Consider the following 69673-nt stretch of genomic DNA (forward strand, 5'->3'; position numbering starts at 1 on the left):
CATGGGGTCAAAGGGCAAGAGGGTTGTTTGTGTCTGCCATTATGATTTTGTCTCTGAAGTATTTGATGGTCGGGGAGATAGTTTGTGCTCCCCGATATTAAAAAAAATAGGGTTGCAGGCCACCCTGTCAAAAGAAAAATGATTCCCTTAACCTTCTGCGATAGGAGTTGAATCTTTTGCTCTGTCTGGTGCAGACCTAATATACTTCTCTGCACGGTGTTACAACATGAGTCACTTTTCATTTCATTGAGAAGAAATTATCTCCAAAAAGGGGAACAATGGCTAGCACATTTAAGAAAAAGTTGGTATTAATTTAATGGCCTTGTTCGTGAGGGTTTCCTCGCTTTTAAAACCCTCTGAGAGTGAAAATGATCCACCTGTGAGATTGTAGAATCAGTGAGTCATGCTAATGAGCAATTACATCCACAATCACCCATGTTAATTCACTTAGGAGGAGGTCAGTGTAATTTATTCTCATTTTCAGAAACTAGGACTGACTTTAAATTAATGCACCTAAAGCAGAGTTTTTCACTCACATGGGCAGCCACAGTCTCTGTACTGTTTTATGCTTTCATTCAGTCCCTACACGCACACACACACTCACACACACACACACACACACACACACACACACACACACACACACACTTTCTGTGTTTGAGACTTTAGGCTCTATTGTCATTGAAGTCTAATTTCTAATAATGATAATAATAAATTGACTTGTATAGTGCTTTTCAAAGACTCAAAGTCGCTTTACAGGGGAGGTAGAAGGTAGGTAATTTCTCTTCAGAACAAAGATCCAATCACTGTCTAACACACATGTCAACATGTGGACGGTGTTTTGTGGGATAGCTTACTTGATTTTGTACTTGTTTCTATTCCTGACTGCAAAGTTACAACCTTTGGCATTTAGATCAAATGTAATCTGCAGCAAAGGATAGGATGTCAGATAACATCATGCAAACTATAGTTTGACTGATACTGGATATTTGAGGCCAATTCAGATATTGATATTTGACAGTTAATTGCAATCCATTTAAGTTTTATACACAAAATTTTTTTAAACAATTTTAACCAAGGTTGCATTTAAACTTCTTCTCAAGTATCTTGAATCCTGTTAAAATCCAGATTAGATGCTTGGTTGCGCACCTGAAGCTGAAATGCCAAAAAAGCCAGAATAAGAATAACTTTAGCAGTTTAGTAGTAGTGGTTTAGTAACAAAAATAATAGTTTTGCTAGACAGCTAACAACACAAATACATGGATGAATCATGTTTATTTTTTATTTATTTATTTTTTACCTTTATTTATTCAGGGAAGGTTCACTGAGAGGAAGTCTTTCTTTTGCAGAAAAAAAGAAGCTCCCCAGTACTGATCTGGTGGCCACTGAGCAGCTCCACTGGACCGGTTTGGGTTAAGGGCCTTGCTCAAGGGCACCTCAGTGGTGGAAATGAGGGAGGGACAAGTACTGCTCTTTCAGTTTCACCACCCAGATTTCATCCTGTCAGTCTGGGGATTGAACTGACGACCTCCCGGTCACATCACTTCTCTTACCTTTAGGCCACCACTGCTACAATATTATGTAAAGCGATTGAGACAAAAGTATTATTGTCTTCACTGGCTCTCATTTATGCCACTGCCACTGATCATTCAGCAGCCAAACTGGGATCAGATAAATGCTACATGTCGGTGTGTCTTTTTCCTGTCGCTTTAATGAGAAGGAGAATGACCGTTCATTTCAGTGTAACTTAAACTACTGTTATCACAGTAGACGGACCCTGAAGAGACAACTTCCATGTCTTCCAGAGGCATCTGGCTTAAAGCTTCAGTGCGTAACTTTTTGATATTAATAAACGTCCATTTTCCCGCGCAGAAATTTGTGTGAAGATAATTACCTCTTCCGAAGAGTCCATGTTTTTTTAATCCTCCATGTCTTCCTTGTCTGCTTGCAACTGTTTGGACGTAAGGCTTGTATCATGTGGATGCGCCGACAGTTTTGTTGTCATTACTTAGAATTCCTCATGGGGGCGACAGAAACTACGCACTATAGCGCGTCGTTTATATATATACTGTATATATATATATATATATATATATATATATATATATATATATAGTTTATATATATATATATAGTTTTAGTTTATAGTGCGTAGTGTACTAAAAGAAATAAGCTTGCTTAAATTTGAATTAATTTACACATAGCTTCTTTGCTTTTCGATAGGTATCCAGTCCGCCAAAGATGCCTGAAGTGTAAATTGGGGTCCAAGATCATTTGAAAAAGAAACATGTCCATTCTGTCTGGTGGACAACCAATGTGCTGACACTGTTTCAAAACTACTGTACATTCTACATATCTTTGACACTTCTGTACAGATATATTGTCCCGACCAATTTATCAGTCTAGCTCAGGGTCCAAAATTAACTTTTTTGTCCAGCAACCAAATGGCTAGTGAATGTTCAAATTTCACCAGCCACTCAGTAGATCACCATTGTTTTTTGGCTGGTGAGTGAAGCAAATCTACCAGCCACTTGCATATTTGGATCCTGGTCTAGCTCTAATGCAAACACGATGCAAATTTAGAAGGGAATATGTATACCATAGAAACCCATTTACAGTAATATTAAGCATTAAGCAATTTAAGAGAAAAACATGCTTTCAGGGTCTATGTGGTTTTCTATGAGATGTAAAGATAAATGCCACATCTGATATGCATAAAGAGTGGCACACGTTTGGGTACCTTAAAACAAATTCAAATAAAAACATCTGTAGGGGAAACAGAACACCTACTGATTTGTCTTTTCTGTGGCCATACATAATTGTAATGAGCAATTAAGAATACATTTCAGAGAAAACAAGACAGCACACAATCCATCACACTGTTCAGATGCAAGAGATTACTTGATTAGTTGCCCTGCCTAGATTAGTTAACATGGTCATTTTTCAGATTTTAACGATTCATTTCCTCAACAAAGTCCTGTCTTTGGACACTCCTTGTTCTAAATGGGAGAGCCAGCCACATTGATTGTACCAAAATAGTTCCTCTTGTTCTTGTGAGTGCATTGTATCTGGAAAACAAGCGCATTAACACTAATTCTAATTTCAAATTTTTATACCCAGTCATTATATGATTATTAGTACATTTTGTTACATGCAAATACTGTATGTGTCTGGTCAGTGTTTTCCAACCAGTGAGCATAATTAAAGTACCCTGAAGCTTGCTCAGTTGTCATTTACACGCCACACAAATCCTATGAATTTTTCTATCTGCATTTGCAGATAAACAAGACATCCAGTCCAGAGGCTTTGCTGCTTAAGCTCAGAGTTCAATTCCAGCTGACAGATTTGGAGGAGATTTTCTTTTGCAACCTGAACTTTCACCATTAACCAAGGAATGTGAACCAGCAACTCTGGACATGGAGTAAATTGCATCAGATGCTATCATCAATCTCTATCTGTTGGCAACATGTCTTATAAACTTACCAGAGCCAAGGAGCTGTAGTCGGCTGGATTGTGCTGTATCTCAGTTACACAGGTCTCTTCAGAAATTCTTGTGTGACAGGCCATTAAGAACCGTGTATAAGCTTGTGTAACACACATCTTTTATATCAAGTGGTTTTTCTTTCTTCTCTCTTTTCTGCTGCAGTTCTAATTGTAGGCTTTCTTTTTTCTTTCTTCTTTTTTTTACTATTTAATACATTTCTGTATCAGATGGAACTATTTGTAAGAAAGCCTGTATGATCTCCTGGGCATCATTTCAGCCTACTTTGTGTCCACTTATACTCAACAATGTTAGACCTGGTTCTTTCATCTAAGGTTTTAGAAAAAGTAGCCCCCTTTAAGTAATTGCTTTGAAGAATAACAACAGCATTTATATATAAATTAATCTGACTTTAAAGCCCTTTAAAAAGCTACCCATACACTCACTAATGATCTACTACTGGCTGCTAGTGTTGAGGATTGCTCTATTTTAATCACTCTTGATCTCATCAGTGCCTTTGATACAGTTGATTGCGTCGTTTTACTTGACAAAAAACAAGTTCATACAGACGGCTCCGGCAGGTCTTTCTCCATATTTTTATCTTTTGTTTCTCTTGTGTCACCAAGGTTCGATTCTATGTCCTTTACTGCTTTTGAATTAAAGTTATTATATGTAAATTTTAAATGTTTTTGAAACTGTCATTTTTCATCTGATGATCATAAATGACCTGCAAAGGAGACTAACAGTAAAAAGAAAGCTATTTTTATATAGTTGTTATTAATGCCTCTGCCCTCTGACCGACTTTTTCCACAAAGTCACAAAATGACTTACGGCAGGTAGACGGCGCTACAGAGGACACATTCTGACGGGTCACAGATTTTGGTGACACACTGGAAAAGTGTTAGTGAGTATCCAGTCTGTAAGAGGTAGCAGGCGATTTCTTTATATAGGCCTAATTGTATTTAAATTTTATTTTAGAAGTTCTGATCTGTTGTAGTTATGGCTGATACTGGTGCAGGACCATCACAGAAAAAAAAGAAATTAAACGAAGAACAACTAAAAGCTAAAAGGGAAAGTGAAAGACGATGATCAGGTTTTCAACAGATTCAAGACCAACCCTCAGGTATGTAATATGTCTATTTCATTCATAAAATAACTTTACAATGTGCGATGTGGTTGTACGCCAGTAGCCTACATTAAGTTATGTCTCCCTTCCATTAACCGCCGGTTTTTATTTCTTTTCAGTCCGTGTTTGTGTTGGTGTACTATTTTCTTTTTGTCCGCCTGTACTTGTGTAAAGCGCCCTTGGGTTTTTATGAAATGCACTATATAAATCTAAGTTATATTATTATTATTACGTTAACAAACTCTTAATGCTTTGGCTCGTGACACAGTGACAGATACCCAATTTAACTTGTTCTCTTATTGTAAATGAATGATTTTCTGTCCGAGCAAAACATTTATCGCAACTATATGACCTCCCGGTAACGCTAACTTGGTAATACAGCACTGTAAAGAAAAGACCTTTACAACAGCAGGTGCCGCTTTTGTCCAAAGCAGCCGCCAGAATCAACACAAACTGAAAGTTACAAATAGACACTTTAATCATGTCCACTCACATTAGCTCCCCTTTACCTCTTGTGCTGAGTTTGATAAGTCCAAACCAGCTTCTCCCACACAAAAACAGTTTTCTTGTTAGCAGAAAAGAGAGCCAAGGGCAGAAGATATGTTTTTTAAGGTTAAAATCTGATTTCTGGACACATTTCAAGAACTGTGTCCAGAATTCAGATGCTATTTATTCATAATGATGTACTTTGTTTGGAGTCTCAGGGACTCGCACAGTAATCACATTAGTGTTCGCAGCCTGTTCTGCAGTCTTCCCTTTGTTTTACATAAGAAAGTATTAAGGTTGCATGTAATTTAGTTGATTTTATCTACCCTCAACAGTAATAGGACTTCTGCCGTACTGGAAACAAAAACGATTATCAGCAGTTTGTTTCAGTTAAACATTCTGTTGCTAGTAGCAACCACTACTCACACAGCTCTCCACAGTAGTTTAAGTGACATTGTTACATCCAGCGTTTTGTCAGATAACTTAATCTTTCATCTACTCCCTGCCTGTGTGAGTGTTATCTGTAGCTACTCTTTTTATTACAGCGGTTTTCTGATTGTTGATTCGTGATGTAGGCCTAGTAGAACTTTTTCTATGACCGGCTTGCTGCTAACCAAGCTAACCACTATACTAGCTGTCTGAGGTGGATGTGTTGCCAGTGCAACATTCTGAATAACTGTTGAATTACTGTGTTGGGATAACTGTTATAGCTGATATAGTGGAGTAATGGCATCCTGAGCAGAGAATGAAGTCACACTCTGTCTGAGTGTGTTGTTATCGGAGTTTCTCTGTTCTTTGTTTTGATGTCCAGTCTGGCCACGCGTGCATGTTAGAGCATGTTAGTGCATGTCAGTGCATGTTAGTGCACGTGAGTGCATGTGAGTGCATGTTAGTGCCGTGACAAAGCGCCTGTATTTGACGAGTTGGGGAACAGTCTGTGAGAGCAATGTGTTGGCCGCAAAACTGTAGGAGCACTCAAGACAGTCTGAGGCCAATTCGTTAATTTTACTTTAAACATGTTTACACTCCTGCCGTTTTTTTTTTTTTTTTTTATACAAAGTCGATATAGTCAAGTACACTATGTACTGAAATGAATGTAAATGTGAAGCAAAAGGGCCATTTTTATTATTGTGGATTTTTTTATCTAGCAGTCCCCTTGGCAGGTGAGGCAAAGATTTAATTTCGGACACTGAATACAGACCATTAATACCAAATCCTTTAAAGCCCACAACATTCCTCGCAGCCTACATATTAATAACAGTTAGAACCCACATACCCATATCCAGTGCACTCACATGTAACATTGCACACCCTCTTGTTTATAGAATGTCATTGTTTTATGATTTGTAATCACTATCATTAAATTTATTGTCCAATATTGTTTTCACAGTTTCACAAATACTTCTGGTAAAAACTTCTGTTGTCTTCAACCTTTAGAGTAAATGTGTAGCTTGCTGTGTGGCTATGCACCTACAGGCAGAGTGAGGACCTCCCAAATCATCAATGTATTGTAAATAATATCCCCTTTTAAAGGTTAGTCCTAAATTACTCATTTTGAAAAATGGAGCAAGTGAGGAAGAAAAGAAACACAGACTTGACAAACACTGAGGTGTAAGTACTGATAAATTCCGTTCAACTAAACCAAAACATTTAATTTGGTAATTTGGTAAAGTGGATTGGCCGATAACAACAACACAGCATGGGGACAGGTGACAAATTCTGGTGTCACCTGTAATAAGAACTGTGGCAGATGTGAAGACAAAATTATTTGAACAGAAAGTTCATTGCTGCACAAAAAGAGAGACATCAGTGCCACAAGAGGGGGACAAAGTGTTATCTAAGTGTTTAACGTCCATGATACACTTATTTATTCTTCTGGTTTAACAGAATTAGGATAAACCTATGTTGTCACAGTTGGAAGGGATTTGTCGCAGGCCATCCTTGTAAAGCTGTTGCAGCTTTAAATTAAATATTGACTTTATTGAGTTGATAGTTTCTCTGCATTAAAATCCCATATGCATGTGTGTATACTGGTGTATACTCTCATGATCTACTAGCCTCTATAATGGACAACACATTAACTTTCAGTATGCTGCGTAGTGGACAAATTTATTTTCGCAATCCATAAAAATGCATAATATATGCTCCTGACAGCCATCCTTATTAAACAAAGCCATAATTGTTCTACGCTTGTCAACATTTGTGATTTGTAGAGAGAGAACCAAGTTCCACTTGTATTGTTTGCACTGGACTCTTGGGAACTGCAATTGCAAGATAATATGCAAGTTTTGCATCAGCACTGACATCTCTGGCCAGCAGTGCATGACCCTTTTATTTATGAGTCTTTGCTCCTGAAACAAAAAAAGAAATGAACAGAAGATCGCCTATACATGATGTCAAACTCATCACAAGGGTCTCAAGTGCAATCCTGGTTTTCCACTGCAATGCCCAATTTCTTTGCTAAAATAACAACAGTTTCATAGTTTATACATCTTTAGTATGGGTAAAAAGACTGGAGTCTATTTAATTTTCCTCCCAAAACTTAAAAAAAACACAATTTAAAAGCAATAGTAGGTCAAAAGAGAATTTTTAATAACAACATTCCAAATGTGGTGAGGTTATGCAGTCGAGGCAGAAGTACTTTTATTATAAAAATCCCTGTAGATTAATCTCTCTTTTCAGATAAACTTGCGAGTTTTTGACAAATTTTTACATTTTAAGAGCACCAGCAACTATCAGATCATCTTAAATGTTCTTGGTGGCCCACCTGGTTAAGCGTGCACCCTGTGTAAGGCTCAGTCCTTACCGCAGCGGCCTGGGTTCGAATCCAACCCGCGGCTATTTTCTGCACGTCGTTCCCAGTCTCTCTACCCCCTTTCCTGTCTTAATCTGTCCTATCAATAAAGGCCAAGAAGCACCAAAAACAATCTCAGCCTTTAAAAAAAACAAAAAAAGTTCTTGATTGAAAAGCTTATAAGCAGGGTTGTAGTGTACTGAAGCGCACTCATGACAGCCGTGCATGCAAGATGATCGAATCTTTAAGCACTTAAAAAAATGTATATGAATTTTGGGATTCAGAATCTAGTCGCCAATAGACACATATCAAGTATAAAGTGTATCTCTTTATCTCAATTAGTTTATTTCTGAGTGTGAACTATTTATATTAATGTGACCTTTAAAAATGCATATGCAAGACATCAGGCATTAAGGCGCCATACAATATCTTTAATATTAGATAGTCTAATAGAACTAAATAAAAATCCTTTAATGTAATAAATGTGAAAAATCACCTTTTTTTTCTTCTTTTTTTTTTACAATGACCTTTTGTATTCCGAGTTCAGTCAAATCTGAGTCTCGGTCCGTCTTGTCCTCCTGATCTTAGCAAGCTGTGAAAAGCAGGAGTCATCGTCTAACACCAGCACCAGAAAGCCAGATCCTGACATTTAAATAAAAGATGATGCAAGTCAAAAGAAACGCTGTGCTTCATAGAAAATCTGATAACACAGAATAGCTTTTACCCTGATTTCATGAGGTGCGCACTTGAAAGAAGCATTATTTTTATCTTCTGTGCTACATTGCCAGAAAATTAAATATTCATGGGCTGCTTTCCCCGTATTTACACACAATGTGTTTTTTCTCTGTAGGTGAGCCTTTTTCAAGGGCACTGTTTTTATCGTGCTGATTCACTAACTTCTCATTTAATTGTGCCGTTGAATTTTGATTTGTCTACTTTGGTTTAGCACTTGAAATGACGCCAAATGAAACAAGCAGAAATTGTGTAAGGTAAGTTCCCTTTTGGATTTGTGCACCTCAGACATTTGAAAGTGAGACCATTGTCCTGTAGCTTCATTGTCAAAAGACAGCAGCGGATGAATATTTAATCCCTCCTGCCTTCCGAACTCTTCCTGCCTGCATACAGATGTTCACTGCATTAAAACACTGTTCCGGCCCGTGTGGCTCCCTGTAAAGAGGGTTTGGATTGTTCACCAGTGAAAGTCAGTCGTAAAACTGCATTTGGTCCTGTGTCTCACAAAATACAATTCTACATTTACATTAATGAACAAAATAAGAGATCAGCTTTTGGTTAAATGAATCACTGCAGATCTGATATTAAAAAAAACTTGGGAGACCTCTGTTTATATACGATAAACTTTATCGATCCCAGGCCGGAACATTAAAGCTGGATTTGGTAGAGGAATCAGCAAATTGGGTTATGTTATCAATGCTGTATTATGCAAGTATTATTAGTGCATTTGTTATTGTTAATAGTAATGTTATTGTTGCTAAGTGTTGGCAGGTATGAAAGTGGTTAAAATAAGCTTCACCCCAACCAACTATAACATTAAAGTACTGCTTATAATTATCCAATAAAAAGATAATATAACACTGAACATTCTGGGACACAGGCCATTCTGCAAAATAAATATATTTTCTTAAAATTCTTTAAGTACATGTCGTTGCTAATAATAATGATAAAATAACAATTCATTACATTTACATACTACTCTCTACCACCACAAATACTTCTGTACTTTTACTTAAAGAACATTTTAAATGCAGGACTTTTATTTGTAGCATTTTTATAGTGCAGTATTGCTATTGAATAAATGATGTAAATACTTTTCCAGCACTCAGGAGCTTGCTTGTAGTATTAGCAGTAGTAGCATCCTGAATGTGTAACAATGTATTGGTAACTTTTTGGCTAATACAGTATGTACTGCACATACAGGAGAACATGGTGGTGTGTTCACTGCTCCCCTGTCCTGCACCACCACTCTATAGCCTTTTTTCCCTGAAGGTCAGCGCAGCTTTATGAGGTATAAGAACAGCTCCTCTCAAGCCATTTGGCTTCCTGCAGAAAAGTTGCCACAAATCCGCCACGCACACAGGCTGGAGGAGCTGTGAAGCATGCTAGGCTACAAGAGAGGGGGGATTTGTTGATGTTGTTGTTTTTTATAAATAAATCCTCAGGCTATGAGCTGTTGTCCCATGCATCTTTTCTCTGATGAATATTGCATGGATTCCAACTTGACTGGCCAGCCAGCCGCAGTCCTTAATAAAATCACTGTGAAATGGTTGAGGTAAATTATGCCCTAACTGCCGTGGTACCAATTAATTATTCATTAGGAGCTTTTCAGACAGTTGAGGCCTACATACCTTTCTTGACAAAGCTTCTGATAGCAACGCAAAATTAGCATTCAGACAGAGTAAATAAAGGATTGCATGTACCTGTCATAGAAACAGATGTATGAAATGCAAATGGCATTGTATTACAGGCACTTCGCTTCCTCAGAACTTTGTTTTCTCCATGTTTGTTTCCAAATTACCATTTTTATTCTCTAAAAAAAATGTGATATTATTATGATGTATGTGGTTGCTTTGCATGCTACCGCTCTTTAGCTAAAGAGGACACAAATACACATTGCATTCAGGTTTTTAGTCACATTACTGTGTTGACCGCTGCTGTGTAGATTGTAAAGAGGTTGGCGTTCAAATGAAGTGCAACATGGGCATTTGTTGTATCCATCAAGATTGTGTTTTATTTCAAAATAAGTACACCTATATGTACAAGAAAAAGGACAACATGTGTCATCTATTCTAAATGGTCAACAAATTGTGTTTCCGAAGCCGACCGAGGTAGCGCCTTGGCTGCATGATCCATTATTTTACTCAAGCATACACAGCATTTTTATGCGTCTCCACGGAAAAGAAGCTACATCCTAAATTCCTCTACACACCTCAGTAATGAGAGCGGGGAGTGCTAATGGTTTTTATTTGCAGCACAGGGTCTCTCTCTGGGTCTCCTGCGTAACGATGTTGAAAACCATGCATACCTGCGCCACACTCTGATGCCCTGTGTCTAACCATGTGAGTGGAAAGTGCAGCTACTTTGCAATAAGCAATTCTAAGTCAATTTTCCTAACTTCCTCAAGCAGGAAATGAGCAGAGCCCAGATATGATGCGAAAGTGCATTGTCAACTGATAGTAGTATATCTGCTTTATGATGGCATACAGTGAAAATCCTGTATATGCAATGAACCGACTGTAACTCAAATCACATTGCATAAATATTCTCCCGTGATCTCCACGGTAATGTGCCCGTCTCATCCGACCATTTCTGGCTCTGATTGGGTTTTGTTGTGCTTTCTTTAGGTATTAGCCAGTATATATATATATACTTCAGTCTTCAAGCTGACAAAGATATATAGTCATGAATTCATGGATAAGTGGATTTACTAAACTCGGAAGAAATGCTTGTGATGTAGCCATGGCATTGCAATGACACTAATGGATGCAGTTAAAACCAACACCTAACTGGAATGAATGAGTCATTGACCCAAGCAGTCACACAATGATGAGATTTGAAGTATAATAAGATAGAAATGGGTTTAAAACTGTACAGCGCTTGGATCGGCACTTCACCCCTAAATTAGCTGCTGAATAATGTAAAACATGTTCTCAACTCTTTTTTTGCCACACTAGTGGCAGGGCTCTAAGGATGATAAGGATTGCCATGAAATTTAACTTAGGCATTCAAGGTTCCCAGAGGATGAATCAATGAGTTTGATTCCTTTAGCTTTCATCTACTGTAACGCCACCAGCAGGTTGACACTTCTGATTTTTTAGTGACAAGTGAGTAACAACTAGTGGATGGACTGCCGTGATATTTGATTCACACATTTGGGTTCCCCTCGGCATGATTTCATGTACACTATATAATGTCCACAACTTGTGCAGGGGAATGGCAAGAACACAAATTAACACATGCAAACACAGTACAGAAGAAGAATGCTATTTGCCAGTTGATGAATGGCTTGTTAAAACTAGAAACATCTCCTTTAGCCACTTGCGTTGGGATTTAATTAAGGGAATGAAGGGCCAAGCTACACCCTCATACCCAGTGCTTAATTTGTAAAGTGGGAGGTCCCGGAGCGCAGAGGGTGGGTGGATCCAGCGACTGAAAACGGGGGTTGGAGGTAACGGAACAAAAAAAAATTACACTGCCTACGTAGTTTCTCTGACAAAAAAACCTAAACAACGCTGTGTATATATCAGGGCAATGTTTATTTTAATTTCAGAACCTGCACTGCATGGGTACGAAATGTAATGTCTCCACATTCTTGATCGGCGGAAACGATTTTTGCTTGTTTGGGATCAGACTGGCCAGCGTATTTGAACAAGTTAAGCAAACTTCTTTTTCAAAAGTCTTTTTGACATTTTTCCCCTGAGTGAAACGAGGCTAACAGCAATCTCAACCAGCACAAGCACTGCATGTGTCACTTGAAGTGCCTCCCCTCCTTCCGTCCCTCTCCCTCCTCCGTCTTAACCTGAAAATTCACCTCAAAAAACGCATCGAAAATGCAAACACAAGATTTTTGTGGAAATTCAATGGGGAATAAAGACTAACAAGACAGATAACAACATTGAACACTACACAAACAGTAATTTTTTTTTTTTCATTTAGGCGATTCATTTTTCATAGTGACACAGAAGGTGCCGGATCCAATAAAAAAGGTTCCAGATCCAACATCGGAGGTGCCGGAACATGTTCCAGCGTGTTCTGGCTCAAATTAAGCCCTGCTCATACCCATACATAAGTGGGAGGTGCTGAGTAAGAAGAAAGTTAAAATTACATTTAATGTAGAATTTTGTCATTGTATAGCCTTTTGAGGCCTCCAGTTTCATATTTGCAACATCAATATGGTGCAAAAATAAACTTTGTCCACAAGATGTCTCTACTTACATATAATTAAGTGTAAGTCTTATAATTTGGCTTTACAATGAGAATTTGAGTTTAGAAACTCTCAGTTCCTGCAAAGTAGTCCATTCAGTTTGAAACAATTTGCATGTGGATGTCCTATATAAGTCACCATCTTCATTATATTGACTTGAACTGCAGAGCGTATGAACCGGGCTCAGTCTGTTGGCCACACAGGAGGAAAAGATAATGAAGGGGGATTCAAATGTTATGCTGAAGTTATGTGCTCATTCCAGCCTCCACTGGAGTTCGAGCCAAAGAGTCCCGTGGTGTAACGGTGCTCTTGTCTCTCAAATTTTATCACTCAATAGACCTGCCATCTGGCCAGTCTCAAAGGTGCAGAGAGGCAGGGATCCAAAATAGAAGCAGCAATAGAAAAGGTCAGACACAGTGTAAAGGCATCTGTAAAATTACTCTCTCTTGGCATTGCAGCGTAACACTGACAGATTTAGTACAGATCTTTGATGTCTTTTCATACAGAGGAGGAATATGCTTTTGTCACAAATGATGGTGTTCATTTTTATCGCTGATAATAATATGCCTGTATCCTCTCGATAAATAACCTGTTCCATGTCCTTGATATGTAAAATAATTGAAAGGAATATAGTGAAATTGCCTCTTAAAAAAGATTTGATTTGGACCAGAGCCAGGACGGCAAGGCCACAGATAGTAGGAGATAAATCTGCTGATGCACGTTTTCCTGCATCACAAATCCTCATGATTACCCTAGTCTTCTGTGTTTTGTGTGAATGATTTGCTGGGGCTTGATCAGCAGCTCAGTCATTCAAAAATGGATCCATCCTAACCTCTCCCCATGAAGGCACGCTCACACTTGAAAACTCTGATCTATGGTACTGCAGCAGGAATTGACCCTCATCGGATAAACCACTCCAAATTGCCTCCCTGATATATGGCTGGCCCTTGTTACGGCTCTCCCCCCTGTCAATTTTCCCCATTCCCCTCAAGGTCAGCTCTCCGTGCTGTTGGACAAAGTAGCAGAATAGCTCTCCTCTTACTGCCTGCCTACCTCACATCCAGCTCTCCAGCTCGTGTGCCTTTACTCCTCTGCCCCTGTGCTCCAAACAGCTGAACATTTCAGATACCTTAATGACTACAGCCACCTTCCTGCAGCACCACTGGGGTTAGAGGAACATGTTGACAACGCATGATGGCTTCAAATCAAGGAGACATGGGGTTTGGAAATACTATTAAAGCCAAAAGGCATTCCACTATCTCTAGAATGCATATAATGCCTCATATGTTTTGATTGTAACAGCAAGTCACACAAAAAAATCACATCAACTTTTAGTATTTCATGTGTCAGTGTAGTCTACAGGGCTGCAGCTAGTGATTGCAGAACCAATATGACACCTTTGTGCATACCTGCATGTATTGAATTAAACAAGGGTGTGTTTTATTGCTTATGAGTTAGTTTGTAAGGATGGAGAATGTGTTATTTCTTATTCTGTTGTGTCAAAATGATTTTTGATAGAATGTGTTGTTGTTATTGTTCACAGACAAAAGCCCATCATTTTCACAAAAAAGGAGCAGGAAACAAAGCTCAAAATAGGCTTTGTTGTCCTCTCCCACTTATTCAGTCTACACCATGGGCCATCTATTGCAGGGATCCGTGCCTCATTTCCTAAAATGTTCCATCAGACAATAGGACCCCTGTTATGACGGAACATGCCCCGCCATAGGCATTTTATCTGTTTAAACAGGAACCGCAGGAGTGTTTGATACGTGACACATCTCCACTAGGCTGTATGTTACCCACAATGATAAACTTATTCTAACTTATCTTAACCTTTTTATAAAAATATATCCAAACAAATCGTTGTGCTTTGTGTGGGGTGTGTGTTTTAGATAAGATTCATCTGTAATGATCCCCATAGAAAAATTGGGTTGTTAGAGCTACATGAAATCAGTTATTGATAAGACTGGAGCAAGAACAGAGAAGATAAAACAACAGATTAAACCAGCTTGTAAAAAGATAAATGGTCTTTGTTGCAGATTTAGATAGAAAGAGGAAATTCTTATTTATGTAAGAATTGCTTTTAATCTAAGGTACACTTTTTTGTGTTTTTCACCAATAGTAGCACTAAGGAGCAAAGTTTTTATGAGTGGGTTGAATTGTGCATGTGTATGAGGACTATAAGAGGACGACGTAATAAACATTCCTGCCACTGGTTTAACATTAGTCCACTGATTGACAGATGGTGCCGGTAACGTGCGAAGAAATTTAGCAATGCAAAGAAGGTGATAAACATTGGACAATTAAACATAGGACTAAAATAGTCTTTTGCCAATGTTTTCTGGGGAAGAAACTGTAAAACATTTCTTAGACTTTAAGGATGCATACAGTGTGTTTTGGTGAGAAACACTGAATGTAACCATAACTTGTGCATACTCCACAGGACACCTTAAATTTGGAGTGAAAACGACATCTGCAAAATTTAGATTTTGTGTTTATAGCGTGCATCGTCAGGTTGCGTATTAGTTGTTTTCGATTGCTAAACGACAGTGGGCACAACTGAAGCCACATGTGCAAAACTCTAACTACAGTCTGCACAGCAGCAGTTCATGTGGACCAAACTCTAGTTAGTTTTTCATTGCTTGAACAGTTTTCAAAACTCTACACACCTACCCCATGACTTTTACCACAACGTGCACAACACTGTGGATTCTGAGCCTAAGCAAGTGTCTTGTTTTAGACTAGTTAGTAAACATATGCGGTATTTATACAGAGAACGCTCAGAAAGCCTTTTTTGTATACAAACACCAAATAAGAATGAAACAATTATACACTGTACTGTTTGAGAGAAACAAGTAAAAGAGCAAAGATACCAATATGTCCAGGTAAGATGTCTGAGGTTATATACACAGCTATATAAAAAAGTGAAAAACACTACCTTTACTATAGTAAAACTGTGGACTTCCTGTTTTTCATAAAGTAATGGAGGTGAAAGCAATGGAAACACCACATTCATTTGTATTTAGAGATGATGCAGACATCCAATGTGATGAAGAAAACTTGCTGCATGATGCTGGAGAGAGGCAGGATTAGTCACACTATTCTTTGTTACTGTTATATACCTTTAGGTTTTTTTTTTTCCAGTAATTCCATAAATTACTAGAGACAAAATACTATATTGAAGCAAACTGCTGATTTCCATTCCTTCTTGTTTACCTTACATAACAATTGGTATATTGTAAAATCTATATCTTTTCTTTAAATAAACTATTGAGTAGTGTGAAGTCACTCAAATTGTTCAAACTGTAAAGATGAGAAAGTTTGTAATTTCTGTATTGGTGTTTGACACTAGTGTTTGTGATCTGAGTGACAGTGTGTGTTATCTCGGTGAGGATTGTTCATTGTAGAGGGCTGCATTGGGATTGGGTCCCGCCGGGTCCCGCCGGGTCCCGCGGGACAAATCTCGCGGGAGCGGGCGGTTTTAACTTTGCTGCGGGCGGGAGCGGGCGGCTAAAAAAAACACTGCGGGATCGGGATGTAGCCTGGAACCCCCCCACGCCAGGAGAAACCATAGATATACATATATACTGACTGAGTATATACTGTATAGGCCATCTATGAGTAGACACCAGCGTGTCTGAGCCTCCCAGGACGGGGGAGCTCCGAGCCAAGGCTCCGTCCACCCTCATCCTCGGCTCCTTCCTCCCCCTCTCTCCCTCTCCTTCTGCTCCTTCCTCCCCGTCTAACAGCAGCAAGCACCTGCCTTCTTTGCCTTCATCTTCTCCCTATTAACCTATAAAATGACGTGTTTTCTCATGCGGGACGGGAGAAGAAATAACATCAATGCATCTCTATTATTGTGCGGGCATAAATTCTCAGAGTTTTGCGGGTGCGGGCGGGAGTGGACGTACACATTGCGGGAGCGGGCGGGAGCGGGCGGGAGTGTAACACACACGTTGCGGGTGCGGGCGGTAATGGTCAGAAATTCGCCGGGAGCAGGATGAAGAAAACAGTCCCGCGCAGGGCTCTAGTTCATAGTGTTTGGCTGCACTGAGTCTGTTTTGAGACGTGTGTAAAGAGTTGTGTTGCTTAGAGCTTATGAGTTTTGCAGGTGATGTGAACTGTTTAGCTCAGATTGGTAGTGCAGACTGTAGGTAGAGTTTTTCACATGTGGCTTCAGTTGTGACCACTGTCGTTTAGCAATTGAAAAAAACTGTAAGATGGAAATATCCTAATGTACTTTACATTCATAATAACATAGCAGCACCTACTGTAAATTAGTGCATGTGCTTGGTTCTGCACAACTTCTAGTGGGCTGAGGTTGAAGCCTTTATGGCACAAGTATTGTGTAACATCTGACAACACAAAGGAGTGTTTGTAGTGCTCCATAAGAGTAAGCTTTGTGACCGAGGTATTTATCAAACTCTGCTCTAGAGTTGTAGTTTCCTATCCTTTCACCTGCCACCTTTTGTGGCGCCCATTGCTGTGTGATAACATTGAAATGTGCTCTGACAAGCAAGCATTCAAATACTTCCCCCAGAATGCTTTGAAATATAATAAAATACATCCTTGCCTGATGCCGAAGCCCTGGCACAGACCTGTATGCTGGTCATGTCACCCTGGTGTTTAGACGCACAACACGGTGCAAATTATAAAGATTAAATTATGTAATGGCATTAATGCACTCAGGTGTATCTAGAAAATAACTGTGATGTAGCTTTTGTCATTATCCAGGATGCCCTGTCTCCTAAATGTTGACAAAGGTGGCTGCTAACATGAAATTTGAAGTTTGAAGATGAGAATACATATTTAGGAATCAGGTTTTTCAGAGTTGGTGTCAGTACTATTTTTCCTACTATTACATTGAGGAATGTTGACACCTAACCACGAGTCTCCTGAAGCTCACTCTGAATGAATTGGAGTCAGGTAGTCAAAAACAGGACTCCAAATGAATTATCATGTCACACCGTAACCACTTGATTTAGGCAACTGTTTGCTAACAACTTTACCATATCAACTTAAAATGGGTCAATGATATGTTCACAGGTCGTTTTCACTGCATGGAAGGAAAATTCAATTAATGCAGGTTTAAATTTTACATAATGTTCGTCTCTGAGTTTGACCAAACGTACACAGAAATTCGCCACCTGGATTATCTATTTTTGTACCTGTATAGGTATCTACTTAAGGGGCAACCAGCCAGTATATTCAGATATTTCCGTAAATCAGGAAATATCTAAATATTTAAACAATACCTGACAAAGCAGGTAGTTGCTACTTTTTGGTACTTGACAGCTTTCGATCAATCAGTACTTAAAAAGTAGGCTTAGTTTGATACCCAGCCATAATTCTGTATATGGCTCAAGTTCTGGTCCCCAGAGATTAAATAGACTTCATTTTTAAAGTCCAAAAGGTGCATTGTAGCTCAGTGTAATGAGTGTATTGCCTTGATTCTCAAGGATCTAATAAGTGCATTACATCCTTTTAGTAAGCCATTCAAAATACTAATGTACCCTGAACTGCTATCCTGAGCAAATGATGCATTGCTGTCGAAGCCGGAGCTGGATAGACCTTCAGTCACTTTCAGGCTCAGTGTCTCGGTGACTCTGTTGCCTGGCATTGTTCCACAATAGAATATGTTCGCCAAAAACGGCTTTTCTGTCCTGAGAGGGACAGAGAGAAACACACACACACAGTTTATGTGAATGTGTATTTGAGCTGGAAGTGCAGTAAAGTCTTTTTATATACTGTGCAGGTGAAAGCTTGCTTGTCACTGCAGCTTCTAACTGGAATGGATATATTCTTACTTGTATGTGTGAGCTAATTGGCTTTTGCGAAACTGTGCACTCACCCTGACCCTTAATGAAGACCCCGCTCTCTCTCGGTTCAGCAAGCCAGGATTTACACTACTTTCGTCTGCACCACCATGCCTGGGCATTGGGCAAAAGGTAATTGCTGACATTTGACCTGGGAGTGTCAGTTCTGTGCGCCCCGGTGCAATTACATTCAGTCCAGTCAAAGCTGGAGGTAGTGCAATGTTGATTTGGTTCCTGGTTACACTGCTGGTGTTGTCATAAATTATCAACTTTATGGCCTCATGTTCTTATTATATGGAAGGTCAGATTTATTTTGTAATATCTGGATTAAAGAGGAGGTACCTGCTATACACTTGATAAGTTGGGTTATACAGTACAGCAAAGCATTGTGTTTGAGATCAAGGCAGCTCCCAGTAGTAAACAAAGAACACTGGTGTATGTTGACTGTGAATGTCCTAGTTTGTTTGAGAATGTATAGCAGTTACTGCAGCTTATTATACTGCATAGGAGCTGTGTTCTACATAGCTGCGCTAAGCAATTTCAATCCTTCTGACAATGCGGTAAGGTCATTTACAGCAGTGACCAGACCACATTTGCTCCCAGGCAGAGAGAAAATATTAAGATCTTTTAAAAAAGCTGATAATACTTCAACCTCGTAGGCTTCTGTCTTCACTCATCATTGCCTGTCATGCCCGCAACTGCAAGATACTCATTTTGAAATAAAGTACGTCATCAGTACATTCAGTGGTGGAAGAAGTATTCAGATTCTTTACTTAAGTAAAAGTACTAATACCACACTGTAGAAATACTCACAAGTTAAGGTCCTGCATTTTAAATGTTGCTTAAGTGAAAGTATGTAAGTATCATAAGGAAAATGTACTTAAAGTATTAAAAGTGAAAGTACTTAATGCCAGAAAAATCCTCACATTTTAGAAACTGGAAACAAAGTGTTTAATCGGCTAATCATTTCAGCTGTAGTTTAGTTGTAGGTCTATATATAGTTGAGTAGTTTACTTTATAATGAAACATTGTGTTTTATACACTACATGTGTTTTGTGTGCAAAAATCTCAATTTATAAAGTAACTATTAACTCAAATTTGTAATTAAGTACAGTACTTGAGTAAATGTACATAGTTATATTCCACCACTGAGTACATTAGGTCAGTGGTTCCCAACCTGGGGTCCGGGGACCCCTCAGGGGGGCGGTAAAGATCACAGGGGGTGCACAAGTCTTTATCTGGTTTGAGGTTGAGGTAAAAAAAAAATATTTGCACATGTTAACCAAATTATGATAATACACTACAATATATAATGTATACAAAAGTCTGTATGAAAACTATATATTTTTGTTCTCGCTTTAAACTTGTAGGCAGGCTACTTAGTAGGTCAAACCTCCAGGACCTCTTAACCTGGGACCCTGCTGTCATCAGGTCAGCTGCTAGCTGCTAGCTGCTATCATCCTCATTTTTCCTGCCGCCACGGCATCACTATTTTATGAATGAAACATGGTGGAGAAACGTAAAAGTGCTGATAACTCCTCTGTATCAAAAAAGAAAGTAAGGCTCTATCTCGAGAGTTACCTCAACTTCGGTTTCGGAGGGGGGGCTCAGCTTTTCTTAGACATAAGTAGGGGGGGCGCCAAGGAAAAAAGGTTGGAAACCACTGCATTAGGTCATCACCCACTTCCTTACTCAATCTGCGTCCGCTGCATTCCTCAACCAGGTAGCTAACATTAGCAAATTGCACTTAGTTGTTTGCTAATGTTAGCTACCTGGTTGAGGAATGCACTCTTAGTCTAAGAGTCTACAGCATCCTAGTGGCTATGTGAAGCTCAGTGGTGCTTTGAACTCAATGCTTATAAAAAAAAATAGCAATGTGAAAGCATGGCCTAAAAATAAGGATGCAGTTTGAGATTTTACAAAAAGGGCCTGTGTTTAGAATGTATATACAATAAAATCAAAGTTTGTGGAAAATTGCAGATTGCGTGAATAAATGCCAGAAGCGCGCGCGCGTGTGTGTGTGCAAATATGAATGTTTTTGTCCCAAATCCATTTCCATTCTTCACACTCTTGCACTTGTGAATAAATGCCGACCCATGAGAAAATACTGAATAGTAGGTGGTGCTCTACTGTTTCCTCGGTTTGAAAAGCAATAAAAGTCCTTATTTGAGTGGAATAAAAAATTAGGGGAAAAACATAAAACAACGTAACAAAGAGAAATAATGTTTCAAGGGTGTCAAGAATTTGAAGGTACTTCGCAAGTACACACTGTTTCAATAACCTCCTGTACTTGAGCCTTTCCTTTCCCAAGCCCTGATACAAACTCAATAGCTCCTCAGGGAGTTTAGGGAGAAAGGCTCAACCAGGTCCGACCCCTGAAGTGTTTAGAAGTCTTTCTTCCAGGTGAATGAACAATGTCAACAACAATATCTATTGTGTACGTGAAACCGGATTTCTTATGGCGGCAATATTCAATTGAATAGCAATGTTAAATCAGCTAATGCAGGAAATCAGTGTCTCAGAAAGCATCTTATCTCTTGGAGTGCAGACATTATTCGATATCCTCTCAGGTCACACATACTATGAGGCCGTGCAGTGAATAACTAACCTTGTGTGTGAGTTCAGCACGTGACAGAGGGGTGGAGAATGCATTGTTGGGGCACGGCACTAAGCCTCCCACAGCCAATAAGAACTTGACTGACTTCAACATTTAGCACCATAGTATCCAGATTGCCCAGCTGTTTTGATCTGGGTACTGAATGACCTGAACTTTTCAGCTTCACTTTACTCACTTTAGATGAAGTCTGAGGCTGAGGTGCCACTGGCAACTTTTGGACTGTCACAGTGGATATAGACCCACAGATAACGTCTGGAGTATCTGTGAAACATATGTAGTGATTTTTTATTTTTATTTTGTTTCATACATATTCAGAGATGCTCAGTCCCATTCAATGATGTCTGCAACGTGTTAAGGTGCCTCCGAGACTGCTGTTTATCTGCAGAGCTCATCTGTCCCTGTTCGAGAGCGCCTGCCAAGGTAAGACACATGACACACAGACACAACGCACATTTAACAGACTTCACTGTAAAACAAATATATATATATTTTACTTGCATAAGTAGGCTCTTGTCAGCTTGTTATTCATGAAATATATATTGCTTTGTCAGTGTTATAACAATACTTATTATGTGAGTTTGTGATTTCCCTGAGCAAATATTTAACAAGAAATTCTCATCTATAATTAATCCGACAAATTCACTATAGTAGATGTAATAAGTGGTATTAGAAAGAGGCCCAGAGCATGGATGCAGGGAGAATGACTGAAAACTTGCTAGAAGCGCAACAATTTAGCCAAAGATCTAAAAATTAATTAATTCAACATCATTCCGTAATGTATTATTAATGTCCAACAACAGGGTTTCATCGCTGCGCATACCAAGTTCAGGGTCTTGACCGAGCTCTGACTAAGTGACCCATGTTAGTCAAAATCATTCCAGTGAAGATTGTTTTTTTTTTTTTTTCAAGAAATGACACCAAATCTTGTTGTCTCTACTCAATGCCCTCTGATGAATCCACCCTACTTTAGCTGGTATTTGTGTGTTGTCAAATGGCACTTTGACTGCTTTATTTAGACCTCTACAGTGTGACTGGGGTTAGCGTTGATGCCTCTGCCCATTTGTCTACTTATTTCATTCTCCTATTCCTGGCTTAAATGAATCGACTCTGCAGTTTTCACTGAATTGTTTGATTCTTTTCTCTCCATTTTAGAGCCAAGTGATCAATCCTTAGCTTGAAACTATCTGTTTTATTAATTATTTTATCTGGAGTCCTATCTGTCTTAACTCCTTCCCCCATTCATCATCTAAAGTCAACCACTGAGTTTTTCATTCTTTAAAAACACAACGCTGTCTCTGTTGCCAGTTAAAAACATTTCCCCAGCATACTGTCCTATTTGAGAGGCCGCCTGGATGTGTGGCGACTTTTTTCTAATGTGAAAATCTTTCAACTGACCTTTCTTGTAATTGTGCAGACCCTCCGTTTACAGAGTGGGAAACGTGACAGGATTGAAAGAACATCTACCTCTTCTATTTATCAAATGTGACAACAATTTCATAACTGTTATAATAAACCACCATACGACAAAAATCACATTCATACTTTAATCTAGCCTATGTTACACAACAAAGATATAAAGTATCACCACAAACAAAATATTTCCACAAACAAAAATAGAAGTTCCTCTGATATTCAAGATGTATAATCTGACAGGGGAATGTTTTGGCTTTACGCTAGGAGGAGGTTGAGGCACGACAGCTAATCGGTGTATTAGCTGCTTGCTAAATATCACCAATTAGCTAATGCTGTCACCAGAATAGATAGTGGTGATATGTTACAACCTAATCATTTAAAATGAAAGCATTTCACATCATTAGGGATGTCAAATGTACAGATTGCTCAAACAAAATACATGTTAATGACTGTTGTCGTATTTCTTACTTTTTAACTAAAAGGAGTCAGGCTAGTTGTTTCCCCCTGTCTCCAGTCTTTATGCTATGGATCATTTTTAAATCCATAAAATAATTTTTAAATCAATATTTTGTGTCCAATTATTTAGTAAGTAGCCTGCTTATGTAATAAGCAGGATAATGTAGAGTGAGCGAATCATTATTACGAATTTAATCCCCACAACCCTGAATAATGACCCGCTCACTCTACTTTATCCTTTACATGTTATCTATGTGCAAAATTTTTTACTCCCAAGTCGTTCCTATCTAATTATTCTAAGTGATCCGTAATGTCTGTATGGATAAATAAAACACACAAGTTCTTATTTCACCTGCATTACCTATTGCATCTGTAGAATAATGCAGGAGGCACATTTACAGCTGCATAGCAGCAGCCAAAATCCCAGCTCAATAACAAAAGTTCTTTAACACATTAAATATTCACTACTCGCTGCACACAACTGGCTTATCCAATAAGTTTTCAGAGCACTGAACCAATTCATCAACCAAATCAAGTCCTCCTTGGCTGAAAAACACTATATCATCACCCACTCCTGAGCATAGCCCTGAGCTATTGAACAGTGTGAATGCAACCAGTGTTCATGGTCTGATCGATGTTTTCTCTGGATAGTCTCCCCTGTGTGAACAATACAGTAAGTTGTTTGACTCTGCAGATGGAGACTCTTATTTATCGCCTCTAAAGTGAGACTCTGGGAGATCAGCAGGTGGGAGATCAGTGAATACACGCAGAGAAGCAAAGCAAGGCCAAAAACGCCATCCTTAATCTTAAACTCTTTTATCGAGTTGGGGAAATATTTTTAGACAAATCTGATCTCTTTCCAAATATGTGTGCGGTATCAGCAAAGCTGAGGGACTCAGAGGTACTTATAAGTCAGTATACAGAGCATGTAGCCAACTGTCTTCTGTACATGTTGAGGGGGGGATTTTTACAGTGAAACAAGTAAGATTGGTCAGTTAGTACTGAATATGATACACTGGTCAGACGGGATGAGACAGATGAAAAAGACAAAGATCAAAACAATCAGCATAAATATCTTCTGTGTAGAAGGCCAAATATTTTAAAGGCGATGTGACAAGCACTTACTTGGGGTTGAAAAAATAAGAATGTGTCGATAGTTTAAGGAAAATTAAAGGGTGAAAAGTTACACTTCTGCAGAAGCAATTTTCTTATTCTTTGTATTCATTCTTGTCTGTTGGACGAACTTACTCCTTCCTCCTCAGCTTTGAAACATTTGACATCAGCCGCTCTGAACAGCTTTGTATCAAATTTGCAAATGAAAACCTTCAGCAACAGTTGAACTGGTGTGCGTGCGTTATCTGTCCACATTCATGGTCATTAAAACTCAACATGTATACCCTTGTAGGAATACAAGAGTTGGAAGGCAATTCTTTGGAAAAAAAGATACATCATTTGTATACAATTATCTGATACCTAAATAAATACATAAATTAGTCAGTCACCTTGACAGCCCAGGTTTCAAAAGGGAAACTAAAGTGTGGATTCATTGAACTTTGAAATGAGCAAAAATGAATTGCATTCGAACCACCGATTACAGCTGGGATTGATTTCTACCATCACAGAACAATCATAGCCAATTAGAGCTCCTGTTAAATCCCCAATAAACTGTAGCAACAATATTAACAATCAACCAAAGTGCAATGTTAATGACACAGAGTAGGAAAATGGAAAAGTAAATGGTAAACCAACTGGATTTTGAAACCTGTATAAATGTCTTTGTGAATTTAGCTATAACATTAAAGATAATTAAAATTGTCGAAATTTGATTCAAATGTAGTATGTGTTTAGTCTCTATAATTCCTCATTTTATTGACATTTATTGTTATTTGCAGGGCTCCTTATGTGTGACGCGATCATTTCCTTCATCAGTGTTATGAAACAATCCGATCATGATTGTTTTGTGGTTCGTATCCTATCATCTACAGCAAGTCTCTTCAACGTTTTTTAAGCCAAGGACCCCTTAAATGAACGAGAGATGGACAGGGACCCCGTACTACTGTACATATTGTATAAAATTAAGTTGAATATTAAACTAGGCCTACAATAATGTGTAGTGCGGCCTAAAGCCTTTATACATACCTTTTAGTGCATAGAATACTAAACTATTAAAATAGAAATTGTTGGCATCATTTTAATAAATCATATCTTATGAGGCACAGTGAATCTTTAGGATGAATTGTATCTGTGGATGGCTATCTTAGTGACTACCTTACCTAAAGGCCAGTAAGCCTATCATCAATATGTATATGTATAATAATATATGTGGGAATTATGTTTAGACATTTTCATTTTTGAAAAAAAAACTTTCAAAAATTGACAATAATTTGGAGGCCCCCCTGCAGTGACTCTGAGGACCCCCTAGGGGTCTTGGACCCTCTGTTCAAGATCTCTGATCTACAGTACAAGCTTGACCTCTGTGAGTTGACTCTGAAAGCAGTTACGAGCTCTCCGAGAACAAAGTGACATGAAGCAGGGTTCCGTTCAACAATGTTCTAAAGGTTTAATAAGACACACATGAATATACATTTTTTGTAACAGTTGCTCCAGTCATTTTAGTGACATAATAGTAGATGGATTAGAAAGGGGCACCAGAGGAAAGGAGGATTGGTTCAAGGTAGGTTCATGCAGATACATCTTTAGGGTGCAAAACAGTGTAACAATTTATGATACCAATTTATGATATCAGTTAAAACAGATGAGAGAGGCTTTGTTCAGAGTTTTCACGGAATGGAATGTAACAGATTCATTCAGTTAAACTGTTGCTGACGTTTTCCATTCGCACAGTGGATATGAAAATGTTCAGAGCTGTTGATGTCAAATGTTTCAAAGCTGAGGACAAAACATCAAGTTTAAGTAACTAAAGTTATACTCTTTGCTTGTTTTTGTTTTCTTCTGAACAGGTCCTTGTATCTGTAAAACGTGTTGAAATTGAAGAGGAGTTTGGTGAGTGAAAATGGCGCCTGCTGTCGGTGGTCCTCAAGGCTACACACCACCTGAGGGTGGCTGGGGATGGATGGTGGTAGTTGGGGCCTTCATCTCGATTGGCTTCTCCTATGCGTTTCCCAAGTCCATCACTGTCTTCTTTAAAGAGATTGAGGTGATCTTCGATGTGACCAGCAGCCAGGTGTCCTGGATCTCTTCCATCATGTTAGCATGCATGTACGGCGGAGGTGAGCTACAACCCAAAATACAACCTGCCAAACATGGGTTTGTTAACATTTGACATTTATCACATCAAGAAGATGTATAGATGGAATCAGTTGCTGGCTTTTTCCACAAACGTAAAAGATTTATTCCTGGTGTGAAAGCCAATCCATTGCTCTCAAATACAGATTTGATTTGTAGCCTTTCAGCCTCCGTCTGTCCACAACGAGGCCCCAGATTCTCAGAATTATAGTGCGGCTTGAATCAAAGATTTCATACTGAGATAAAACAATACTGTAACTCCTCTATTTCACTGTTTATAAAAGTGCGCAACATTGTCTGTCTCTGGAGCACATGAATGTGTTTCTGTGTATACCTACTTATCGTTTTCCCCTTGTGCTTCGAGAGTGGGAGACCCCATGGGGTTTGGTTGTGTTCCTGCACTGATGAGATGAATGAGGCGCTGGGTGATGTCACACAGGTCTGGCCAGTCAGGTGATGATAAGGCTCCATTCATGTGCGCGATATTCAACACGGAGAGAACAGAGTTCAAGGAGCGCTCCTCCTCCCTCAAGACCGTCTGCTCTGAAATCGAAACACTGCAGTTCTCTTTACTCAAACGTGTGATAAACTGGAGAAATGATGACTTAGGCATCTTTTTTTAATCTCAGGGAAGTTTTGGGAAAGTTGCTTTACTGTGTCAGACTAATTTGATGTGGAAAGTATTACACTGCATGAAACTACTTTACATCAAATTTTCTATTCTGGGTCTGAGTGTAAAATATATTTACAAGATCTGCAGGCAATACAATAAAAGTGGACATAGCATGTTATAGCTAGGCTAGCATTGTATCCATTACATTCCGTGCATAGTGTTGAAGATATCACTAAACTTATCTTTGTGTATTATATTGTTGCTACATGATCTATTTACAAGCAAGTTGCCAGATGTCTGCTATTAACTTCCAACAGTATTACATGTCAAAGGCGACCGAGTTACAAAAGAGGTACGCCATAGAAATCAATACAACACATCCCTGCATTGGTTAAAGGTCACAAAGTTATACTGTGAGAACAGTTGATTGTTCTTCATTTATCTTTCACTTTACAGCGCGTTGTTTCATATTTTTATCAGTATTTACACCTTTTTTTGGATGTAAAAGTAAGATATGCACCTGTTCTAACAAGTTATGAGTCACAGTGGACTCAATATGCATATTTAGGTTCAACATTATTAATTAATGCAAAAGTTGGGATGTAAATATACACAGAAGAAAGCAAGCTATGCATCGTAATTGAAAGTAAGCGAGGAAATGTTTGTCACTGCTGTGAGTAGATGACAGCTGAGTCTGTTACCGTGTGTTAAACATTCTGGGCACATCAGCAGGAGAAGTTCATTAACAACCTACTGTTGCGTACCTCTGTATTCCTTCCATTTTTGATTCATTACATTCATAATATTCTACATTGGTTTGTCGCCAACCTTTTTATCCTAAGAAACTCTCCCTGCAAGGTGGAAGGAAAGAACTCATTGTCAGTGTGGAGACTGCCTGCATTACAATTTAAAAACCCTTTGTCTTGCACCGTGCCAGCAAATGAGTCTGGACAACCTCTAAACAAAAACTGTCAGTTTCTATTTAGGTTCATTGGGTAGTGCAGGGATTTGGCAGGAAGGCAGAAGTGTCTTCCATGTGGGTCCTCATACTCATTTAGGCTGGTTGTTATAAGCCATAGATGGAGATGGTGTTTTGGGACCTGAACCATTGGCACATTTTAGTCATTTGTTTACAAGTCATACTGATTTTCTTGAATTGATGTTGAATCCAAGGTGCATGTATATTAATAAGTTGATTTACTGTTACCTCATTCTGTCACTCTTTCTTTGGAACTAATGTACCAGGTGCGAAAATTGCAAAATTTGTACTTAAGAAAATACCAGTTGTCATTTTAACCCCATACACACACCAGTCCCTTCATCCCACCCCCCAACATCCACCCACAGGTACTTCCAATAATCATTTCAAATATTTTTTAAGTTAAGTTTTAAGAATAATCCACCAACAAATTATTCCTCTGTCAATTTTTATGAATCTCTGAACCAAATAAATGCTTATTTCATTACAGCTTTCATTGTTTTTCTGACACATCTCCTTATTAATGACATGAGAACACATCTACTGCAGTGCAGCACTGACAAAAAAAGATTGCAGAAGTTGTCGAGTTTGCTGAGCCACAACTGTGGTACTGGAGCCCTCTGGTGGTTACATTTAGACCTGTACATTGATGATTTGATAGAAATCACTATCTTTCAGCTTGTGACATCTGTGTTTGTGCATTGTTTTTTTCTGCTCTTCAGGTCCCATCAGCAGCATCCTGGTTAATAAATATGGGAGTCGTCCTGTTATGATGGCGGGGGGATGCCTGTCTGGATTTGGCCTCATTGCTTCCTCTTTCTGCAATTCTGTTCAGGCACTGTACTTTTGTATTGGTGTGGTGGGAGGTACCTCATTTTTACTTTCTATATTTTAAACTTTGTTCATGAGTAACTTTTTTTTTTTTTTTTTTTTTTTTACTGCGCACTGTTGCCATCTAGTGTTCTTCAAAAATAAAACACCAAGAAATACTCCAAACACTGCTTAAAGGTACTTTAAGCGATGTCAGGCGTTTTTTAGGCTACAACATGTTTTGTCACATACAGCAAACATCTCCTCACTATCCGCAAGCTGCCGGTCCCCTAAACACACTGTAAAAAAACGCGGTCTCTGTAGACAGCCCAGGCTCCACACACAGCAACAAAAACAAAGTGGTCCAACCTGGACCATGCAAACATACACAAACCGTGTTCCAGTGTTCAGCCAATAACGGACAAGAAAGATTTGGGGGGGGTTAGTGTGCTGAAGGGAGAAGGGAGAGAACGGGATGAGGAGGAGGGAGGAGCGAGCTAGTCTTCGTTTTGTTTGAAAATACTTTGAACGTCAACAAGAAGTAACGTCACCCAACATCGCTTAGCACCTTTAATGCTCAGGTCCTTCTTTTTCAACTCCTATATTTAGATGTCAGATACACTTCATTTTTTTTTTTTTTAATTGATTCTTTCAGGTTTGGGATTGGCCTTCAACCTCAACCCTGCCCTCACTATGATTGGAAAGTACTTCTACAAAAGGCGGCCTATTGCTAATGGAATTGCCATGGCTGGCAGCCCTGTCGTTCTCTGCACCATGGCTCCTATAAACACCTGGCTTTTTGAGAAGTTTGGCTGGAGAGGAAGTTTCTTGATCCTAGGTGGCCTGCTCTTTAATTGCTGTGTTGCCGGTTCCCTCATGCGACCTATTGGACCAAAACCAAAACCTGCAGAGAAGGCTACAGGGAGAAGGACTGTAACACAGACCATCAACAGCTTCATTGACCTCTCTTTGTTCAAACACCGTGGCTTTGTACTATATATCGTGGGCAATATTATCATGTTTTTTGGTCTCTTTGCACCACTTGTGTTCCTCAGTAATTTTGCGAAGAGTAAAGACATCCCTAAAGAGAAGGCAGCTTTCTTACTGTCTGTGCTGGCTATTGTGGACATGGTTGCCCGGCCCTCAATGGGCATTGTGGCTAACACTAAGTGGGTCCGGCCCAGAATACAGTACTTCTTTGCTGCGTCTGTGCTGTACAACGGTGTTTGCCATGTTCTAGCACCAATATCAGTAGACTACAAAGGCTTTGTGATTTATGCCATCTTCTTTGGGTTTGCTTTTGGCTGGCTGAGCTCAGTGCTGTTTGAGACCTTGATGGACCTGGTGGGAATACAGCGCTTCTCTAGTGCTGTTGGGCTGGTCACTATCGTGGAGTGTGGTCCTGTATTGTTAGGACCCCCTTTGCTTGGTGAGTACACTGCCTTCTATACTGTATGTTACCCATCACCAATATTACAGTATTTTATTTCTGTCGTTTAACACAGCTTATGTAAACAGTGAGTAAAAACTAAGCAATGTAATTCTTTTTCTCTTCACAGGGAAGTTCAAAGACATCTATCACGATTACAAATACACGTACCAGGGCTGCGGGATCCTCCTCATTATCTCCAGTTTCATCCTGTTTGTAGGGATGGGACTCAACTATCGACTGCTGGCAAAAGAGAAAAAAGAGGAGGAGAGGATGTCCAGGGTGGGAGGTAGAGAACAAAAGTCCAACAGGGACAATGCTGCTAAGGAGGTGGCAGAGGCTGGAAACACAGAAGACACTGTCTGATATTCTGTACCATGTCATGTTACATTTTTGTCAATTGTCAATTTAAGCTTGTTTGTGAGTGAAACAGGACAGCAGATAAACATTATTTTGAGTCATTTTCTGTTTCATAATAAATAGTTTTTTAAGACCACTACATATTTACACACCTAAAGGCCTTTAAACTCTAATGAACAAGCCACATAAAATACCTCTAATAGTCTTTTACGGACTGTTATATGTGTTTGGTAGACTATTCAAGTTTGCTTAGCCTTATGTCACTTATATTGTTGGGAGATGATGGTATACCATTTTTTGTATGTTACCTTCTAAAATGGACCATCAGATAATTATGTATAATGTGATAATAGTTGTTTTTCAATTGGGAAGTGTTCTATATTTTAAAAGGGATGGCAAACATTCTCTGTTAAAATGCATAATTATAGTATTCACCATATCCATCATTCAAATACATTTATAAAGACTTTTTTCTGTTTACAAGGCCTGCTGTCTGTGCAGTTTTGGAAGGTTTGAAAACATCCTTAGTGCCACCCTCACTTTATATATTCCACAAATATATTCTTACTAATTTTCTATTTCTCTTTTAAACGTGTTTTGCTTGGTCAAACTCTGAGGCCATTTAACACTGTTGCATAACTTTATGTATTCACATTATAGAAAAATGTGCTACTGACTGCAAGTTACGGACACATAATAAATCAAATCAAATCAAAATCAAAATCAAATAAACTGTCATTTGACAAGAATACAAAAGTCGTCTGTGTTCTGTGTTTCTCATGAATCTGAGATCAGAAAAATGTTAGTTCTTTAGAGATGCACTTGTCATTTACCTTTAAGCATACACTATGTGAATATGTGCATTATTAGATTTACTGTACAGTCATTTGTGACACTTGTATTATAAGACACATGCCTCCACAGCATTATGCAATGTTATCAAATCATGCTCTTGCTATTGTATAACAGCAAAAACAAAGTGGGCTTAATAGAATATTGGCTAGACAATATTAATCTCTGACATTATTTTTCACTGGTTGAACTGCAAAACTGATAATGTATTAATAGTTTCAAAGATACAAATCAGTACAACAATACTGCACTTCTTATTAAACAGAATGACATTCACCCATTATAAGTGAGTCAAAGCTTCACTTGGTGGCAAAGGTGTACTTATGAATAAGGAAGCAGCTTTCAGCACAAATCAAGTTTTTCTAATGCCGCATTAAGAAAATGTAGAATATAAATGAGTGTATCCCTGTCCTAAAAATAATTAAGTTCCAATAATAACAAAGTCGGAAAAAACACCTTCCTATTCCATTTTTAAACACAATGTGACAATTTTGGATGTTACTGTAGTAGCCCCTTTTTACCCGGGATCTGAGTGATCGGATGACAATGGACAGCTCTAAGTACAGGTAAAAACATTCTCAAGACGCATTGAGGACGCATTGAGATCCAATCACTCAGACCACATTCGGAGGTGGTCTAGGCCACATATGTCCACATTCTTAATGTGGTGACAACAGGCATATGCGTCCTGGGCCAAATGTGCCAAATTGTGTCGCTGTTTTTGTTCCAGTGCTGCCTGCTCTTATATCCCAGCTTTTGTTTCATAAAATTTCCCGAATTTACTATGTTACTACAGACTGCTCTTACTTCTCATTTTCTTATTTATTAGTTTCGCATTGCCAGACCTATCTCCATGGAGTAAGCAGGTGAGCCGGAGTGGTCAAAGGTGTGGCTGTGAAACTGTTTTATTTCCTATAACTTCACAAGAAAAGTCCCCTGCTATTTTCTTATTTAAAAGCTTTTATTATGCAACAAAATCAGGAAATGTTGGGACCAACCACGAAAGTCCAATGGGTTTAATGACGCCATCTAATGACCTCTTCTCCTTCTTTTTTACATTTTACTCAAGGTTTCATTGATTAATTTCCAGTTGCATATATTCTTAGATAGATTTATTTTGGGCTTGGTCTGGCAGAGGCATACATGTTTTAAGACATGTAAGATTAAAAACACATGCTGTTTAACAAGTGTTAAACAACATATTTGGGGTTAATAAACATGGGTCCATTATGGACAGTCATTGATAATGTTACGACCTGTTACGTCTAACAAACAGAATATGCCTTCTTTAGTCCCACAACCATCTGTGAATGACCATGTAGCTAGCCAACTAATACATGTCAGAAATTCAACGTATATAGGCCACGTAAATAATATCTTGGTTTGTTACGATAAACATGTAGGCTATATAGGTCTTTCAATTTAAAAACTATGAATATATAATTTGAAGTTCCTAGAGTTCGCTGTGACCGCCGGGCGGCAGGAACCGCTTTTAAAAACGCTTGCTTTTTCGGGAAACGCTCTAGCGTTTGTCGGACAGATGTCTCGCGCCGCGGTGCTGTGAAACCATAGCGTCACATAAACATAACAATGATTCTTGCACGCGCCCCATACGGTCTTCAAAATAAAACCGTTGACCGTTAACTAAAGTTAGCGTTTAGATGTTCTAACGTTAACTTAGCATTCCCAACGATAGGTAGGTAACTACCCGGCCGTTGTTTGCCAAAATAATATCCTGACAACGTTAAATGGTTTGCCTGGCATCTAATTTGTTATTGGTTCGTATGAATTAGCTAGCTAGCTACTAAAGATGAGTAAAATTGTTAGGTTAGTTTAGCTACGTTAGTAACGTGAGCTAGGTTATAGCGAACTAACGTTAGCTAGCTAGCTACATAAGCTAACGTCAAGTGACGCCGGTTAACTTGATAGCTGGCTAGCTAAACTGAAGTTCTAGTAACAAGCTAATTAACATTAGCTTAGTTAACGTAACGGGTTAAGGTAACAGGTAGCTAACGTATTAGCTAGCTAGCTATGTCAAATAGAATAATGTGACGGTTTCTGACATTAACGTTATCTCCTACGCTTGCTAGCTAGCTAGCTACGTTAGTCTGACAAAAATCTAAATTGCCCGTTAACTTATCCGTTAAAGCGTAATAAACTGTACTTTACGTTATCGTTAGATAATGTTAATATAGGTAACGTTACGTTAAACAGTATTTATGTGATAATTTCAGGATGGAGAGAGACCGGGGTTTTAACTTCAAACTGCTGGTACCTCCCAGGGTCAATAACGGACAGGTATCGGCTGTTCGACCTCAGGAAATCGTTGAGAACTGTGGAGATTTCATGAATACAATGCTGCAGGTAATGTATTTAACGTTAGCCAATAGTTAACCACCAGTACATTTTAATGAATAAAATCAAGGCAAAACACTCTGATGCTAGCTCAGCGCTGACACTGTCTGTCAGCACAATAATACGCCAACCATTAATGAAAGGAAGCAGCAGAGGTAGTAATCATTAATTCACATGACGACTAAGCATAACTGCTGTTTTCCCCCTAGGGTTACAGTAAAGGCTTTGAAAAAGAGCAGAGCATGCCTTTCCCCAATACAAGTATGGTTGCACCAACTAAACCAACCAGACAAGGTATTTATTTTATTTAGTATAACAACACAGGCTAAAATTTCAGCACAAAAAGTTGGCATATATCATAAACCTTGTAATACATTTATAAATAAATACATTTTCTCTCCTCTAAAGACTTACCAAGATACCAAGATACCAAGATGAAAGTCGTGCCACCAATGGAAAAAGGCGAGGTATTATTTTCATTGTACAAAAATTTGAAGCATGCATAGGATAAATTTGGCCTTTGTGATGTGTTTATTCAAAAGTATGTCAACTTACTTCCCATCATTGTGAATATTCCCCAGAATAATTGCAAACCTGGACAGCTTTATTCCAAGCTGTTTGAAGAAGTTGAGAAAATTAAGTGCTGGAAGGTCAAAGTTGACTGTGACACTGTGCAAAAGGATAGGAGACTCCAAGAAAACAAAAGAACAATTGAAACTCAGCGCAAAGCCATTCAAGAATTGCAGGTGTGTTCCTCAGTGACACGTTTTTATTTATGTCTTTCTCTCTCACTATAAACAAACATATTCTTGATAATAGACGAACAGCGTACTCCAACACCCTTTAATGTCTATAGTGGTATGTATTGTCTGTGTGTCTTTACAGTTTGGAAATGAAAGTCTCAGTGTGAAGCTGGAAGAACAGATCAGTGAAAATGAGGATTTGAGGAACAAGTATGGGTTTTGTTTGAAAATATGACACACTAGACATGCTCTGTAAACGCCAAATAAACATGACAATCTAATTTTAAATGTATAAAATGTTTTACAGAAACAACGCAACAAGGAACTTGTGTAATATACTCAAAGATACTTTTCAGCGGTCAGCTGAGAAAATGCATTTATGTAAGTAAAAAGTGCTTCACGTTTTTCTACCTCAGCATGTGTCTTAAATTGTTGAAGATAAGGACACATTGCTGCATATTTTATTTATTTTAAGTCTTTACATTTTCTAGTTGAATCTGAAAGAGAAGAAACACATCACCTCTTTATGGAAAATAGTGGGAGTATTCAGGTAAAACACCTCCAAATCAGTATCATAATGAAATGCCTTTTTTCTTTTAATTAATTATACTTTGTTGGAAAGAAGTCAGTAAAACAGTACGACATAAAGTGTTTACATGTATGTTTTACGTGTAACGTTTTTCCTGTAGAAACTGATTGCAGCATTTGAAAGCCTTCGTGTTCGCGCAGAAGCTGATCAACAAGAGATGCAGAAAGGTTTTTTGTTGTTTTGTATTTTTACTATTACTGTAGCCTTTTCACTACATTAACTCCAAATCATAAGATATTTAATTATTATTATAAACTTCAAATGACAAAGGATTAATTATTGGTATGTTAACAAGCAAGAGAACACGTCCACCAACAAGAAAAATTAAACATTTTATCTTTTTACAGTCAAAGAGGACGTGCTGCAATTTGAAGTTCTAAAAGGAAAATATGATCAAGAATATAACATGAAAGAGAAAGAGGTTAGTAAAAATGTAATTCTCTTTAGATCAGTTCATTTGGGAACTTTTAAAACAAACATCTTAAGGATTGATGCTCACATTCACAGGTTGCAGAGCTTCAAACTAAAATTAAGGATAAGGAAAATGAATTACAAAAACTCCTGCTTGACCTCAATGAAACCCAGAAGCACTGCAAACAACTTCAAGAGGCAACAAGTAAGATCATATATATGTATATTTTTAGATTCAGAATTTTGCTAAAGATAAGTTTTGATAAACTTTTTTTTTTTTTTTTTTATTATTCATAACAGTTTTAATAAAGAGAATGCAAATGTTAGTTGTTTATTAGGTTAAGTCAAAAAAAAAAAGTTATCCGAGCGGCAAATCCGAGTGGTGCTCGACGCCAGGGGTAGCGCAGCGCATAGTTGGGCGGCACTGCTCTCCCCATAGGAAATCAATGGAATGGCTGGCGCTAAGCGGTTTTGCCGCCTATCATGTAGACTAGGTTCTGTAGGTTTTGGCTTATATGTTACAGCAGCTTTGATTGCAACTTTAACAAACAATTGAATACCTGAACTTGTATTACTAATGTTATAATTGCTCTCATTTCTTGTGTGTGAAGTTTCTCAGTGTTTTGGTCTAACTGCTTATGAAAATGAGACTAAAAGTGGAAAATTAGGCCTTACATATGTGTTACTGTAGTATTAGTAGTACACTTTGTTATTTGAAGGTACACTTAAGAAGGATACCAAAGATGATTTGGTGATGATTAAATATTTACTTACTTTACAGAGGAACAATATGAACTTCTCAAAAGCTCAAAAAGTGAACAAGAATCCCTTCTCCAAAAACTGCACACTGCAGAGCAGCGCTGTAAAGAAACTGAGGTGTGTTGAGATTCTTGTCATTTTCAGTGAATCTGGGCTCTGTGTCGTGCATTGTCTGCTTTGATTAAAAATGTTTTCTATCCCTCAGAAAAATTGTGAAGCTGCTGCTGCATTACTGGAACAAAGTAAAGAAGAATATGCAGAGATGATTCAAAACAAAGACTTAAGTTTGCAGGAGCTCAGCAGAGTTACAAATCAACAAGCAGATAAGTTGGAGCAAATTCAGACAACCTCTCAGGAGCTACAGAATTCCCTAACCTCAGAGATACAGAGGTATAATTAGCTCCTTAAAATTTAAAGCATTTTCCATTTACCAAAGATTGTTTGTTTTTTTTCATGCTGTTTTTTCTTGTCATAACCCATTTTCAAGGGCTGGGGAACTTGAGGATAAACTCATGGCAAGCAACAAGGAACTTGAAATGAGAAACACACTTTTAGGTAAGCCTCACTGAGTGAAGTATGTCGATATTTTTATTTGATGTTCTTTCAAACTGAAAAAAATAAATGTCCTTAACAGGAGAGAGCATCGAGCAGAGTGTAAAAAAAGATGAGCAGATCAAAATCCTTGAAGATGAACTGGTAGGGTGTATTTAACCCTTGTGTTGTCTTCCCGTCAACCTTGAAAAAATGTTTTTGACGCCTTTTTTTCACAGTTTGTTTTTGCTTTTTCCAACGTTTTAAATTGTTAAATTTTTCTTCTACACATTTTCAGTGCTTATTTCTACGTCCCATATTTTCTGATATAAAACAAAAATTGAAAACGGCTCAGTGTGACCCGAAGTCAACACAAGGGTTACATTTTTTTTAATTTTCTAGAAGTGTATTTTTTTTTTTGTTTCTCCACCATTCATTGTAGTCTGAACACTACAGAAGAGTACTTTGAAGACACTCAGAGTAGGCTTTTCTATTGTTCGTAGGACAAGATATCTAAATCTGTTGAGTCCATGAAGGGTAAGAGTGACGTCACTGAAGCCAGAGTGGAGGAACTCACAGCTGAGCTTTCAAGGAAAACGGAAGAAGTCCAGCTGTTTAAGGTGATACAAATAGATACTTCATCTCAGAAGGAAACATCATGTTTTTTCCATAGTCTAATACAGATACCTAGAAATGTAAGCCCCGTATAAAAAATAAAATAAATTGTTGATACAGAATGAAGCAGAGATTTCCTTTGCTGAAAATGATCTACTAAAGAAGGCTTGTGAAGCTGCTGAAAAGGCACAAGACGATTTAAAGGAGAAGTCTGCAGTGACAGAGGTTTTTACATGGTTTTTTTTCTTGCTGCACTCATCTCTTACCCACTGTGGTGATCTTTTTTGGGAAATTGTTTTTATAATGAAAAAATATTCAGTGATACAGTGTATTATACACAATACGTAGCTTCATAATATAATGTTTTTTATATACCCTCAGATCAAAGTGATGGCGTTAGAGGGACAATTGTTTACCGAAATAAACAAAAATAAAGAACACACCTCTCAGATGGAGCAACTGAGGAAAGACATCATGCAGAATAAGTGGGTCCCTCTGAGCTATTCCATAATATTCACATATAAAATATTACATAAAAGTGTTGTAATCTTAATGTCCAATGTTTAATTCATGTCATTTTTAAGATTAAAGTACAAAGAGTTATTATCCGACTATAATGAGCTGCACTCTGAGAAGACAGCCATTCAACATCAGTTTGAGAGTGGATCTTCTAATGTGAAAGCCATGGAGGCAACCATAAAGGTCTGAATAAGCCAATCAAATGTGATAGATGCCTGTCATGTGTACATTAGCTGTTTGCATTAGGTGTCAGATTTATTACTGACTATCATATGAATGACAAATTCTGAAAGCTGTTTTGATTGATCAGGTGAGTGAGGAGAAGGCTGAGAATCTCACTAGAGAAATTCAAAGACTGGAAGAAGAAAACCAATGTTTACGGTGAGTTTGCACTTTAGAACCTAAAGTGGTTTGACATTGTGTCAGTGTGTCGAGATTAAGATTTTTATATTTTCATTAAATAGAGAGGAAGTAAACTCCATTAAAACCAAAAGCCAAGGGAAATATCAGGAAACTGAGACTCTGCAGAAGAAAATGCAAGAAAATGTAAGTATGCCAACTAAAACACAAGGCTTTGTGAAGATGTCCGTTCTAAAAGTATTACAATATTATTTCTTTGTGATTTTTGTGTATAGTGTGACCATCTGCAGGAGGAAATTGCAGAAAAAGAAAAGCATATCAAAGCTATGGAAACCAAGGTGATTGAAATACAGAAAATGTAAAATGTCATTATTATTGATCGTTTTCTGGAAAAAAGAAAATGTTTGTTTTTTAGCTGTGCAATCTTCGGAAAAAATGTGAAAGTAAACTTAAAGCCCAGGAGGAATACCAGAAAGAGGTTCGTCATGAGTATTAACTGTAGAGTTACAGTACATGGAATAGAAGTGTTATTTATGGAGCTAACAGTTAAATTGTATATTTTCAGAATAAAATGCTTAAGAAACAAATAGCAAAGGAGAATGCAAAATCCAGTCAACTTGAAACTGTGGTATGGTGATGGTTTTTTTTTCATCTTCCATTTCTTAATGTTGACACAAAATATGTAAAGTAATAAATATACATCTGTGTGACGTCGATGGTTGGTTTTGTCTTTAGATCAACAGTCTTCATGAGGAGTCCCAGAACCTTAAAAGACTCAACGAAGAAGACCAGCAGAAATTGCTTAAGGAGCTTGAGTCCAAATCAACCTTTACAGCAGAGCTTGAAAATGAGGTTACTTATATAATTTTGTGTTATTTACCACATTTTGTAGCTCCTCATAATTAAAAGTTGAGAATAAAAACACATTGTTTTACAGGTACAAAAACTCAGATTAACAACAGCAGAGGCCATCAAGAAAAAGGACGACACGGAACTCAAGTGTCAACACAAGATAGCCGACATGGTTGCACTGATGGAAAAACATAAGGTAAAGTCATTATAAAGTACTTTTTGCTGATTGAAATGGTCTTCCAAACGGTCAATCCAAACATATGTTGCATTGGAAGGAACTTGACTTTTTATTAATAGAGCCAGTATGACCGAATGGTTGAAGAAAAGATTGCAGAGCTTGATGAGAACAAGAAGAAAGAGATGGAGGCTGTTGCCCATAGGAAATCACTGGTATGATGCTGAACAGTCATAAATTAACGGTTATTAACATATAAAACTGAATTAGATATTAAAAATGAATAAATGATATACAAAACTAAATTCTTTAAATCAGGAGTTGGATCTCATTAAGCACAAGACAGATATTGATCATCTGAAGCAACAGCTGAAGACAGAAATAACAGAGAAGGTATGTTGTTTGAATCAGTTCCATTTTAATTCTGGCTGAAACAGGTTGTGCTTTACCTTTTGAGAGACAGTTCATTCTTTGAGAAACACTTTTCATTGCCATTAGGAAAACATGCAGAAGAAGCTGACCGACTTAAAGAAAGAAATGTCATCAATAACAACCACTCAGCTGTCAGAAGCAAGGAACAAGCAGGTACAACATCTGTACATCAGTAAATAGGCTACCACTAATTACGTGATTTGTCATCACATGTACTTAACCAAGAATACATCTTTAAAATTCTAGTCACCTGCCTCAAACTGTAAACAAGGGAGAGGTGACGAGACTCCAAAAGAGAGCTCTTTGAAGAGACACACGTTTGACTTCTCCAAGGCCAGGAAAACTCCCTCCTACAACAAAGATAATGGAAGTCCTGTCGTTATGAAGAAATCTGTAAGTTTAATCTACAAAACATTTTTTAAAGGTTGCGGAAAAGGTCTTATTTCGGGCACATTCTTAATTGTTTTTCTTTTCATCAAATCTTATTTTGTATGTATTATTACTGGAATTTTAATGCATTTTCATGGTCAAGACAGGCTGTGTGAAAATACTGTAGACATTGTGATTTCCCATTGCCAAGAGATACATTAAACTATGATAACATTTTATGTCTTCTTAGCTTAAGGAATCTGACACTGAATCCATCAGAAAATCGTGTGGAACAACACCAAAGAACAAGGTGGACAACAGTTTAATGTATTTATAAAGTAAATGTTGACTGGTTATGATGTATGACATAAAAGTTAAATCTATGTGATTATGTCTTCTATTGTAGCAATCATAATCATAACACTCAGACTGATTGACTTTTCATCATAGGAAATTCACAATGAAGACCTGAAAACCCTAAGACATATTACAAACAGGGTTGGCGGAACAACCAAGATCAAAGTAATATACGGTATTATTCTGACATTTTCCAAAATTAATAAAAATAGTAATGACTTTTGCTGACATTTACTTTTTGTATTCCTTTACAGTCCTACAGAATAAGGACACCTCCATCTGCTGAAAAGGCAGCACGCTGGGGAGACAGCCCCATAGACCTTGACCCCAAGTCTGACAGCTCTGATCAAAACGATCTCTTGGTGAGTTGTATTTCATTGGTTATTGAATGGTTTATTTGTCAGAAGAATACAGTATCATTGGTTCTGTGAATATATTGTAGAAGAGCTGATTTGGTGTCCTGTTTCTCTTCTTGGCAGACCTTTGCAAGTGCACCCACACCCAATCTTCCCGCTCCACGCGGCAAACTCAACATCTTTAAAAGGGTACATGCTATTTGAAAATGTACTGTATTTATGTATACATGAACAAACATGAAATAATCCCTGGTAAATTTTATAAAAATAAAAACAAATGAATCAACAACTTTTCAGATCCAGAGCCCTGCCATTCATAAATCCCCAGGGAATTCCTTGAAGTTAGCTGCAATGAAAAGGATGAGAGATGCTGGTTGGACGGCTGTTACTGGCTGTGACAAAAAAAAGAAGACGACCAATGAGAAGATCTTTGCGTGAATAGGGTTGTTACAGGTCAGAAAAATAGTAACCATAACAATATTAGACAGGTTCAGATGTTCATATTCCAACTTTGTTTACATGCATATACAGCATCGTTAGGGATCAAATAGACCGTAGTAATAATATTCACAGGCCAATGTATTTCTTAATATGCATAGCATTGTTCAGGATCAGTTAAACAGTATTGTTAACAGAAATATTTAGGTATTCTGGCTTTTTTTAGTTTAGTTGTTTAGAGGTAAACGTTAAGTGACTGCAGAGTCACCTTCTACGCTTTTAATGTTTGTTTGTTGTAGCGCTGTTGTTTTGAATAATTTATCTTTACTGGTGTTCACATGACATCTCATTTGTTCTGCACAAGCTTGTATTGTTGGTGTGGGAAATGTTGTAGTTGTTAATGTATTAATAGCTTCATATATTTAGTATATTTATGTATCCTAGTATTGACAGTGATATAATTAAAAGTAATGTTCAAATCGATCAGCATTGTCCTCGTTTGAATTTTCTGCCCATCCTAATGTTCCCTTCCTCTCTGCCGTTAGCCTCTCATGAAGAGGGTGAAATACAGTCTTGAAATTGTTGAAATTGGTGGATGAAGAAAATTGGTTTTGTTCATCCTATCAAGCACCAATGGTGACATCTGAAACTGTAGGAACTCTCTTCTTAATGGAGGAACTGGAGACGGAATTGCGATTGGTCTGCTGGGGCTGTTGGTACGTTGTCGTATATTGGATGGCCATCATAAAGTCCTCCAGAAATTACGAGCGTGTCATCCTCTGCCGCAAATGCATCTGCTGAAAATAAAATAGGTACATTTAACTGCTAATGATAATTGCAAATGCATGTATTGATTGTATGATGAAGGGGAAGATCTTACCCGTGTCATCAGTGTTGTTCAGAGGTTGATGCAAGTATTGGATTTTATGTTTGCATCTGTGAAACATGAACACAACCAATGCCAGAGCAAACACTCCAAGTACAACGCTGAAGAGAACAGTCAGATTAAAATCTGAAATGTTAAGTCCCAAACCTAGTAACACAGGAAAACAAGTCATTCACGTTGAGTTAAATATCAATTTGTAATGAGCAATTCAATCATTAATAAAGCTGACGCCTGCTGCTTACCTTGTGTGGTTCTGTACATTGAATCTAATGTTGTTTTGACAGTGTGAGATGGATTTGCCGTATTTACTGTAGTATCAGGTGTATTTATGTAACCTATTGTGGTCTGTATTGTCGGCTTTGTCAGTGCAGTAAATGTTGCAGTGCCAGGTGATGTGGTCGTCAGTGATGTACTATTTGTTAGAGGAGTCATGACGGTTGTTGACTGAGAAGTCTGGAGAGGACTTGTGCTCTCAGTTGTAGCTTCTGTTTTGGTGACTGTTTCATTGTCCCGGGTCGTGCTGGTAAATGGAGTCGTGTTCTCAGTTAAGTTTGAGATAACAGTCACACGCACAGTAGAGTTGGATGAAGTTACCATCGTAGTTGTGTGTGTCAGGTTTAAGCCCGCGGTTGTTACAGTAGATGTGATAGTCACATTATTTTCTGTTTGTGCCACAGCAAAAAGGACCAGAAGGTAACAAAACAGGGTAGCAAAGATGGTATCCATGGCCATTAAGTCCTGTACTGGGAAACAAGACATGGGCTGAAAAACACCTAAAATAAACACTGTAAAATCTGTATAACACAGTTTAAAACCTAAAGTCTGTGCAATAAGTAGGTCATACGCATTACATTAACAGATCTGCAGGAAATGACTTCAGGCACACTAAGCATGACTGCATACGCACTAAGAAACCACATAATTACCTACCAACTCTGATCTGTTGTGGTTACGTAGATGGAAACATTTCTAATCTCTCGCACTAAAGCTTGACTAAGTCCAAACCTTATGACGGATCAGGCTCACCTTGTTTTGTTCTTATTAGTAAAAACAGGAACTTGGTTCACTTCACTAGCAGCGAGTCTGCCTCCATGTCATGGCTGGCTCCACTTCCTATAAACCTGGAACAGCTAGTGTTGATTTGCTGGCATAGTGGCAGGTGAAAGTGGGCCGGCCACTTCTTTGTAAACTTCCTCTATTGTATGTTGTCAAGGGGACAAAGGACACATTTATTACCTAGACCAGTTTAACCAGTTAAGTTTATTTTTTACTATCTCTCTCTCTCTCTGTCTCTCCCTTGCTCAGTTCAAATAGATTTTGCAGCGCTGAGTAGAAGAGAATCTGCGTTGCATTAGCTACTTGGCTTCACTGTCCTGTATTTTCTTTCACATACATACAAAGGTCTTACATTCACTGGAGTTCTCTGTGCTCAATTTGTATGCTTGTGTACGTGTGTTTTCAGTCAAAAGGGTTGGACTTTTGTACAAAATGTTTATTAACAAGTAGAATTTGTGACTAATTAATACAGGTAGTTCATAAAGAGTGCACAATTTCCATATAAAAAAATAACCAAGCACTAAACAAATAATTAGAAACACGTGGCCATTGTTCCTTCAATACAGCAATGCCATCATACATATTGTAAAATATCAAACCGTATTCCAGTGTGCCTGTCTGTGTCAATATGAAATAAAGTACAATGTCCAGGTAGAGAATATAGAGCTATCAGCCGCTATCAGGGAGAACAGTTGTACAAAGGGCAATAAAAGTAATGTTACCACATTGCTGCTAAACAGGAAATGGGAAGAGCTCAATCAGAGTGGGGGAAAGATGTGGTGACCTTGTGTTAGTTTAAAAGCCTTCCTTATTGCTCTGATGAATACAATAAGCTGAAAGGTCCTGGTTTAAAGGATTGTCATGCCACAAAATGTTCTTATGGTATTCTTGTTTTTGTCTTTTCTGTTGTTCAAGCACCTCAGTAGGGTAGCATCATACATATGCAAGCTTTGTAATTTGAGTTATATCCAGTTTAATTTTAGTTATGACTAGTTAAGTTCTTTCTTCATGTAAAGTCTGAAGTATTTGCATTTTAATTTAAGCAACATGTTTGAAACACATAATTCATATCAACATAAATAGGCACATACCGGTAATAGTTACAATTATTTGTTAAAAAAAAAAAAAATTGTATCAAAAAATTTATCGTTATAGCATCATTACAGTTTGGTGGCTTTTTCAGCGTCTTTACTCGTCACGTCAAAGTCTGTGAATGTTGGGTTGTCAGCTTCCATATGAAAGTCTGTTGCAGCCTTTTCTGGGACTTCTGATGCCTGTAGTGGGTTGAGAATAAACTATCAATAACATATATATATATATATATATATATATATATATAATGTATCATTACTTTGTTACCAATTATTTAACAAAAGGATCAGTCTCCTACCTCTGATTTACTACTGCAGCCGAAGCAGAACAGATCACTCATCTTCACAAACAGATCAGGGTTCATTTTTTCTTGCTTGCATCCACCTTAAAAAATAGATACATATTCCCATAACTGTTTTATGGTAGCTTTAGATAATAATAATAATAGACCATGCAAGCATTGATGTGTCTCAGCAGTGGTACAAGTAGAGGTTAGGAAATAATGTCTCACCTGTGATCATGCTCACCAGCAGGCCAGACACCATTGTGGTCAGTGTCCCCAAGAGAGATAAATAGACGTAGGACAGAGAGTACCAGGAGTCTGCCAGAGGTGGCCTCACACTGACACACAAAGACATCATTTTAGTCATCATCCTCCTGTTATTGTCCACCTGTTACAACCACATGATCGCCACTTCCTTCTGATACGAATACGAAAAACTTTATTGTCCACAGATGTGAAAATCTTTCTTCGGTTTCACCAAGAATACAAGAGAGACAGGACATTACAAACAGTACATAGCCAAGACGGCAAGACGGACAAAACAGACAATACATTTCATGAAAAGTGACATTACAAAGGTTACATTTACAAAATAATAAATATAGCCTACTAAAAATGCTTGATATACTGTATAAAGTCAACACGCATTGGTGTATTTTTAATGTGTTGCCCTATTTATTAAAGGCCTTTTTATCACTTTTTGTAACCAACATTGAGTGCCTTGACTTGATTTTTTATGACTTTTTTGGTCATAATTCTTCTTCCTTTTTGTGAATTGCATTCCCTTCCATGAGTACTGGTGGTTAAAGGGATTCCAGAAGCGCTCCTGCCACTTCTTTCTTTTATACTGTATGAGGTATTGTTGCAACGATTATCTTTATAATCGATTAATCTGCCAATTATTTTCTCAACTAATCATTTTGGTTTGTCCAACCAACAATCCAAAACCCAAATCTATTCAGATTACTGATATAAAGCAGAGAAAATTAACAAATCATCCCATTTTAGAAACTGGAACGTTTTTTTTTTTTTTTTTTTAAATAGCCTTAACAATTTATCGATAATCCAAATAATTGCAGATTTATTTTCTGTCAATCGATTAATCAACAAATTGTTGCAGATATACATATACATCTAAAGTGTCTTTGGATCTTCTTGCTATGTATTTGGATTTTCACTCTGTGCAATTTTATTGTATTTCATAATTTATTTTGAAATGCATTTAAAGCCTATACAAAAATCTATTTCTGAAATGTAGTCCAGAAAAGCAGTGGGTGCAGCATATTTGATCAAGTTTAATTAAGTTTATGGATTTAGCATTGTAGCATTCCTATGGGAGCATTCCCTCTGTGAGCAGTCTTACCTTGATGACAGCAAAATCTATTATTATAAATCTATTCTTTTCTAGCCCTGAATCAGTTTTGTACTTTGTTCTCATTTGCTACATTTTAAAATGCTAATATTCCTATTTACTGTGACCATATCATGTGCTTGAGTGACAGTAGATGGACCCTTGTTTCATGTGTTATTATGACTCACTCAGGCTGTGAGGTCAGAGGACTGGTCCACGGAGCTGTCGTTGTGTAGTTTTGGCCCATAGTGTTGTTGCAGCCCGCAGTGCTGACATAAAGAGGATTTGTCTTTTCAGCTGTTGCTGGATAAATCTGGCCTCCAATCCCCACCCACAGAGTCAACACAAGACCAATGATCATTCCCGAAAGTCCTCCCTGCAAAATAAATATGACTGCAATCAAGTGCTTTGTGGATGTAGATGGCGCCACATGCACAACGCGAGGCTCGACGTCTCTCCAGTTTTTGCAATTTAGTGTTTATTTACCTGACTATCTTACTTGTTTTCACTCGAAACACTCATGTGAACCGAGTCTACAACAGAGACACACTATTGGATATTTTTTTTTTTTTTTTTTTTATTCCATAACCTGCCCATAAACCTATGCAATATACATATGTATATCACATGTACATATATATATATATATATATATATATATATATATATATATATATATATATATATATATATATATATACATACATACATACATGTGATTATTTATATAGAATGTCTATTTATACTCTCTGTACATAACCCTCTATACTCCTTGCACAGAATACTGTACTCAACCTGAACTTTGGTATTTAATGCTTATTTTGCACTGGTTGGATGTCAACTGCATTTCACTGGCTCTGTACCTGTACTCTGTTAAATGACAATGAAGTTGAATCTAATCTAATCTAATATATCACGTTCCTGTGTTGTCAGAGGGTGCAGCTGTGCATGTGAATGTTCCAGTAAAAAAAAAGAAAATACTCACTATGGAATTTGTTGTGCGGAATAGCATGCCTAAAAGGTAAAGACCAAGAAGAGGTCCACTGATCATGCCAAATATGGACAGAGCTGCCTGAAAACAGAGAACTGTCAGGAGTCGTGTAGTTCTTTACATTCAGCTCTTGGTGGTACAGTAGAGCAACAAATGGCTGCGGTAGTGTTAGTGCATGGTGTTTACCTGCAAAATGCTTCCCATCAATGAAGCAACTCCAGCCATTCCAATACACAGGGCACCAAAGAATACACCTGGGAGATGTTAAAATCAACATTATTGAAATAAAAGAAAGGATCTTATCACAACTTTCAAAGTGCAGATCCAAGCATTCAACGTTGCAAGTTTTCATACATATTTAAATGTCCTCATCAAAATTTAGTTATAGATGTAACAGGTCTGAAAAGGAAAAAAAATGCTTTCTGTAATGTTTCTGCTTAATGTATTTTAAAAAGATATGTTGTCTTGCTTTTCCAGGTTATCTGCAGGTCTTGAAATGTTTTGAGCAATGAATTTGGTTTTAAAAATATATATAAATCTCTCTCTTGCCTTTGATTGGCAGTTTTTTTTAGCATTTATATCAAAGTCAGCATCATCAGACCAGTAGCACACTGTGTAACACTGTCACTACTGTTGGCTACAGTAGCTAGGAAGATCATCGTCCCATAATGGGCAAGTAGTATAGCAAAACTTCAATGAACAGAATCATTTTTATGTGGTTAATCCATCCATCCATTCGTTTTCTGCCCCATATTGTCCTCACTGTTTTTTCCTCATACCTTTACTGTGAAACAAGGTATTAAATTGTGTTATAGGCTGTGTCATTACAAAGGGAGAGCTCTATATAACCCCTATGACTGCACTGTTATGAGCAAGAACATTATGATCTTGTTTAATTACAGAACGGAGCCTCTCCTTTTATCTACTCTCCCAAAAGAAGTTCATAAGACCTACATGTTGCTGCCTGTGCTGGGTTTTCACAGCAGCTCTACCTCAAGAAACGCTGTAAATAACTGTAGCGTTAACCACTGTTTATACAGTGCGCCTGTGAAGTCTGCTTGTAACAGAAACTCTTCTCAAATAATGATTAATATTGCTGTTTTCATTGTATACAGCAATCAGGCCGTCTATTAATTGTTAACGCATGTCTGATCATGTAGTAACTCGTACAGGGGGTCTGGAAGCACTTTAAACTACCTGCTAAGAATAACAAGATAAGATAAGGTTTTTTTACACAACTTACTCAGGCCCATGTTCATCCAGGTGACCTGTTTCTCTGTGAGGTTTTTGCACACGGGAAGAATAAAGTCTTCCACAGTGACAGCAACAAGGGCATTAATGCTGGAAGACACTGTGCTGAAAAAATATTCAAACAGTAAGCTTTTAGTCACTGGACAGAACAGCAAGACTGATGCATATGAATGGCAGATTAGATGAGAGATACGATAAGTCTCAGGTAGCATGCAGATAGTTATTGCTTGCATCATGTATGAATAAAATGACTAGAAATGTAAAAACATTGTCAGTGGAACAATGAAATGGACTACTTTTTTCAAGAAGCAACAAAAACCAGGTACAGTATTGCCAGCTCATTCTTTATTTACCAATGTACCTTATCTACAATATCATTTTTGTATCAACGCAGCATTTTTAACTCAGATTTAAAATATTACATTTGTCCTTGTTTGTTGCAGGCCTCACCTAAGGGTACCACTGTATGCAGCAGCCACAAACAAGCCAGGGATTCCAGGGTAGTCTGCCAGAATATCCATCACAAGGTAGGGCAGCAGCTGGTGTGCAAATACACAGCCATTTTAACTGTTAATAATAATGCTTTGTTACACAACAAACAGCATGATAATGAGTAAAGAGACAATTGCAGCTGCTGCAGTAACCTGGTCTTGGGAGCTTATATCACCATTTGTAAATGGATCACAGTTCTTGTAAATGGAGTACATGGTGAGGCCAGAAAACACGGCCAGACTCACGGTTACCCATAAGCCAACCATGTTCACATACAAAGACCTGAGAGACAAAAGAAGAATTGTCAGTGCACGAAACCATGGCTCACAGCTAATATTATACTGTTTGCATTGCACTGCAGGAACGCTCACATCTTGGCATGTCGCAAGGTTTTGCAGGATATGTAGCGTTGCACCTGGGACTGGTTGATTGAGTAGATGGACACCCACATGATGCTGCCACCGACTATGATAGTCCAGAAAGTATGACGCTTCAGAGGATCTGGGTCAAAACTGGAATGAAAGTCAACAACATGGGAAAGTGTTGAAATGTTTGGGGACATCAACAGTACAAACGTCTGGGAATGTGAGATGACACTTTTGAGGCAATGAGCAGACATAATCAATATTCTTGATAGTTGTGTGCAGTGAAGCTTCCTTCCTTGTATACAAGAGCAATTAGGAATCACAGATCATCATTTAAATGAACTAACAACACTGCTTATGTACTTACTCAAATGCCTCTAGTCGGCCTCCTTTGCCGGCATCTTCCCAAATCTTCGTCAGGCCTCCCTGCAGTACAGCTCCTCTAGCTATAACAGCCACAAAACCTGCCAGCATGGTCACCATCTGCATCACGTCTGTCCAGATTACTGCTTTCAGACCGCCCTGAAACAAAATCCATGGTAGAGTCAGCTTATCATTTCCAAAACTTACTCTTTCCAAATGTAATGCTAGTTGAAGTTTACTGTGATGTTTAAAATGGGTACAATTATATATCATCATGCAGAGAATATCTTTCACATGCAGATCAGACAGTTGTATTAACCACAATTAATTAAACGATCATACCGGAGTGCAATACCACAATGAACCAGACAGCTTTTATTTAACAGTTTCTATGTTTGAAATACATAACATACTTGTACTTGAGGATTTCAGTTTGTATACGTTATTTACCTGTTGTATACTTACTATAATATATCCAATACAATACATAATACTTTTTGAAATTCTCAATACCAACCAAAGTGCAGTAGAGGATGCACACTGCTCCTGTAGCCACCAGCACTCCCCATAGATCAAGCCCTGTGACTGAGTAATCACAAAAAGCTAATTTAATGCTCTCAAAATAACCCTATTGAGACATAACAACATGTGCCAGTATAAGTAACTTTGAAGCAAAGTCTCTATGACCTCTCTGAAATGGTGCATTTATCCATATTGTGTAGCTTGACACTAGCGATGAATTTTCCCTTTAATTTAAAACAAAAACATCAGTAGTATATAAACTCTGTTATCAGGACAAATCAACAATTACACAGGTACCTCTGGAAAGATTATAGCGTCATACAAAGTAAGTTTTATTCATAATTGTTGCAAACATCCCATGTATAGACTTACTTTGATTTAGTGCAAGAGCTGGAGCATAGATGACCAAACCAGTGTACAGGGCCTGGGAGAAAATGCCACCATTAGTTGATTAGGTGAACACAATAAGCATGTGATTAGCATATTAATCTTGGAGTTGGTATCAAGAATCAGTTTTACATAAAGTCAAAAAGAAAAAGGACAGGTGCTTTTTTTTCCATGGTAATTATGGATGCTTGTTCCATTCTTTTTTCCATTTTGTACTTTTGTTTTTAATTATCTAAATACAAAAGGCCATTGAATATTCCTTTTTATTTCTAATAAAAGCATGTTTTAGTTACCGTCTGAACGATGTACATAGATGTTCCAATTATCCGAATAGGCTTGCTGAAGCGCATCTCCAGGTACTAGAAATGAAAGAAAAACCCACCAGACTTCATTAAACCGTTGGTTTAGTTCACACACACTGGTTTAGTTTACACATCCACATTGAAAAAATAAGGTTTGTTTCTTTGTTTTTGTTTTTTAACTTTAATGTCCACTCACTTTCTCATTTTCTTTTGGAGGACATACTTTCATAGCAGTTGGATTCTGCACAGCCGTTGACAGCCATTAACCCTTGATCATTTTATATCAGACATGTTCCTGACTAGTGGATAAATCATTAGCCACATTCACTTTTAAAAGTCTTTTACTTCTGTTACCTACCAAAAAACATGCTTGCCTTATTGATCTTACATTTGATATACATTTTAAGTTATTGCTGCCCCTGTCAGCCAGCCTTTGCACTATTATAATAATTTACAGTCTGTGACATTACCGTACCTCATAGGCGCTGGTGATCCCCAGTCTGTAGAAAAGTGGGACAAAGACCTCAGCAGTGATGGCAGACATGATGGCATAGGAGAAGCCAAAGAGCCAGAAAGCAGCTCCAAACCGGTAGGCCTCAGTTGGTGTGCCGATGACTGTGATGCCAGACATAAAGCTGGCTGTGAGCGACATTGCAACTGGCACAGCTGTCATTTGCCGTCCACCCAGCAAGAACTCAGCGCTGCTGGTCTCCTTGCGGCCTCGGATGGCCTGGAAAAGGCCGACGCCAGCTGACACCAAAATTGTTCCAGCAAACACCACGTAATCCCACACAGAGAATGTGGCTACTGGGCCACCTGTAGCAACCATGGTTAGTTCAGCAGAAGGAGCTTCCTTTTACCAACACTTCTCTCAGAACTGTTGTTAAGAATGCTGAGATTCAGAAGGATTTCTATATTATGCAATCTTGCTAACGTTTAATGGTCTTCCCTCTAGTTTATCCTGAAATTGTGCTCAAGTCCAGTTGTACATGAACCAAAAACCAAAACTCACATTAAAGACAGCCACAAAAATACTTTTAAGTGCATTTCAGTCAACTGTGAGATGTATGTAAATCAGCTGCACTCACATATTAAAAGTTTCCCTTCAAACCTTCAACAGAATAGAAAAATCCAAAGAGTGGGTTTTAGTCCTCTGCTGTTTTCGACTTTGATAATCCAACTATCACCTAGAACAACGAGATACTACTGCTGCACATCTTCAGCATTTGGCAGGAGTCTGGTCTACTCTGATGTTTTCAGGCAGGCTGTAAAGATTAGTTCACTTTAGTTAATAATCCATCAAGGACACTTAATACTGAAGTCCGCCATAATTTCAGTAATTGTAAAAGTAAGTAAATACATTTATTTTACTTTTTTTAAGGTGATGATCCTGTGGTTTGTTCTGATGGCAAAAAAAGAGTTGTTCTGTTTTCAAGATGTCTCCAATCCTTATGAAGTGAAGTGACATAGTGACACATTTGTAGAGCGTCTTTATACAACTCCAGGTTACTCAGTAGTTATGGCTTATCTGAGGAATTTCAGGAAGCAGGTTAAACATTTTGACCTTTTAAAAAAAGTGACAACTACAGTAAAAAATATTGCAGATAAGAAAGAAAAAGTAGGTGTAAGCTGTTGGCAGGGACCTTGATGTCAGTACAGGATAGGATCTTAAGTGTGATTGTGGTATTAGTGATCTAATGAATGGAGATTGTATGGTTGATTTGATTCAAGTCACTCTTGATGAGAACATCAGTTCCAGTCAAATCTTAATGTTTGTAACGGTGAGCTGGGGAGAATGGACAAATACTTAACTTCCACTCCCTCACTGTTTTGTAATGTTCTTTGTGAACATGATTCTTATTCACTGATAGATTTACTCCTAAATGACAACACATGACCAGCCACGGTTATAAAGATGATGTCTTAAATTCACTGAGAAGTACTGGGATTGAAATGAAAAAGAAGAAAACCAGTCTGTCCGATGTATTTATGACATGTATGACACCGTACAGGAATCCCGAGAAAAAATTTGTTTGTAGGAATCCTATTAAACTATAAATAAAGCGGAGATCAAAAACAAATACAACAATGACAAAAACCACCACACGCTTCACAAATATGACCTAATGTATCAGGAAGTGCTTTGTAGGAGCAACAAGCACTTTTTCTTCAGTTAAACGTACGATATGTCATTTTCTGCCGCTAGGGGTCTCCATAGGGGTCTCTCAATCCGAACACTCCGACTTTGTGATGACGTTGTGAAGTAGCGTGGGATCGTTGGAGTTGTCTTAATTAAACAGCCACCATTACCGATGAAAATGCATCTGTTCAAGGACAAGTTCAAGCTTTAGTGCGTAACGTTTTGATATTGTGAACGTCCGTTACATTCAAGCCATTGCCAAATTAATTGATTCAAAGCTAGTTAAGGCTTTCAGCTTCACACAACTCTCTTTGTATTCCTCAGTATGACTATGTTCAGAAGATTGTGTTGTAAGGCGACTTTCATGCGCAGAAATTTGAGTGAAGATAATTACCTCTTCTGAAGAGTCCATCATGTCTTTTTAATCCTCCGTGTCCTCCTTAGCTACTAGCAACTGTGTGGTGGAAGGGTGGGCGCTGTGTGCGATCACGGAAGGCTTGTATCATGTGGACACGCCGACAGTGTTGTTGTCATTACTTAGAATTCCTCATGGGGGAGACAGAAACTACGCACTATAGCTTTAATGTATTAAAGTTTTACATTTTGTTGTGAAAGAAATACAATACAATTGTATCATTCTAATGACATAGCCTGGGTTCGGGTTGCTGTAGTCACTGGTTGGGGCAAACGTTAACTGTGGCTGTTGTTCGCTCTCATTCCAACAAAGTCTCTTAGCGGCGGGGAGCAAGGCAGACGGATTGGGGTGCGCTATTAGTCAACTACCCATACAACTGACGTTACAAGGCAAATTTAATCGTGGGATAGCCCAGTGCTGTTTAATGTGGTCAAAACAATCATACTAAAAATAACTTAATTAGCACATTGACATTGTTTGTAATGTAAATGTTACTGTACAGTTTGCACCGAACATTAGCATGAGCCACTTATCGATAATGAATATCATATAAAAAAATTAGGTCTCCAATGTATTACTGTGTTGCATGTAATTAATGAAACGATGCTTTGTGGCAGATAAAGTGCTGTAACACTGCTGGTGAGTATAATTCTGTGACATTGTATGATGTACAGTTACTCATCATGCTGTTTCGGAGCGTTTCCTGTGAATTAGAGCAACGAGATGGGTTAGAGGTTATAGGACATCACTGAAAGGCGACCAAATAACACACTCCATGTCAATGATTAAAATTACAGATTTCTCTGGGTTTGAACATTGTTGGAAACATTTGGGATAACGTTGTACACAACTAATTAAAATATAGTCGTTTTTAGACATTTTAATGCAGAAATATTGCATATTATATCTTTAATGTTTATCCAAATGAGACATAGATTAGGTTTGTTTTGGAAAAAGAAGTTAAACTCGGTTTCAAATTAATTAGAGTGGCTCTTTACAAAATATGCATTCTTCCAAGCTGAAATGAAGCTTTTAGTGACATCTAGTGGACACTGTTTCAGACCCCTTTGGACACAATCGGATACAGAGTTGCACAAAGGGTTTCAGCTGGTGCAGAATCCTTTGCCTCAGTTGCCTTGGTTATTGGATGAACTTTGTTCATGAAGGAAATCATTAATTAATGTCATCCACATAATGGACTAAAAGTTTAGTCCTTTCTGTTGGTCACAGATAGAAGATAACTGCTACCTTGGAAACGGGTGGATTATAAAACGTTCCCATAAATAGCAGGGATGTTTAGACTCAGCATCATCAGGCCTGCAGGTGCCCGCATCTCTCGAGCAGGTGACTCACTCATGCACAGAGGAACAAATAATATTAAGATACTAAACATTTCATACTCTCTGTTATCTGGTTGTCAATTTTACTCTTTATCTTTCCTTCCCATGCAGGTCCCAAATTGATTGGGCAAAAATAAGACATGGAGACCGCAGTGTTCACCTGCTGTCTCCTTTTTCTTTGGTTCAGCCCAGCTGTTCCCATGTGTTTACCCACTGACTTCACCCTGTATGTGGAGAAGCCAGAGTGTAATTTCTGTGTGGCGATCAACACAACCATCTGCATGGGATTTTGCTACTCAAGGGTATGTATGTACAGTATGTCCTACATTGTCATTCATTTCTTCAGGTGGAAAAAAATGATGTGAAAGTTTTTTACAATGACCAATGAAAATTCTCAATTCCGATTGGCTCGACTTTTAGAAACCTTTCTTTCGCCAGTCAGAACATATTTCCATTTTATCATAACCAAAGTGTTTAACCCTCTAAATTGGAACTCAAATCGTTTGTAAGGAAATATAAAATAGAAAGGACATAAATAAATGAAATAAAATGCACAAACACAATAAAATAACATTTATAAAATACAACAAAGACAGATTAAACTCAAATGTATTTATAACATTTAATAATGCACTTGTTATTAAATTTTAGAATGTATTAAATTGGCAAAATCATGAAGGAAAGGATGGAGTAAAACATATAACAGGTGATCTTTTAGAAAAACTATTTCTGAGTAAATATGTTCCTTTTAAAATCATTTATAACTAAACTAATTTGGAGTCTTTGCGTTTAAAATATATTTTGACACCCTTAACAGAAAGTTTAAAATGTGGTTATATTGTTGAACATGACTTAAGTCTGACCAACATTTTGTGGCAAGGTTAAAATTGTAAAAGAGATGTTTTAATTTATTTTTTCACAAAGAAATACAGCAAACCTTTTCAAAATCCATGTGTCTACATACAACTTTTCGGCTATAATCCCTGACATGAGTACAACATGAAGCAAGTTTATTGAAAAGTTAACAGCTGTGGGTGACATCAAGTAAAGTCCCATAAAATGTAACCATTTTGTGCACATTTTCTCCCATTTTCAGTTAAAATCAAGCACCTTAAATAAAGTTTTGTGTTCTCATGTGTTTGTGTATGGTGAGCAGGACAGCAACATGAGGTATAGACTCGGCCCACGCTTCCTTATCCAGAGAGGCTGTACCTATGACAATGTGGAATACCGCACAGCCATACTGCCCGGCTGTCCTATCAACGCTAACCCCGTCTTTACCTACCCAGTGGCTCTCAGCTGCCACTGCGGTGCCTGCAGGACTGACAGCGATGAGTGTGCACACAGGGCCAGCGTGGACGGAGCTAGGTGTACCAAACCAGTGAGACGTATCTACCCGTACCCTGGCCAGAGCAACTACATGATCCCTTTCTGATTCATCTGTTGTTATCAGCTTGTCTCTTTCTTTTTCTGTTAAAATGACCAAGCTAAAACTGCATGATTCATGAATGTTTTAAGAAGAGACAAACTTAATCATTTAGTATGCGATGGATACGGTGACACATCTACACTGTCTGTACTGGTATTGTACCAGCTTGTTTTATTGTGCCTTTGTTGCCCAACGTGTCTGTGCTGCAGCTGGCTTCTCCAGTTACAATGGTGGGGGGTTGATCCTAGTGCGTACTTTTGTCTGTGTCATTATTCATCCTCCTGTTCTCGTGTGTGTGACTCCCAGAGTTATTATGTTTACTCTGAAAGGGATACTCTGTATGCAACTCAATTAAAGCTGAAGTCTCTAAATACCTCTCTGATAAGCTGTGCTTGACTTAATCACATCCTGTGCTGACCCATACTGTAGCTTTCTGTATACATAACAAACACAAGGCCATGACGCACAATGTCACCTCACTCAGGATACTATCTTGGTCTCAGCAGTCATCCTGTAAGGCACATGATTGTAGACTTATTAAATGGATTATCAGTGAGCATGTTGAACCACAAAGATCAGGCACAATGTCCGCAGAGGAGTCACCAAACACCAAAATTACCATGTGACTTTCTGTTGAGTAATTTTGTCTCAACCCAAGTAGAGCTTGTATGCAGAGTTTCCCACTCTCAAAGGGAATTTGGGAAGACAGCTGGAGCTTATTAATAGAACAGCAGTTCAGAGTGGGAGAATGTATGATTAAAGTCCATCATGTGAATCTATGTGACATGGCTCTGTCATCACCTTATTTTATATTCTGCCACTTCTGTATATTGCAGCATTTTTCTGTCAGTTACAATTTCTATATTTAGGTGTCTCAGTGTAAATGAGAAAACTATTTTGTTCAGATCAGCTGTTTAGTGTATGTAACTGAGCCTTATTAGTCTTATTTGTTGGTTCTGCAGCTCTGACAGCTTCTCACATTTTGAAGCATTTAGCAAAATATAAAATAGAATAGAAAGCTGATGGCTAAAGGCCATCGAAACATCAGATTTAAAAAGATAACACAAAGGATCATTTTCCCCTCAGAAAGAGACAGGACTGGTGATTACCATCTGCATTACTTCAAGTTATACCTTTGTGCCACTGATGCCTTTTGGAGCAGAAGTGGAACAAACTAGTTGAGCTCCAGCTGGCTGTTTGGGTGGAAAGTATGGCTGAAAAACCAGTTTGAAAAATGTGAGGCCACCATGACCTCAAGGAAGTGTGTACAACTTCTGACAAGCCGACACTCTGTTTAACCTTGTAAACAGTCTGCTGACAAAATGGCCATTCTGGGATCTGTAGTCCATTGTTTGTCTTTGTCTATCAGTGTCGATACTGCTCCTTATCCTTTGACCCATACATTATGTCTTCAAATGTGGTTAATTTTTTTAACTGCAAAGGAGTGCCATGTTTTTCATCTAATGAATTCCCTGAGTACAATAAAAGTATATAATCTAGCATGGCTTTACTCATAAACCCACATAACTGCAGGGTTAACTGTGCTGAATACTTTATACGGACAGTTGACCTGATATAACTCTAAAATCATCAGACTGGTATGGCACAATGGTTTGAATTCCACTGCTGAAATTCCCTGTGTAGTGGTGTATTGAAAAACCCTAATACCCTAATGGAAAAAGCAGTGGATGAAAATGGAATTTGCTTCCATCAGCACTCCAAGAGAACCAGCAATGTGGCGCAAATACCGATCACTCTTTCATTCAGACAAACCATACAGTTTTGTTTGTGTTGTGTTTATTCAACTAGAAAAAATGTGAGAATTTTTTGACCATGCTCTAGGAAAGTCATTGTCAATCTTTGGGTTTGTTGGTCTGTCCACCACTTTAGTCTAGACTGAAATATGTCACAACAACTACTGGATGGATTAAGAATAAATTTAGTACAGTCATTCATGGTCCTTTCATGATCCCCCAACTTTTCCTTTAGTTCCTTTGGTTTTTAGTAACATGTCTGGACAACTATCAGATGGATTGTTGACATGGACTTTGTTAAAGATATTCACGGTGCCCAAGCGATGTGTCTTAATGACTTTGGTAATCCTATGACTTTTCCTGTAGCGCCTCAAATGTTTGTGTAGACATTCATGTTTCCCAGGCGATGAATCCTAATGGCTTTGTGACCACCTTACCTTTCCTATAGTGCCACCATGAGCTTTACATGTGTGGTTTTGAGTGAAATGTCTCCACAACTAACTTTATGGATTGCTATGAAATGTGGTACACACATTCATGGTTGCTTCAGGATGGATTGTAATTTGGTGATACCTTAATGTTTCCACTAGCACCACCATCAGGTAAAAACTTGTCCAATACTTAAGTGGATGATTAAAGCCTGCAAAACTAATGACATTCCCTGCAGCTGTAGCTCATGTTCACTGCCATTTTGCAAGTTATAGGATGCTAACATGCTAAACTAAGATGTATTAGCATTTAGCTGCCAACCACTGTGCCTAAGTATTGCCTAACAGAGCTACTAGGACGGCTTAATAACTGGCTGGACCTTATAACTGTGTCTAGTACTGTGTACTGTGTCTAGAAATTTACATTATGACTAGTTGACTACTGATTGCTTTTAATTTAGTTTGTTTGAGTTTTCTTTAATTTCTAGATTTCACATGCACAAGAGAAGATCGAGAGATACTGTTGAGGACATTCATTGTAACACATACAGTAGTTCCAGCATGTTTTATATAATGAAAAAGACAAAAACAAACCAGTGCAGAGCATACACACCTGTATTGTAAATGTTCTTCATTATCAATCTTGTAAGTTTTTCTAGTGAACTGAATAGTTTTATGTCATGCAGCTTATATTAAGCTTTAATTAAGATCCCAATCTCCAAAATTGTCCAAAACCATTTACAAAACACAGACTGTCTGGGGACTTCATCTGACTTATTGCTCCTCTTTTGGCATCAATGTTAATATGCTCCCTGATTATCTGATTCTATGAGGCTCCATTTAAATAAAAAATATACTGATTTAAAATAACCCAAGTATAAATGTAAATAATTTAATAAAACAAGAGAATAAAATGCAATAGAATAGTTATGCAAGTATGAGAATGCTGCCTATGGGAAAGCTATAGGTCTACATACTTGACTTACAGAATCTGTAGCACCTACACAACTTCTCAGCTTGAGTCATGCAAGTGAAGAATTTCAATGCCTTGGAATGTGTCTCCACCTTTAAAACCAGCATGATAAACCCGTTTCAAATCTAACAAGAGCCGCCTCGCCTTTGGTATCCACCTTGTAATTTTATGCATCTATGCACCAAGACTATTGTGAGCACCTGCAATTGAAACCTATAGTAGAACTTACCAGATGGTCTGATAAAACCCTGGAAAGTCCCTCTAAGCAATTCAATAGGATACCTTTTGTTCCTGGTTTAACCTAGACAATATATATAGATATATAAATGTTTATTTACCTAAGGTGAAGTCACTGGCTGTGCTTCTCTTTTTCAGCAAAACCTGCTTCTTATCTAGCCTGCCATCGGCAGAACCAAATCGCAAAAGCAAATTAGATTACATCTGCATGAGCAAATAAAACATGAGTTCGCAAATTCTTCAGGTTCACATGCAACTCCTTATACACACAAAGTACAAAATAGTATAATGCAAGTATTCATGTCAAGTACAAGTACTTCAAAATTGTACTTTAATACAGTAGTGGGTTCAGTAACTTTCCACCCCCATAGTATAGATTAGGGTGATGTCATCCCATTGATGTAGCAAGCAAGTTTACCAGAATGTTCTTAATGCCATGATGATTTTAACTCATAATGGGATCATTTTAACCCTAAAATCATTTAAGGAAACGGTGCCCGACTTATGATTATTTTCCAAAAACGTATTTAAATGTTTGTATCCATATAGGATACTTTTACGGATGTTTTAAAAGTGTTCACCGAACGCTAATTTCTTTTCCGAGGACGGTGAAGGCATAACCCGCCCTACTCCCCCTCTGATTGGCTGGTATTCGTTGCCTTCGTTGGTTGGGTTTAGTGTGGGATTGGATAGGGATTGTCAGGGAAAGCTAATGAGAAGCAGAGTAAGACAGAGTAGGGCGGGACATGCCTTCACCGTCCTAGGGAAAATGTACTCGCTCACCCAACAATAGTTTCTCTCATCTTCCGAGCTTCACCATCTTTATAGCTTTGTGATTGGTGGATCAGCGGATTGATGGGTCTACCTTCCGATGAAACAAGAGAAAGGTCAAACGTAGCCAATCAGCTACGTGTATGCACATTAGCTAAGCGGTGTGAGTCCGCCCCCTGCTTAAAACTCAATGGAAATTTCCACTCTCTCTTCTCATAGCTATATCAGCCCGGCGGAGCACACGGAATCATAGATTACGACTTGAAACACTCCTACAGAATAACTACTAGTCTACAAGACAATATTTTGGTAAGCAAAAGGTTTTAATTTGTTTTAAATATTTAGTGTGGATTTTTAAAGTCATTAAGTTGTTCGCGATAGCCAGCTTTTTCGCTTTTAGAGACGGTAACTTTCTTGTTCAGAATCGGTATTTTAACCAACCAGTTAGCTGCCACGTTAGTAACGAATTTGAAATCACCCGCTCTTAAGCCGTTAAAAGAAAAAGCTGTATATAAATTGTTTTTGTGCTTTATTGCTAACGTTACATATCAAACTACGTTTCTGCAGTATACTTAACGTATTAATGCAGAACCTTTTTATGGAAAGAGTCACATTTGCACTTCTTTAAGGGAACGTCAATGGAAGCTTTTTTTCATTGATTTGTATTGGCCGTCTACAACTCAGTTTTAACGAAGCTGATCTTAATTCGCGGCACTGCCTGCATGTTAACGTTACTTAGAAATTCAGCTGTAATGTTATGTTAGTAAGATCAGTATCAAGATGAATGGAAGCTTTTAATGCCCATGTATGGTGTTCCGGTATTTGACTGTGACACGCCCACGGGTTGTACTCTACTCGTATTACAAGTAGTGGAGCTGCTACGTCACGGTCCCGTGACTCTGAGGTACCTAGTTAAGCCAAAGCCTCTGCTGTGGGTGAGATAAACTCTGTACACAGTCAGTGAGTTCTCAGGAACCTGCTTGCATATCTGAAGTAACTCCTCCCGTTGTCTCTGTCTAGGACTCTATTCATTGATTTGACTGAAGAACACTTTGGATCTACATCACTACATTTTACACCTCTCTGTGAACTTATTTCAAAGTCATCATGTCTCAGCAGCAGATCAGGTAAGTCTCATACATTTTCTTTTTCTCCATGTAGTATAATTTGATGTATTACATTTATGTAATGTGCCACTAATTTCCATTATTGGCACCAATAAGTCAATTGACAGAGACTTTTACAATTGTTTTGGTATTTTTTTTCCAAGCAAATGCCAAACATTACCTACTTTCAGCTTCTCATTTTGGCATTTTATATTGTTGTAAACTGAATAAATTTGGGTTTCATAATAAATTGTAAGGGACAACACAAATTAATTATTGAGACAATGGCTTGCTTCTTAATGAATTAAAACATAATTTTCATTATTGATTCATCTGAATGATTTTTTTGTTTTGAATAATCACCTATGTTTAAAATGAAAAATGTCCAGCCAACAGTGTACAGCCTAATGATGTTGCATTTACAATGCTACTAAATAAAAATGATCAAATCCTCAAAATTCAGAAACTGACCATTCATTTTTATCCTAGTCCTAAATACCTTATTTTACGTTCACAGTTTTATAGATGAATTTCCACAAAGTGTTGACATTCTTTTTGTTGTTGTCTCCTTTCAGCCTTCCAGCCAAGCTCATTAATGGAGGTATTGCTGGCATTGTTGGGGTTACTTGTGTCTTCCCCATTGACTTGGCAAAGACCAGGTTGCAGAATCAGAGACAAGGTCAGCAGGTCTACAAGAACATGTAAGTCTTTTTGGTTACTGTTGTCTTACACGACAACACTCTGTTTGCCTAATCTCTTGGCTTTATAACTACTACGTCCACGTATAATCCAGTACTAGTCTTGCTAATCCCACAGTGACACATGCAGGGCATCGTGATGAATGTACAGATTTTAGAGGAAAATCCTGATTTGATGCACCCTGATGACTATTCATATGTCTCATTCCTCTCCAGTGAGTTAGTCCAAATGCCTTTTGAAGGGTGGAAATGTACTGCTTCATTTAACCTTTCAGCAGGCATCTACATTTACTTAGAGCAGTCACTGTTCTCTGACTCATCGTGTTAAATAACTGCCCTTGATTTTTCTTTAAATAATTAAGCTTCTGTAAAATATGTCTTCAATTGGCTACTTTTCTTTTTTTTTTTTTTTTTTTTAATGTTTAAGACCAATAATATTCTTCTTTTTTTGTTGTTCTGTAGGATGGACTGCCTTATCAAGACAGTTCGATCAGAGGGGTACTTTGGCATGTACAGAGGTAAGATTTATGCACATGTGAATATAAAGAACCAGTAGGCTCGAACATGTAGGAGAGGATTAAATGTAGGAGAGAGTAAGATCTTTCTATGCAGACGTTGAAAATTGATTACATGATTACAACTGCTGACAGTTCGGATACAGTGTATTTTGGATGTATGGGTTGCTTGACGTACTTAAATATAGTTATGAGTTAGAATAATTGAATATGTTTATAAAAGTGGACGTGGCCAAAGCTGCTCTCATGCAAAGTGGTTTTTCAGCTTTAAGATGGTGTTTTTTTATTAATACAAACAGAACACACTGTTTAATCATGAGTTCATTCATTTAATGTCGAAAAAGAAAGTAAAATCTTGTGGACATAGTTAATTATAAGGAAAAGGAGACATTTTAGTCTGGGTCTCTGCCTGTGTGAGGAATGCTGTTTGTTTGCATCTGTGTTTTTCATATTACAGACTTGGGTCCCCCTGGGATATTGAAGGCTAGCCGATAAGGCGCAGCCACGCTGGAGGCAAATCATATAATGGTTCTTACAATATTGCTCTATTTAAAGCTATAGGCACAAGTGTTTGTTTTGCCATCTATTTGTTCTGTATTTTGACTTCTTGTTAATAACTACTTGGCTGTCCCTTCACTGTCCTGTCAACTCGTACATCCTCATTTTTTAGACTGTATAAAGTGTGTCCTTGCAGACTTTGGTTGATCTTGAAAATGAATTTGTGGCAAACTAAAGTTTATTTTAGATAGTCTCACAGATCAGTTTTTAAGTTTGTCTAAAGTCTGCACACACGGTACATACACAAGGATTGGGTCTGTCATTTCACTAACCTCTATTGATTTCTCTTGTCTGTTGTCATTAACCTACCTACTGAGTTGTAGCCTTTCAATAGAAACACAGATTTCCTTTCTTTAAATGTTCTATGTAAAGTGGGCCCTTTTTATTTATCATAAACTGACTCGCTGTACTTCATAGACTTGGTGTGTGCATCTTTCTGTGGATATTCATCACCCTCCTCATTTCTTGTCTTGCTTGTTCCTCATTTACCTTTTTGAAACTCGTATTTTTAATGTAATTTCCTTTGACATAACCCCCCCCCTTCACCATTATTACTGAAGTTACTCCAAATTGAGCATTTGTCCTGTCTTTTGGAACTTAGCTATACACTGGGCTTCTTAACATGCTAATGTTGTAATGGTAGTGGCAGGGAATGTTTTTGTGTATGTACTAAATGAAAACTGGATTGTGATTTCTGTGCTAACGGTTTTGTTTTCCCTTAGGTGCTGCTGTAAATTTGACCCTGGTCACCCCTGAGAAGGCGATCAAGCTGGCTGCTAATGACTTCTTTAGACATCACCTCTCCAAGGACGGGTAAGCAAAATCATCAAAACATCATCTTAAGGAAGTAAAGTATCTCATCATCGTGTTGCTTTATATTTGCGTTGCTCTTCTCCTATCTGTTAACAGAAAGGGCCAGACAGTGTTCAAAGAGATGCTGGCAGGTTGTGGGGCAGGCATGTGCCAGGTTGTTATCACCACCCCCATGGAAATGCTCAAGATACAGCTACAGGACGCAGGCAGACTTGGTGAGAATACAACGTTGACATTGAATATTTGGGTGTGCATTTCACTCAAATCGCTGCCATCGTGTGTGTGTGTGTGTGTGTGTGTATAACATGTTTCGTCTTTTGTCCAAAGCGGCCCAGCAGCAAAAACCCGTCATGATGTCTCCCACCAAGCTTGTGGCCACTAACACCATGCTCAGCCGCTCCTACAACTCTGGAACGGTGGCCTCAGCACCACGAGCTGTGTCTGCCACACAGATAGCAAAGGACCTCCTCCGTACACAAGGCATCCAAGGGCTCTACAGAGGGCTGGGGGCGACACTGATTAGGTAAAACTCTTATTTTCCCCCTGAGGAGGAACCATGTTAACTTGTTTGACCAGGTACTGTGTATCAGGGTTTGGCTCTGAAACATTTCGTTTTATTTTTATTTCTTTCAGGGATGTTCCCTTTTCTATTGTCTACTTCCCGTTGTTTGCCAACCTGAACCGCCTTGGCAAACCCAGTCCTGAGGAGTCGTCACCCTTCTATTGGGCTTTCCTCTCTGGCTGTGTGGCAGGTTCTACTGCTGCTGTGGCGGTTAACCCCTGTGATGGTGAGTTTTTAAGAGGCCGTTATCAGCCGTGATCTGCCCTGTTTATTAGTTGCAGCTCTGGAATGTAATATGTTTTTTTTTTTCCCTTTTTTTCCAGTGGTGAAGACTAGACTGCAGTCACTGAACAAAGGGTCCAGTGAGGAGGCTTACAATGGAGTTGTGGATTGTGTAAGGTAAGACAGTTGAGTCATTCATTGGTATATAACTACCTTCTCTTTTGCGTGTGTATACATAAACCCATCCCTCTGGTTCTCCACAGTAAAATAATGCAGAAGGAGGGACCCTCTGCCTTCCTGAAAGGTGCTGGCTGTCGAGCTCTGGTCATTGCTCCTCTGTTCGGCATTGCACAGGTTATGTACTTTGCTGGCATTGGCGAATACATCCTGGACAACTCACCTCTAAACCTCCTTTTGGCATGAGAGCATATCACCTTGCTGGCAGGCTATGCATAGGACCATCTGAGCGTAAATGGTGGAACAACTGGCAGCTACATACCATCAGTTTACAGCAAAAGAAAATCACACGTCTTGTCCGACTAAGTCATAAAGGCTTATGAAGACTTTTGTGTGGTCTGACAGCTGTGTTGCACTCAAACACTTTTGTGACTTATTCAGTAGGTTATAGCCAATGTTTGCACTTGAAGCGGTTAGCCTTACTGGGCTGGGGGACTTAGTGTTATTCTTTCTTTGTCCTTGACAGTCCTCTTCTGTTTCCCTCTGTGAGGGAGGGGTGCTCACTCCATCAAAGAACCAGACCTATTTTTATGTTTTCTTCCATACTATCACTTTCCATATTGTTTATGCATATGCTAGTTTTATTTTGAATTGCTGAATGCAGCAGCTTTGCAGTACTTTGTATGTTTTGGCTTTTCCGTTTCTGTCTCATGTTACAATTCCTTCCAAGTTAGAACAAAGGTTTAAAAGGGGGGACACATGGGGCCCAATATAACAATTCATTGCAAAGGGATCATTTCACATTATCAGGTTGAATAACATTGAATTCCACTGATCATGAACCATCCTACTGATATGGGACCATATGGTCTGCCAAACCATAACCGTGTCCTGTTATATATTTGATGTTAGTCCTATAGTTGTTAGTAGTCTGTGAACTGCAGTGTTTGTATCTTAATACCTGCAAGAAACTTGAGATGCATTCATGCACACTATGTATGTTTGTCCACATAATCTCAGTTTAGACATACATTACATATGCATACCTGAACCTCAAAAGACTTTATTTGGTTTATGCCTTGACAGAGCAGACTGACATTTCTCTCTGAGTAAACACTCTTAGCCAAAAAAAGCATTACTGTGACTGAGCGAGAGAAAGATGACTGTTACCATATGTTGTGTTTGTAAAGGCTTTTTGTACATACTATTAAAAATTTGCAATGTACTCATTCTGTGTTCATGGATTGATTTAACTGATTGGCTTAACAAGGGCCATGTAAATGTAGGGAAACCAGTATTATCTGTTGTACGAAGGGAATAGGCAAAATTACTTAGCTTTGGTTGGCCCAGTGAAGACAGACTGAAAGCGGTGTGTCACAAAGCTAAATTCATCCCCATTTTTACAACTGTTGCATGTTTTTTCTATTGTACATTTGAAGATTCATGCAAAAAATAAAATTACTGTTTAACAAATGTAAGCAGGCCTCTTGCAGAGGTGATTTTTTTTGTCAAGCCAATGTGATATTGTTTTAAGGGTCCTGGGCCCCTTCTGACAGTATGGTCTATATGTTACTGCGCATTTACCACCAACATTACTGGTTTAGCATTGTGCTGCTATTCTGAATGGCTGCCATTTCCTGTCACAGATCTCTGGTGAGTTTCAGGAAACTCACCGACCACAAAATTTACACATTAGGCATAACTGCTCTGCTTCTACCACAGACACCTTACAAGAAGCAAACTTGTTCAGACACTTCAAAGGCGGGAAATAACCAAACATCAATGAAAGCACCCAATATTTTTATTACGGTTAACAGTATGGCATAAACTATATTATTTCTATAATTCACATCTTATTGGCACACCAACAACATTTACATCCAAAAGAATTCACACAAAATGCAAGCTATCTCACTCTCACTGTTACAGTTAACACAAGCTCCAGAAGAGCTCAAGATGTGGTGTTATTGACCTTTTAGACGAATTTGGAGATTCACAGAATGGCAGTTTATCATCAGATCTTCCCTAACCCTTTGGGGTGACATCATCATTACACTTTCTCTATTGTGCTTTAAAGTAGAAATACTTGGCAGGGAGCTATGTACATATTCAAATCACAAGATAAATAGGTCATAGGTAAATAGTGCGATAGCTAGAGGCTTATTTGTGTGACTAAATAGGCACATAATGGAAATGTAAAGGTAGGCTAGTCCTCAAAATAGTTAAGCACACAAAGTAGTATTGGTTACATAAAACGGGTAAAAAGGGCACGATAAATAATGTTAAAGGTCCAATGTGTAGGAATTTCTCCCATCTAGTGTTGAGATCATATATCGCAATCAACTCTCGCACCATGCAGTTCAAAGTACGCATTACAGCTACGGTAGCCTTCACGCTTCAAAAAGCCGGTTGCTCTTTTCCATATCCTTTTTGTTTTTCTGGGCGAAGAAGAAAACTCCTGTTCCTGAAATTTGGATTTTGAATACGTGTGGTCCTCCATGTTTCCTTCTTCAAAACTTGCTGGGCCGGGAAGCTACGATACCCATTAGCAGCATTAGCAGCACCTGTGAGTTTATCATGTGACACCGAAAACGCGAAAGGCGGAGCAGTATGTCCTGTATGTCCTTTACCGGCTAACGTATTTCAAGATGGCGCATGAATATGGAGCGTCTACCCCAGTTCATGCAAATGCAAATGTAAAATTTCAAGCCAAAAGGAATACTTGGAATTGATGGTGATGGTAAATATTCATGAAAAGTTTGTGAACGGGCAACACAGATTTTGATAATGAACAACTAAACACGTTACACACTGGACCTTTAAGAGTAGGTGCATAAAATAGCTGTCCATATTTACAGCAGCCACAACATTCCTGTGTCAAAGAAGGCTTCATGTACTGTGTTGTAGCTACAGTGCAGCACTGTGTAACAAAAATATGTTAAAACTGAGGAATGTCACAGAGTTGTGCCAAAATGCAGAGCATGTGTTACAGAAAAGAACAGAGAAATACATTTTCAGTGCTGGTGGAGTTGAGGAGAAGGTGTGAAGATAACGATCCAGCGTATTGTGTGGAATTTGGCCCGCAGACAACTGGGATGTATTGTACTCTCTCTTTGTGATATTCAGTGAACTCCCCCACCAGATCACTCTATGAGATATGACATTGAATGAAGGGATCAGAGAGTGTGTCATGGGCTGGCTGTGTGTGTGTGTGTGTGTGTGTGTGTGTGTGTGTGTGTGTGTGTGTGTGTGTGTGTGTGTGTGTGTGTGGGTGGGTGGTCAACTCACCATCTATAAAACCTCCCTGTTGTTCCTGATGGCACAACACAGAACCATACTGAAGATCATTCCTATGATCTGAGAGCAGACACATTTATGTTGTTAAAACATGTTGCAACATGTATGGAGCTTCATGTAAAGTAGCACAACCCAGTATAACCAGCAAGTTGTTGAAATGACTGTGAACTATAATTACGATTTTGGGTTAATGAAGTTTAAATTCAAGGTTTTGTTAATCCTCACCATTACTCCTGCGATCCCAATCCCAACGTATCCAATAATATGCAGCTTTTCATTGAAGAAGTCTGTTATTGCAGTGAGACAGTCCTAAAAAGAGCAATACAGCATTGTTATTACATTACATTCTTACATATTGTAATTACAGGTGCTGCACATAATCCCTACTGATCCAATGCCATACTTATACTAAATTGCAGCAAATCCTGTAATGTTAAATCAGTGCTATACTGCCACCATGTGGTTATAACGTGTTATAGCAGGCATGAGGGTTTACCTGGGTGTTCGTGTCGGCCTCTTCACAAAGTGTGTTAGACGTGTCCGATGCGGAACCTCCACAACAGTTCAGCTGTGAATGTGAAAGTAAAAAAAAGAATACAACTGTGATGCTGGTGGTGTAATTGTGACAACCATTATGAAAGAGGACAAGTTTTACTCACAGTTTTGTGGTAAATTAATGCGATTGCGGTGCCATTCGGATTGGAGAGGTCAGCGCTGTAGGAGCTGCTGTAAAACTTTTGGACTTCCTCAACAATCTGTGCATTGAGAAAAAAAATAGAAAAAATAAGTTATGGGATTTTTGTTTTTGTTACATCATGATCTAAAACTTGAATTGCTCAAGTGTTGTACCTGTTCCTTGTTCATGAATCCAAACACACCAGCGGAAACCTCTGCTCCAAAGATTATCAGAAGGCAAGCAAAGAACTGCAGAACAGAAGAGAGGCTGATTACTGCATTCTATTGAGGGCTTTCTTTCATACAAGCAGAGCTGGTAGCACTTCATTTTACGGGTCAGTCATTTCCTAATAATTTCCTAGGAAATTTCCTGGAAACTGGTACTACTTTACGTATAGGAAGAAAAAAAAGGAATTTCCTTGACAGAAAAAAAGCTCCATTCAAACCAGAGTAAATATTCATCCATTATTAATAAATGATTATAAACTTTATTCTCAATATTTGTATTATAAAAATTGTACAATAATTGTGTGCTTGTTAGCGTTTAACTTTTTTAATTGCTAAAAGAATCTCAGTTACCCTCCAAATGAATTGGAATGAATTGATACTAATTAGTTCACCAATCAAACTCTATTTCCCCTATAAGTAGTACTAAATTACAAATAGATCTTTCCAGGTAACTTAGAAATTAGAGACCTATAAAAAATAAAGCGTCACCATCAAAACATTTAGAGGGATTGTTTCACATTCAGTATATCTTTATGGCTTTAACACTGCAGTGCAGGAATGATAACAGGAGAGGCGGCACTTTTGAGCTCTTGAACTCACCGATGCAAGAAGACACTGAGACTCACGTACAGCCCCAAAACAACCAAAAAACCCGACGATCATCATCAACCCTCCTGCACTGAGAAGGATGTACACAGCTGAGGAGAGAAAAAGCA

General features: G+C 38.2%; 7 protein-coding genes across 15 annotated transcripts in view; 4 read left to right on the forward strand and 3 right to left on the reverse strand.

The window, feature by feature from the left end:
* Positions 1-21235: 21235 nt before the first annotated feature.
* On the forward strand, positions 21236-31289 carry slc16a1a (solute carrier family 16 member 1a). Its single transcript, XM_031301884.2, has 5 exons — positions 21236-21679; positions 26089-26358; positions 28689-28832; positions 29432-30205; positions 30336-31289. The coding sequence occupies exons 2-5, from the start codon at positions 26142-26144 to the stop codon at positions 30569-30571; spliced, it is 1371 nt and encodes a 456-aa protein (XP_031157744.1). The 5' UTR covers positions 21236-21679; positions 26089-26141; the 3' UTR covers positions 30572-31289.
* A 1569-nt stretch (positions 31290-32858) lies between these two features.
* Positions 32859-41761, forward strand: sycp1 (synaptonemal complex protein 1). 5 transcript variants are annotated; one of them, XM_031301879.2, is made up of 35 exons: positions 32859-33113; positions 33652-33781; positions 33982-34066; positions 34181-34239; positions 34354-34518; positions 34658-34725; positions 34823-34896; positions 35007-35065; positions 35205-35271; positions 35452-35525; positions 35612-35720; positions 36297-36391; positions 36480-36664; positions 36762-36829; positions 36909-36970; positions 37309-37425; positions 37541-37645; positions 37802-37905; positions 38005-38122; positions 38250-38320; positions 38404-38485; positions 38575-38637; positions 38715-38777; positions 38865-38927; positions 39035-39151; positions 39237-39347; positions 39449-39541; positions 39645-39719; positions 39825-39911; positions 40005-40151; positions 40378-40437; positions 40578-40649; positions 40739-40846; positions 40964-41029; positions 41138-41761. In XM_031301879.2, the coding sequence occupies exons 2-35, from the start codon at positions 33653-33655 to the stop codon at positions 41276-41278; spliced, it is 3162 nt and encodes a 1053-aa protein (XP_031157739.1). In that variant the 5' UTR covers positions 32859-33113; position 33652; the 3' UTR covers positions 41279-41761. The 5 variants fall into 5 exon arrangements, with proteins under 5 accessions (XP_031157739.1, XP_035858115.1, XP_035858113.1 ...); XM_036002220.1 differs by having other exon boundaries at positions 32886-33244; XM_031301880.2 differs by lacking the exon at positions 32859-33113 and adding an exon at positions 33294-33422.
* On the reverse strand, positions 40434-43408 carry si:ch211-105j21.9 (cell wall protein DAN4). 5 transcript variants are annotated; one of them, XM_031301887.2, is made up of 4 exons: positions 43191-43408; positions 42407-42907; positions 42159-42311; positions 40434-42075 (listed from the first exon to the last, which is right to left on the reverse strand). In XM_031301887.2, exons 2-4 carry the CDS (start codon positions 42894-42896, stop codon positions 41945-41947), a joined length of 774 nt encoding a protein of 257 aa, XP_031157747.1. In that variant the 5' UTR covers positions 42897-42907; positions 43191-43408; the 3' UTR covers positions 40434-41944. The 5 variants fall into 5 exon arrangements, with proteins under 5 accessions (XP_031157747.1, XP_031157749.1, XP_031157745.1 ...); XM_031301889.2 differs by having other exon boundaries at positions 40434-42072; positions 42407-42902; positions 43191-43401; XM_031301885.2 differs by having other exon boundaries at positions 42407-42902; positions 43191-43401.
* Positions 43409-44124: 716 nt separating this feature from the next.
* Positions 44125-52087, reverse strand: slc5a8l (solute carrier family 5 member 8, like). Its single transcript, XM_031301883.2, has 15 exons — positions 51095-52087; positions 50611-50676; positions 50303-50354; positions 49926-49993; positions 49413-49567; positions 49052-49192; positions 48833-48962; positions 48639-48727; positions 48181-48293; positions 47124-47191; positions 46932-47018; positions 46135-46322; positions 44824-44933; positions 44611-44696; positions 44125-44494 (listed from the first exon to the last, which is right to left on the reverse strand). Exons 1-15 carry the CDS (start codon positions 51446-51448, stop codon positions 44381-44383), a joined length of 1821 nt encoding a protein of 606 aa, XP_031157743.1. The 5' UTR covers positions 51449-52087; the 3' UTR covers positions 44125-44380.
* A 2203-nt stretch (positions 52088-54290) lies between these two features.
* Positions 54291-56316, forward strand: tshba (thyroid stimulating hormone subunit beta a). Its single transcript, XM_031302140.2, has 3 exons — positions 54291-54518; positions 54626-54816; positions 55671-56316. The coding sequence occupies exons 2-3, from the start codon at positions 54655-54657 to the stop codon at positions 55947-55949; spliced, it is 441 nt and encodes a 146-aa protein (XP_031158000.1). The 5' UTR covers positions 54291-54518; positions 54626-54654; the 3' UTR covers positions 55950-56316.
* Positions 56317-60251: 3935 nt separating this feature from the next.
* Positions 60252-65986, forward strand: slc25a55a (solute carrier family 25 member 55a). The gene is made up of 10 exons (XM_031301890.2): positions 60252-60415; positions 61127-61233; positions 61788-61913; positions 62373-62428; positions 63706-63796; positions 63893-64011; positions 64124-64319; positions 64430-64584; positions 64682-64757; positions 64844-65986. Exons 2-10 carry the CDS (start codon positions 61214-61216, stop codon positions 65001-65003), a joined length of 999 nt encoding a protein of 332 aa, XP_031157750.1. The 5' UTR covers positions 60252-60415; positions 61127-61213; the 3' UTR covers positions 65004-65986.
* A 1590-nt stretch (positions 65987-67576) lies between these two features.
* tspan2a (tetraspanin 2a) overlaps positions 67577-69673 on the reverse strand; it is an 11946-nt gene continuing 9849 nt past the window's right edge. Inside the window, exons 3-9 of the mRNA XM_031302085.2 lie at positions 69558-69655; positions 68904-68978; positions 68714-68809; positions 68551-68622; positions 68280-68363; positions 68046-68114; positions 67577-67905 (exon numbers count right to left, since the gene is read on the reverse strand). Coding sequence (XP_031157945.1) covers positions 68049-68114; positions 68280-68363; positions 68551-68622; positions 68714-68809; positions 68904-68978; positions 69558-69655 — 491 coding nt within the window. The 3' untranslated portion in view covers positions 67577-67905; positions 68046-68048. The remainder of the gene's footprint in view (positions 67906-68045; positions 68115-68279; positions 68364-68550; positions 68623-68713; positions 68810-68903; positions 68979-69557; positions 69656-69673) is intronic.

Source organism: Sander lucioperca, chromosome 6 (genome assembly GCF_008315115.2).
Source record: "Sander lucioperca isolate FBNREF2018 chromosome 6, SLUC_FBN_1.2, whole genome shotgun sequence".
NCBI lineage: Eukaryota > Metazoa > Chordata > Actinopteri > Perciformes > Percidae > Sander > Sander lucioperca.

Excerpts from the sequence above, each read along its gene's own strand:
- tshba (XM_031302140.2), top strand. The coding sequence starts at position 54,655 with ATGGAGACCGCAGTGTTCACCTGCTGTCTCCTTTTTCTTTGGTTCAGC. Across the intron at positions 54,817-55,670 it reads TGGGATTTTGCTACTCAAGG|GACAGCAACATGAGGTATAG; the intron begins GTATGTATGTAC and ends TATGGTGAGCAG.
- sycp1 (XM_036002220.1), top strand. Across the intron at positions 38,778-38,864 it reads AGGAGGAATACCAGAAAGAG|AATAAAATGCTTAAGAAACA; the intron begins GTTCGTCATGAG and ends GTATATTTTCAG. Across the intron at positions 40,438-40,577 it reads GAACAACACCAAAGAACAAG|GAAATTCACAATGAAGACCT; the intron begins GTGGACAACAGT and ends TTTTCATCATAG.
- slc5a8l (XM_031301883.2), bottom strand. The coding sequence starts at position 51,448 with ATGGTTGCTACAGGTGGCCCAGTAGCCACATTCTCTGTGTGGGATTAC. Across the intron at positions 49,193-49,412 it reads GGCCGACTAGAGGCATTTGA|TTTTGACCCAGATCCTCTGA; the intron begins GTAAGTACATAA and ends CTTTCATTCCAG. Across the intron at positions 48,963-49,051 it reads ACCTTGCGACATGCCAAGAT|GTCTTTGTATGTGAACATGG; the intron begins GTGAGCGTTCCT and ends TTTGTCTCTCAG.
- si:ch211-105j21.9 (XM_031301887.2), bottom strand. The coding sequence starts at position 42,896 with ATGGCCATGGATACCATCTTTGCTACCCTGTTTTGTTACCTTCTGGTC. Across the intron at positions 42,312-42,406 it reads AATGTACAGAACCACACAAG|GTTTGGGACTTAACATTTCA; the intron begins GTAAGCAGCAGG and ends CTGTGTTACTAG. Across the intron at positions 42,076-42,158 it reads GAACAACACTGATGACACGG|CAGATGCATTTGCGGCAGAG; the intron begins GTAAGATCTTCC and ends TTTTATTTTCAG.
- slc25a55a (XM_031301890.2), top strand. The coding sequence starts at position 61,214 with ATGTCTCAGCAGCAGATCAG. Across the intron at positions 64,320-64,429 it reads CTGGGGGCGACACTGATTAG|GGATGTTCCCTTTTCTATTG; the intron begins GTAAAACTCTTA and ends TATTTCTTTCAG. Across the intron at positions 64,585-64,681 it reads GGCGGTTAACCCCTGTGATG|TGGTGAAGACTAGACTGCAG; the intron begins GTGAGTTTTTAA and ends CTTTTTTTCCAG.
- slc16a1a (XM_031301884.2), top strand. The coding sequence starts at position 26,142 with ATGGCGCCTGCTGTCGGTGGTCCTCAAGGCTACACACCACCTGAGGGT. Across the intron at positions 26,359-28,688 it reads AGCATGCATGTACGGCGGAG|GTCCCATCAGCAGCATCCTG; the intron begins GTGAGCTACAAC and ends TCTGCTCTTCAG. Across the intron at positions 30,206-30,335 it reads GTTAGGACCCCCTTTGCTTG|GGAAGTTCAAAGACATCTAT; the intron begins GTGAGTACACTG and ends TTCTCTTCACAG.